The 56,585-nt window shown below is 50.5% G+C and overlaps 1 protein-coding gene and 1 long non-coding RNA gene across 5 annotated transcripts; one reads left to right on the forward strand and one right to left on the reverse strand.

The window, feature by feature from the left end:
* The first annotated feature begins 266 nt into the window (after positions 1–266).
* FERMT2 (FERM domain containing kindlin 2) lies at positions 267–51,821 on the forward strand. 4 transcript variants are annotated; one of them, XM_087746850.1, is made up of 16 exons: positions 267–677; positions 19,116–19,349; positions 31,880–32,014; positions 35,663–35,695; positions 36,132–36,357; positions 36,493–36,595; positions 36,932–37,039; positions 38,860–38,994; positions 41,038–41,087; positions 43,762–43,886; positions 45,126–45,232; positions 45,600–45,821; positions 48,103–48,123; positions 48,649–48,773; positions 48,997–49,138; positions 50,462–51,821. In XM_087746850.1, the coding sequence occupies exons 1-16, from the start codon at positions 521–523 to the stop codon at positions 50,633–50,635; spliced, it is 2,097 nt and encodes a 698-aa protein (XP_087602976.1). In that variant the 5' UTR covers positions 267–520; the 3' UTR covers positions 50,636–51,821. The 4 variants fall into 4 exon arrangements, with proteins under 4 accessions (XP_087602976.1, XP_087602977.1, XP_087602978.1 ...); XM_087746851.1 differs by lacking the exon at positions 48,103–48,123 and having other exon boundaries at positions 268–677; XM_087746852.1 differs by lacking the exon at positions 35,663–35,695 and having other exon boundaries at positions 269–677.
* On the reverse strand, positions 15,510–16,852 carry LOC148056933 (uncharacterized). Its single transcript, XR_015702210.1, has 2 exons — positions 16,739–16,852; positions 15,510–16,010 (listed from the first exon to the last, which is right to left on the reverse strand). It is a non-coding gene; the product is annotated as an uncharacterized LOC148056933 (long non-coding RNA).
* Positions 51,822–56,585: the final 4,764 nt, after the last annotated feature.

Genomic DNA, 56,585 nt, shown 5'->3' on the forward strand with positions numbered 1-56,585 from the left:
CCCGGGACCCCCGGGCCGGGCCGGGCCGCGCCGCCAGCGGCCGCAGCCCCGCGGCGAGCCCCGGGCCGCGGAGCCGGGGCCGGGCCGGGCCGAGCCGCCCCCCGGCGAGTCCCGGATGTTGGAGCTGCCCCGCTTGCTCCGTCCTTCGCTTCCATAAAAGGCCAAGGGGCCCGGCAGCGCGGGGCGCGTTTTTCCTTTAATTATTATCCCCCTCCTCCTCCCTCTCCTCCTCCTCCTCCTCCTCCCTCTCCCCGCCCGCCCCTTCTCCTCCCGCGGCGGCCCCGCAGGCAGCGGCTGGGGGGCGGCGGGGCAGCGCTGCACCCCCCGATCCCGCCCCACCGCGCCCCCATCCCACCCTCCCCGGGGCGCGGAGGCGGGCTGCGCCGTGCCGTGCCGTGACGAGCCGAGCCGAGCCCAGCCGTGCCGAGCCGAGCCTTGCTGAGCCGAGCCCAGCCGAGCCGCGCCGGCGGGAGGGCGGGCGGGCGGTGAGGCGCGGCTGGCGGCGCAGGAGGCCGGGGCCATGGCGCTGGACGGGATCCGCATGCCGGACGGCTGCTACGCCGATGGGACGTGGGAGCTGAGCGTCCATGTCACCGACCTGGGCCGCGACGTCACCCTGAGGGTCACCGGCGAGATCCACATCGGCGGCGTCATGCTGCGCCTCGTCGAGAAGCTCGGTGAGTCCCCCGGTACCCCCCGCCCAGCCCAGCCCCCGGCCCCGGCATCCTCCCGGCACCCTGCCCCGGCACCCAGCACCCTGCCCCGGTGCTGTGCTTCAGCTCCCAGCACCCTGCCCCGGCACCCAGCACCCTGCCCCAGTGCTGTCCTCCAGCACCCAGCACCCTGCCCCAGTGCTGTGCTCCAGCTCCCAGCACCCTGCCCCAGTGCTGTGCTTCAGCACCCAGCACCCTGCCCCAGCACCCAGCACCCTGCCCGAGTGCTGTCCTCCAGCACCCAGCACCCTGCCCCAGCACCCTGCCCCAGTGCTGTGCTCCAGCACCCAGCACCCTGCCCCAGCTCCCAGCACCCTGCCCCAGCACTGAGCACCCTGCCCCAGTGCTGTGCTTCAGCTCCCAGCACCGTGCCCCAGCACCCTGCCCCAGTGCTGTGCTCCAGCACCCAGCACCCTGCCCCAGCTCCCAGCACCCTGCCCCAGCACTGAGCACCCTGCCCCAGTGCTGTGCTTCAGCTCCCAGCACCGTGCCCCAGCACCCTGCCCCAGTGCTGTGCTTCAGCTCCCAGCACCCTGCCCCAGTGCTGTATTTCAGCTCCCAGCACCCAGGACCCTGCCCCAGTGCTGTGCTTCAGCTCCCAGCACCCTGCCCCAGTGCTGTATTTCAGCTCCCAGCACCCAGGACCCTGCCCCAGTGCTGTGCTTCAGCTCCCAGCACCCTGTCCCAGTGCTGTGCTTCAGCTCCCAGCACCCAGCACCCTGCCCCAGTGCTGTCCTTTTAGCTCCCAGCTCCCTGTCCCGGCACGCTGCCTAGCACCCTGCCTGCCCTAGCACCCAGCCCTGGCACTCAGCACCCTGCCTGCCCTAGGACCCTACCCCATTACCCCATCCCAGCACCCTGCCTGCCCTAGCACCCTGCCTTAGCACCCCATCCCGGCCCCGGGCTGCCCCTCTCCCCCATGCACCCTTCCCTGCTCCACCCAGAAGCCCCCAGTTGCCCTGCCAGCGCCCTGTGCTGCCGCTTTGGGCCAAAACTAGCCAAAATTTTACACCCCGGGGCCGGTTTGCCTGTGGCGGGGCCTCAGCCCCTATCCGCCGGCTGCTTTGCACACCGGATTTTACACCGAGCTGGGAAACGTCTTCATTTACGGGGTGGTGGGGGATGTTTATGGGTGCTTTCCAGTTGACAGAAAGATTTAATTCTGAAGTTGTAGCCGGCTCCGCGCTGCTTTGGATGAGGAAAGCGCCTCCGAGGGCCCTTTGCGAGTGTGGGGCGCTTAATGGGGCGGCGTGGGCAAGGAGGGGATTGGGTTTGGAACCGGGGACACCGCGGTGTCCGGTGGCTTCGGGCGCGCACCTGGACAAAGAGCCCGTTTGTCTGGGACGCGTGGGAACGCGCGGCCGAAGCCGCCGGGATGGCTTTGTGGCGGAGGAGCCAGCTTGGGCGCGATCCTCGCCGAAAGCGAGCGCCCCGACCCGCCGGCCGCGGGGAGCTCTGCCCCGCCAAACCTCCCCCTTGCTTTTTTATCAGCTCTTTATGGCTTGGGTGTGTTTACTCAACGGTATAGCCTGGGCTGATGACTGTAATTACACAAATAAAATATTAATTGCGAGGTCCCCGCGCGTGCCTGGAGCTGTGGGAGTAGCGGAGCTGTCAGCTGCGCCTGCAGGTCCCGGTTGAATGCAAAGCCCTTGTGCAGCTTTAAAAAATACCATGCTTAGGTTTTGATTTATTAATTATCTGAAGTTAAAGGAAGGAAGAGAGGGATATAAATATGCTTGTTTCGAAAGGAAGCAAGCGCTCGCATCAAAGGGTCTTGTGCTGGAGATAGCCTTGACTCTCTGAAAACTTGATTATTTTTTTTTTGCTATTTTTATGCTGGAGCTGCAGAAAGATTTGCTGAAGTTGAGCACTCAGTGGTTAGGGAGGAAAAAAAAATAACAGCTTTCTAGAAATGATAAAAAAATCATCCCGTTGATCAGGAATGAATAAGCGATGCTCCCCTCGGTTTTGAGCTGCGCTGGGTGTCGGGGCCGGGAGATGCCGAAGCAGAGCCGGGGCCGACTCGTGTGCCGAAAGCTGGGCGCCCGCACGGGGACGAAGCCCAGCAAGGACCTAAATTAGCGCCTGACGTAATGCATCCCCCCCCAAATGTGTTTGCCCGGATCCTCTCCACTTGTTAAATTAGGGATTGTATTAGAGGGAAGGAATGCAGCGGCCGCAGCGCCGGCCCCGGCGGGGGGGAGCAGGGATGGTGCTCCCCTGGGGGGCTCAGCCCCGGTGCCCCCTTCCCCGGGACGGTCAAGACCCGTGGATATCTCCGGCTGTTGCCTTCCCTTTCCCCTTGGCTTTTGTCGCTGAGCCAAGCTATACGTATTTAGTTCCTTTTAATCTTCCTGCGTGTCAGCTCTTCCAGCCCTCTCATTATTTTTATGGCTCTTCTTTGAGCTCCTGCCAGTTTATCAGGGTCGGGTTTAGCAGAGCGGGGTGGGACGGGACTCGCTCCTCGCCCTCGTGTGCCTCCTCAATGCCCTCCTTCATCCAGCCTCCGGCACTGCTTCGTCTCCAGATATATTAATTTTGCAATTTTTCCGTGTTGAAACCCTTTCCCTGCATTTTTAACCTGTCCCTCCTCGTCGTTTCTCTATCCCTGCCGGTGTTCGTTTCCCTTTTTTAACAACTCCCAGCATTAAAAAAATTATTCTTTTGCAAAGCAGATTTTTGCTGTGAGTTTTAAGGATATGTCTTAAAAAAGAAAGTTTTCTTGCAGCTCGGGGATCCCCTATGGCCTGCTCCGCTTGCGCGTCGTGGGGGGGGCTGTGCCTTGGGCAGGGCTTTGCCGGCTCCATCCTTTGGGACAAACCTCCCGTGGGCTTCATGCTGCCGGAGGGCAGGGAAAGCAGATTTTTGTGGCCTGCCCTGAGTTTCACTGAAGTTTAGGGCATCGCTGTGAATTTGCAGCAGACCGGCCCCGCTCTGGTTGTAGGATGCTGGTAGAAGCTCTTCAACCACCAGTGAGCCAGGGGGAAAATTGCCTTCCCTCCTCCCAGCAGTGAGGGGAGCTTGGAAAAGGGAAAATCTAGATTTACATGAGTATTTTCTGATGTTTGTAGGAGAAAACGATCGCAGTAAATAGCCCTTTGCCTTGGAGAGGGCTGGGGTGCACGGGGGACACGTCTTGGGGTGCCATGCTCGGAGCGGGAGCGCAGGAAAGTCTCCCCTCCCTAACTGCAAGGCTGCAGGTATCAGTAAATCTTGTCGACTCCGTCCTTGCCTGCGCAGAGCGGCTGCGGTCGGACTATTTGGGAATAGGCAATTAAAATCCGTCACTAATGCAGGCAGGGATTGGAAGAAACCCAAGTGGCAGATAGGGATTCTGGTTACTCAAGTGAATTGCAATGACCTGGTCGCTCCCCTGTTATTTATCACCCCACTGGATTAAGCCACTTCGTTAATTGAGCCGTGCCACGGGCTTGGCACAGCCGTCTCTGAAAAACAGGCAAAAAACTGCTGAGATTTTAAGAGCAGCCGTATTTAGTTGGTCTGTGTGGGTTGGGGTCTGTATTGGAAACTCCTGGTGCTCACCCAGGGGTTTTTAGGAATTTTGCCACTATTGACTTACAAACAAAAAAACGAGGCTTAAAATCACTGGGAGCAGAGGAAGGAAGGAACTGAATGCAGGTTATTGTTGTTGTCAACTTAAGGATGTTTTAAACACATGCAAGAAAAAAACCCTGCTTTTTGGCAATGCGCTTGGGCGAGCTTTGTGGGATATACGTTACACGCAGGATTGCGCTGGGGGGATGCTCTATACGGTACTGGGAATAAAAGAATAGCTGACAGAAACAGGGAAGGGGGGACAAATGGTGGCTGGCAGAGGAATGGCTCAAGACAGGTGACCTAAATGTGCACTGAGGAGATTCAGAAAGTCCGTGGATAGAAGTTTTGCAGTGGAAATGCAGATTTCTGTCTAGGTTTCTTTTACAGGCAGCGTATGCGTGGCAGTCGGCTCCAGCTGCGGGGCTCACTGGGAGCGCTGGGGGAGGACTGGGTGCCTTTAGGGGTTTGTACCTGAAGAAAATAGTTAAGTGAGTGAAAAAAACCCAGCTAGGTTTGGAGTTACAGCAGTCCTTCTGGGCCGAAAGGCGTTAACGCTTGCCACATCGCCCGGCCAAGGCGGGAGGACAGCTCGAGGCGCTGCCCCGTGGCGTGGTGGCATCCCCATTTTATCGAGCCGGGATGGGCGCTGCGGGGTTAAATGTCAAAGCAAACCCCCTGCCCTTGATAGAGCGTAGCTGATAACGGCAGGCGGTGATGACATCTTCTAGGGCCTTGCGGTTTGTTGTCAATCACATCTTCAATAAGGGTTTAGGCAACTGGTTTAAACACCATTGTTCCCGTTGGCAGCTCCTCCGCTATCTCCTTTGCATCCCTTGGGAGAGGGTGGGCTGTCACCTGAGGACTGGCACGGGAGTTGTCACATGCAAAGTGTTTTGTTTTAGGTGACACATCGAGCTCTTTCTTGTGCTGGTTTTAGCTTGCAAACGTGTCTGAGATTCACCCAAGGGGCTCTGTTCACCATCGAATGGACCCTGCCCATGTTATCCTGCCAATAAATTCAGCTACACTCTTTACAAGATCGATTGAAAATATTAGTGTTCTCCCTGTAAAATCTTTTTCTTAATGGACCCCTTAAAGGGTTATGAATAAAACACCAAGAAAAGCGCAGCGTCATTGATTTCCCTAGGTTTGTGTTTGAGGTTTTGCAGTGCTTATAAATGCTTCGAGCCATCCTGAGACTTGCTGGAGAAATTCTTTGCCTTGAAACTGGAACGAACTCTTTGAAACAGCTTAAGGCTGCGTAAGAAAGAGAAATGCAGAGTCCTTGCCCCAGCCCATTTCTGTTGCAAACACAAGGCAGGATGAGCCTGCAGTGCTGTCCTGCAGGTGACTTGCTCCTTTTGCTTTGGACTTCTCCAAGGAGACTTGGGTCGGGGCTCACGGGGTGACCACCTGGTAGAGGAGGCGATAGAAATGGTTGGAGGCTAAAGAAAATAAAGGAAGGGGCTTTATTGTAGCCACGCTTTCCAAAAATACTTATCTGAGCATCAGTGCTTAGTGCTTGGAGTATGGTCAGGGCATTTCTCCGGTCCGTGCCGCCAGGATGACGGCTGAGCATCTTCATTTGCAAGATCTGCAGGTACTCGTCTGGTCTTCAGTTGTCGGGCGAGACGAGAAGGATGTTTTGCTTCAAAATCAGCGCTCGGTCGCTCCTCAATATTGCTTTGCAAGTACATGGCATTCACGAGAGTGCCATTTAATACGCCGGGAGCCTTGCGAGAAGCTGTTTGTATTCCCTTTGAGGCAAGGTGGTGAGCGGTTGTCTCAAATAATGTGATAAATGGTGGCGGTGTTTGCTGCTGAGGGCAGCTCGGGCTGCTGCGGTTTGGGCAGGCGGGACTCCTCCGATGCTCCATGCTGACCCCGCTCCAGATTTCCCCGGGAAACCTCATCCCAGGCTTTTAAACAGCAAAACTTGCACAGCCGGCGGGAGGTGCGATGGTGAGCACAGAGGCTGGGGGGGGATCTGGGGGGATCTGGCACGCTGCGGAGCATGAAAATCCTCCTGCTCCAGAACCTGGCAGAGTTTGGGGCCATTTTGAGGTGCAAGTGGTACCCTGGAAGGTGCCAGCCGCTGCCCAGCAGGGATGCGCCCAGCAGGGATGCTCCCGCTTCAGCAGCATCTTCAAGGAGACCAACGGAGCTGCTAATGCACCCTGCATTTACATGTTGCCACTTGATTTATATCTTCGCTAGCGACCTGTGCTGAATCCTTGTCCCCCGAATAACACATTTTTAATGACATTTAAGTGAAAATGTGCAAGTGCCTATTAACACAGATGCTCTCTGGCCATGCACATTGATCTGTGTGGGGCTGGCTCTTTCCTTTACATCTAGCTTTTGACTCCAGGAAGCTTCCACGTAGGCCCATGCCAAATTGCAGGATCATGGCTCAAATAATGTCCTCTTTGTTAGCCTAAGTGGAATATTCATCTGGACTGCCAATGACCAGAGGAATTTGGGGCGGGGGTAGGTAAAAGCCGTACGCAGGCAGCTCCAAGCTGCGGTCACGGCGATTAATATTTCTACCCAGAGTGGCGATGACTCTTTGGAAGCAAAAGAATAAATTGAAATTTCCAAATTTTATTTGTATTTAATTTTTTATTTTATCTTATTGTTAATTCTTTCACTACGAACCATCCGCTTTGGTTCGAAAGAGCCGGGGCCAATGACACAGATCCCGGTCGGAGGGGGAAGAGAGCGGGGTGAGAGGTGGTGGCGTTCCCGCGAATACCAGAGCCGGGGTTTGTCTACCACAGACAGGAAATTGTTGGGTTTGCTGCTCCCACCCAGCCCAAATCAGTAGTTTCCTCTTCCAGCTCCCTCAGGTTTCGATTTGACATAAGGCGCGTGGGGAAGCCGGCGCGGGGAGCTGCGCTCGCCATGCTCGTGTCACTCCGAGGGAGCTAAAATGATAGAAATAATCACATTCACGTGCTTCCCTTTTTTTTTTTTTTAACTTTCTTTCCCCCCCCTCCCCGTAGCCATCCTTTCCTTTTCCCCACCCTTCTCCATCAGGGCTTGCATTTCGCCCAGGCATCTGGCTGAGTTTCTTTCAACCATATAAAAACCCAAACAAATTGTACTCAAAATAGTTTAATATTTCTGTACTGAAGCCAAAATGTCTCCGGGTGTTCCCTAGCAGGGATTTCTGAACCCTCTTTCTGTGCTGTTACATGTGTGATGGTTGCATTCACAGCAGGCACCCTGGGTACCTGGATAAAATCCTGCCCCATCTCTGATTTTTGGTTTAGAAAAATGGCATTTGGTAGTCGCCAGTCTGCAGCTTGCAGACCGCTGCGGGTTTATGAGCAACTTCTTGCAAACCCGCTATGGGACATTATAAAAAGCGAACCGGGAACCTGGATTTTAACCCTTGGTCTCTGATTATGGGGGGGGGGGGGAAGATTGTGGATCACTGCATGAAGCTGGGGATATGGGGAGTGTTTACCGAGCTGGGAAAGAGCAGAGGGAGTATTTGCACTGCAAACTTCAGTCGTTTCAACATCACCGGTGACACCGCCACTGCGAGCTCCTATTTTGGGTGTTTAGGGGATTATTATTTTTTTTTTTTGGTGGTGGTTTTTCTTACAGGCAAGGGGAAGGAAGGAGATTTACGGCACTCGTGGAGCTCATGGCACACCGCCTTCAGCCCAGCGTCCAGCCCTGGGCGTGCTTGGGGGAAAAGGTCTCGTACTGTTGAAACATCCTAAAGAAGATGCATTTCTTTGTTCTCGTTCTGAAATGTGAATTAACATCACGATAGTTTAGAAAGGGGTAGAGAAACAAACTCAAGCAAAACTACTCAGCTGGTGGGATTCGCTTCTCAATGTTCTTGGTGGCTTTCAGGGTTTTTCAAGTGTTATAATTCGGAAAAATACTGAGAACCGCAAATTCCCGCTGGATGGAGAAGTAGCGAGTTTGAGCAGAGTTGCAGTAGCTGAGTTTTCTTGGCCAGGTTTGCTTTTTGCACATTGCTCCGGTGTCAGTGGTCCAGGCTGGAGCTCCTACCGGGTAGAGCTGATGGGGCAGGGGTAGAAAAGTGCCCAGCAAACCAGAGGAAAGCTTTTTTCTTTTCTTTTTTTATTTTTGGAGAACTGTGCTCCCTGGCTTTTCTTGCGGTCGCCCGTTTTCCAGCGAGTTTGCAGCAGCTCTGGGTGGCCGTTCAGACACGAACCTCGGGCAGGAGCTGTATGCACGGCAGGTCCACGAGCCAGCGTTGGTCCCGCTCCTGCAGACCAGGTGGGATCTTGGAGACCTCCAATTTTCAGTAAAACGTGGCTGGATTTGGACAACAGGTTCAGAACAGTGTTGGGGCAGGGGGTGTAGGCAAACAGGCACACCAGCAGTTGCATAAACCTTCCCCTTTATAACCTCGGGTGGTTTTTAGCTTCCAAAACAACTAGACAGCAACCAAAAATTCATCTTGCCAATTATTACATTTTAAATCTCTTACCAGCCGATTATACATGTTTGGTTGGTGGTTGTTTTCTTTTTTTTTCCCCCTCCTCCCTGCAGGCATATGTACATTTGGAAGGGGTAATTGTCGAAACTCCAAATTCAATTAGAAAGTCTGCGTTTTATGAAATTGCCTGGGAAGAGCTATATCCCTGTCTTGCTGAGCTTCCCTTCCTCGCTGATAATACACAGAGCTTTGCTCGACACGACGCCCAGCTCGAGAGCCGTCTGCAGCAGAAATTGTCTTCTCCGCCACCCCACGTGTCCTGCCGTGTGGCTTCTGTCCCCGAGCTTGCTTGTGTGATGGGTGAGGTGGGCCCAAGCTCAAGGTTAGAGGTCTTAAAGCCCTTTAAAAGTGTGTTGTGTGCATCAGTGAGCTTGGGCTGACTTATACAGAAATAAATAAGAAAAATGGCAGGGTTTCATCCCTTCCGTGTGGCATCTCCCCATAGCTCTGCAAAGGTCCTAGGGCAGAGACCAGCTTCACCCCAAATCTTGCTTTGACCTGGGAGCATGTCCATAAGACGTGCAAGGGAAGGCTGGTGCATGCGAAGCACTTTTGGCTGCTGTCGCTGCCGGGGGGCATGAGGCTCCTTCCCCATGGCTTACGCTCTGCCCAGGGGAATGCACTTTGGGTGAAACCTGGAAGGTTTGGTGTCCCTCTTGCAGACCCGGATCCCACCTGGTCTGCCCGAGAGGGACCAACGCTGGCTCACAGGTTTGGTGTGGGGTGAGGCTGCCCGAGGCATCGCGAGGGTTGCAAACCTCGCTTTCCAGAGGGCTAAGCTTTTATCAGAGAATAACCAGCGTTAAGGTGCACTTGGGGAATTGCCTGGCGACACTGAAGCTTCAGATGAGAACCTGGGAATTCAGATTGCCCGTTGGATCCTCCTTTATCTGCCGTATGCATCCGTCCCACCAAACGTCCTCTGGCTCCGTTGTTGGGTATGATGTCTTTTTGGCAGGGACCGGGTCCGTTATGCCTTGCACATTCATGGGGGATGAGTCAGGATTGCAGACTGCTGGCACCGTCACCCTGGGGCACTTTTCCTTTTTGGTGAGGGAAGGGAGGTGTGGTACACTGCCGGAGGGTGAGGCAGCACCCGGGCTGGTAGTCAAGGCAGTTGAGTGCTCCCTGGAGAAGTGGTTTTCCTTCCTTCCTTCCTCTGCTGCTGTGTTTCTGTCTGATGCTTCCTATTTTGTGCTGGATGAATCATGGAAACCGCGCTGCTTAATTGAGTTTTCTGCCATTTCTCGTGATTCCATGGGAGGTGGGGAGCAGCCAGTGAAAGCCTCCACTGGAGGGGTGCTTGATGAGTGGGGGGAAACAGTCGGCAAAATCAGGTTGCAAAGATCCTGTTTTGAAAAAAAATATTAAAAAAAAAAAAAAAATCCACCCTTGCTTTCCTTTATTCCCTCCCGTAGAAAAATGAGCAAGCCGAATTGCTCTGGAGTGCTGGTGCAAGGATTTAACGCAAGTCTGCACAGTGCTTGCAAAGACCTTCCTGCGCCGATGGGTGCGTGTTGGCGTGGGGTGTTGGGGGGCCGATGTGGCCCCGGGTTTCAGCTCCCCCAGAGGGTTTCCTGACGTTTCGGCAGGGTTCAGCATTGCTGCAAAACTGCTCTGCCCGCTCAGGGGTTTAAACGGGGTCGGGTATGGCTGCACTGAGCTGGTGAGCAGCTTGGAGAAACCCATAGACCTCCTGCTGCAGTAGATGCTGAGAAATAAAATAGATTTTATTTTATAGATATATGTATAATAAATTTATGCATAAAACCATAATAAAAGTATGTAGGTACCTCTAGGGCAAACACCATGTGCTTGGCTCACAGCTTGTGGTACGGATTGTCTGTGCCTTTTGCGTTTGTGGGGTAGCATCAGAGGTGTAAAGCAAATTTGAAGGGGGTTTTGCTGTTCTTTCCGCAGGTCGGTGGCATCCATTCAGGGCAAAGGTGCTTCTCGGTGTAGCCGGCACGAGAGAAATCATTTCAGCCCTGGGAGGAGGGGGTATTTGTGTTTCAGTACTAGCGGTGCAAGTAGTAGATACTGCCGGGGCATCTGAATGAACTAAATTTCCAAGTGCTGGTTGAGTAATCCTATTAACACTGCAAAGAGCTTCCTTCCTACAGTTTACATGGAAAAAAAAAAGAAGTAACTTTCAGGCTTGTCGGGATTTGCTCTTCTTCCCGAAGCCTGTGTGCAGACCTGGCTCATGCAGAGATGCTCGAAGGCTCCGCATCCCGCGGGTCGAGCATCTCGAGCACGGAGGAGCGAAGCCCTGCGCTGCCAGGAGCATCATTTCGGGGGCAGCTGGGTTCGATGTATCAGCCTCGTGCTTTTGCAAAGATGCTTGTCGCTGGTGTGGGCTTGTACAGCGTCCCTGCTCCACACCTCGATTATAAAACACCACCGATGACTTAGAAAGCACGCAGTGAAATTTCAGGGGGGGGGTTTGCCGTGCCTCATGGCTGTGTACGTGGTGGGCTCTTCAGGAGGAGGGTTTGGAGCAACAAACAGATTAATTACTGCATTTTTTTGTCACCTCTTCGGTGCTTCAGTTACCCTTCCTGCCCCATCGAGACGTGGGCTTGCCCTTGTAAACCTCACTTACAAACCCAAAAAAGGGACACTTGTTTTCCGCAGTGCAGCAGAACGTTCCCTCATTAGCAGAAGACGCTCCATAATTTTTCTGAGCGAGGACATGTTGAACGTCTGCATTCAGCATTGTGTCCTGATGGGCTCAGTGTCCTCCACAGGGTTTGTTTTCTTTTTTTTTTCCCCTCCTCCTTTTTTTCATTGCTTTTGAATAGCTCTCTGCAACTACACGGCGTGCTTTGACGTCAGGGTTTCACAGCGGTGAACCATCCGCGTCCCCTGCCACGCTGGGACGAGAGGGAGGTCTCCTGCGCTCGGTCGCGCTCACGGGAATCACAGCGTTGGGAACAAGGCTGGTTTTTTCCCATATTTTTTTTTTTTTAATAAGTCGAACTATTTTTCATGCAAGAAATGTTCTTCTTGGATTTAAATTCAGCAGAGATCATGTGTGTTGGACACCTCTGTGGGTGTGTATAGATGTCTCCTGAAGACAAAGTGGCATAAAATAGTGGTGATCGTTGCCCATGGTGGTAGGTACAGGAAAATTCAGGGTACCACTTTGCATTCACCAGTGAGTAAAAGCCCCTCCGCAGGTGGTTGCTACTGATGTCCATCGTGTTTTTCAGAGCCTGTGTCAAATACGTAGAGGGCACGTGATTAAAACCCTCTATTAAATCTCGTTAGTACCAAGAGCATCGGATTGTCGTGGCTACAGCTTTATTACAGCAGTCTGATAATAATTAAGTAAGATATTTATCTCTGTGTTTCAAAGTATAATTTTTCAAGTGTTGTGACCGGAGGCTGGAAGGATTTTTGTTCTGTTTTGAACTTCGCTCTGCAATTAAATCCCCGTCGGGGGGTGGAGGGGAGCCTCCTCCAGTGCGCACCATACCCCAAAAGACTCAAATCTGCACTAAAAAATAGATTCTGCCCCAAGACAGCGACCGTGAGGCCCAGCAAAACGCATCAACATTTCTGTTGGACTCAAGATAAATGAAAACAGCTCTGTTTTTAATTTTTTTTTTTTCCATAATTGTCCTGGAAGGAGTGGCTTTGGCATGTTTGAAGGAATCTGGGTTTAAAGAGGTCAGCGCAAGCAGCGAGGCGGTGATGTCCCGTCCCTCCCCGTAGGGAGCAATGGGTTCAGATATATAGAGATAGGTGTGTGTGTATACATACCCATAAAATATGGGTACAGCTTTGTGTGTGTATGTGTAGACACACGTATCTGTACCCATATTTATATATATAAAAATATATTTATAAATTACATATATATTTATATATTTTATATATATTATATATATATAAATAAATATAAATATATGGAATTTTTTTTTTTTCAATTCTGGCTTGGGTTTTTTTGCCTTATTGTTGACTGCAACGATGTTAGCCTAAAATGAGCCGGTCAGCTCTCTGGCATTGTAGGGTCGCAGAGGGTCCACGGGCCAGCATTGCAGCCTGGGCACATCTCTGTCCCATGAAATTCCAATCCCTGCACAGGTTGGGAGGGCTTTTCAAAAGCAAGCGATGATCTTGCAGCCATCCCCAGCAAACTACGTGGGTCTGGATCCCATCCACTGAGATGCAGAAGCCGATCCCCGCACCAGCGTCCGCAGGTGGGGGAAGGAAACGCAGCGGTATTTAATGGCTGTATCAGTCGTTTCTGAAAAGTAAATAATATTAATGACCACGAGAGCAGGCACTGGCTGGAGTGGGACCTTCAGCAGCGCTCTTGGCTGTAAAACATTTCTTTATTCTTGTCCCAGCCCTTATCCCAGCACCCCTGTCGTGCTCCATGCACCGGATTAGCCGTATTTTTGGTACTTCGGAATGTTTCGGGAACATTTGCAGTATTCTCGGGTTTTTTTAGTGATGTGAAGATATGCCTTCAAACCTCATTGACACACACCGCTTGATGGTACGTGGAAAAGAAAAACCTACCAAAGCAACCACATGAAGTTACGTGCAATGATTTTTGGTGTCGTTTGCGTTTTTTTTCCTCTCCTCTTTTTTACTTCTAGTCATAAACTACTCTCCTTTTCAAGTTTTTAAATACTTCTGCCTTGCTTTCTATGCACGGTGGCCGTGCGGTGCATCCCGAGGGGACGGGAGGGCGGAGGGGAGGCTGCATCCCCTCCCAGGGAGCTCGCCCAGGACCCACGAAGCACTCCCCACCTATTTATTGCTGGAGGTCTCTTTTCCTTTGAAGGAGATTTTTCTTCCCCGCCGGCTTCTCAAGAGGGGTGTGTAACCAGCCAACACCCAGCCTCTGCCTTGGAGAGCCCCTGGCCGCTCCTTGGGGCTTGCGAGCGCTGGATTAATGCGTTATCAGCAGGTATTTGAGCTTAAAGGTACTTTAATCTCCCAACTGCCTCTCGAGCTGCTTGCAGTCAGGGTTTTAAATGTGCTGTCCACATCTATTTTTTTTCAATAAAATGTGTATTGCGTATTAATTTAAAAAAAAAGAAATGCAACCCCTCTTTTTTTTTTTTCTTCCTTCCTTATAAAAGCCCTCGACCAATTTCAGCCCATCTGCACCAAACTCATTGAAAAGCTGGAAAGTCTTTTTTTTACCTCAGTAGATTACCAAGTACAAAATCACTTTTTGCAAGAGGAAATGCTTGGCTTGTGAGTTGGTTTCGGTCCTTGCACCGTATCATATATATAAGATATACATATATAATTTATATATATATGTGTGTGTGTTTCTGTATAAACATATGTCTGTGTATATATGACACGTGTATATATATTTTATATATGCATAATTTTTGTGTGTATATATAATACATGCATGTATTTTATATAAATGTGATCTAAGTGTGTGTGTATGTATGTTTATATGCATAATATATTTTTATATATATGTGGAGCAATTTGAGGTATTGTGTGGGTAATGGAAAGGTGTTTTGCTCCCTCGACCTCCCGAGCGTGACTAGAGCAGAGCAGGAATAATCATCATTAAAGGCACCCCTGGTGCACGCTCACCGCTGGGGAAAAGCCTCCTGTGCTAATTCTGCTCCTATAGAAACACAACCAGCTGGATGGAGGGGCTTTGGTTCTGCCGTGTTCTGTACTGGAGGAGGATGGTCCTTCCGCACTGCTCCCCCGGGAGGCCTGAAGACTTGAATCTGTTGCTCTAAAAGCCATCACTTATAATTAAGAAATGAGCTGAAACCTCTGCTTTGGCTGCATCCACCGCCCCTCTTCAGAGGAAGAGTATTGCAGGGAAACCAGCTTCAGCTGCAAATCTTTGTTTCCAAAAATCAAACAAAAAAACGGGATGCAAACCAGCCAGGCTTGCAGATGTTCCCTACGTACCTACGCAAGCTTCTCCAGGAGCTTTCTAATAATCTCTCGCCGATGTTAGGGTGATGGAGGCATTCGTAGGCTCTTTGCTGCCCGATGGATTTAATCAGGGACGTGTGTGTGAAAGGGGATGTGGTGCTACCCCGCGGGAGCCTTGCCCAGAGGTGGAACCCACCACTGCTGGAGATTCCTGCTGTCCAAACATCCATCTAGTGGGGTTTAACTGTGTGCCAGGGAAGTGGGGGGGGAAAAGGGGTTTATTTGGTCGTATGGGGGCTCTTTTGTTCTGAGCGGTGCACGGAAGGAGGGCCCATCTGCAATAGGGGATATCCTGAAATAACAAGGCAAATACAGTGTTTATGTAACGCCGGAGACTTGTATACTATTGCTAGTAAGTCATAAGCTCGCACGGAGAGCCTGCCAAGTGACGATAATGCTGCTGAAGAAGGGAGGTTCAGTAGCTGCTGCAGAAGTGGAGCAGAAAAGGGCCTTTTAAAATCCACAGATCGGCGGAGGGAAAGCGTTCGGAGCAGCCGGCTCCTGGGGTAAATGGGATAAAGGGGCCGTCAGGCAGAGCGGATGGGGCCGCCTCGGTCTTCGCACTTCACCAAAATTTGGTGGTGTTGCCTAAATGGGAATTGTGTACGTGTGGGTCTGTGCAGTAGCAAGCCCAGAATTAAAATACACTTCATATGCATCTCAATTAAGACTTATTTTCTGCTACTTGAATTCCAGATGCGAATTGAGTGGTAACTGTGGGAATAAAAATCTGCAGTTGTAATTATGCCGGACAAGCTGGTGCGATGTGACTGTGGCGAGGCGCCGGCATGAATTGAAAGCTAAGGATGTTTAAGGTTTAAAACACTTTATTGAACAGCTCTTCGTCTCTTCTCATAATGTTCTGTCCTCACAGAGGTCTCTGCAGCAGTCTGGGTGATTTAAGATGCCTCGTGCATTTGCAGGACTGTCTGAACAGCTTTTCAAGGTGGACAGCAAGTTTGCTCCACGTACAAAATGTCCTCAGCATCACCCGTGCCGCGTCTCTGCCTCTTGGCGCGGTTTTGGGAGGCAAATGCAAAACCAGGTTCTTCCTCAAAAAAAAAATGACAGCCGGGTCCCCCAGCCCTCCCGGGCTCCCAGCAGCCGAGGTTTCGGATCAGGCTGCGCGGGGAGGTGGAGGAAGCGGGGAGCTGGGATTATTTTTGATGCCGGGACGGAAGCGCCGTGCTTCCCTTTCCCGCGGGCGCTGCTGCTGGGGTTGGGCTCCCGGAGCTCCCTGTCCCCAACCCATGCTCCAGCTGATCCTGACGGCTCCAGCCTCTGCAGCCTTCACCTGGCAGGTTCCTTGCCTGGAAGGGGAGCATCGGTGGCCGTGATTTGCTGTGACCCTAGGAAATGTGTGCAGCTTATTTCCAAGGATCCCTCTGTGCTCTCCTTTGCCCCAGATGACGGTGGTGGGCGGATGCTATTTTATTGCACTGAGGACACCTAAATCCTGGTGGCTCTGGTGTTCCTCTCCCCCCGCTATGCCATAAGCAGGAATCAGCCTGATTTAGACTAATATGGGTGGATTTTCCCATTCCACTGAACAAGCCTGTTTCTTTTTCACAATGAGGGTGGTGAAGCACTGGCCCAGGTTGCCCAGAGAGGTGGGAGATGCCCCATCCCTGGAACCATTCAAGGCCAGGCTGGACGGGGCTCTGAGCAACCTGGCCTGGCTGAAGATGTCCCTGCCCATGGCAGGGGGTGGGACTGGATGGCCTTTAGAGGTCCCTTCCCACCCAAACCATTCCATGATTATATGATTTTCCTATTGCTTTGATTGGGACGCTGATGAACGCATGCCGGCTCTGACCATTTCTGCTCCTTTGGGTGACAGCGTTACCATAAGGCTGGTGCACTTCGTGGCTGGAAATAGCAGCTCAGGGATGTGCAAGTAGCATTTAGCAGCTCAGAGGAGCTTCTGGATCTGCAAACACCTCCGCTGAGATTTGCAGCGTGGTTTTGGACCTGTAGTAACCCTCTGAATTCGAGGTTTGGGATCTCTAAAATGAGTTTGCAGCGCTCGGAGACTTACCTAGGCTCTCAGCTTGCTTTCCATAAATCCAAAAGGCCCAGTCCTGCGACTGATAGTAGTAAATGGGAAAAGACTGAGCTGAAATAATAAGCCTTGTCATAAAGCTGTAAGCCGAATGAATCAGTAACTCGAGAACTGGGACCCTGGTGAAGATTTATAGACCTTTGATCAGATTTAACCAGGCAGTTGGCATTCCCCGGTGTGCAAGGATTGCTCCAAGCCCTGGGTCACACCAGCTGCCTTGCAAAGCACCAAAGGTTTCTTGTCAACGTGTTAAACTCAACCCCACAAGTCAGCTGCTAAACATTTGCCAAGCTCTTTTATATATAACTACCCCGTGGGGCAGCCACAGACCTTTACCTTTCTGGCAATAGCCAACATCTCACTGTTAATTCAAGGCATTAATTGCTCTCAGGCCGAAAGACGATGCTGTGCGTATTTGTGCCATGGCCTGAAAGGTTAATCTGCAGCGTAAACCCAAATCCCCTTCTGTTAGGCATCAATGTTAGTGATTCAAAATGCCTTTTTTTTCCCTCCCCCCAGACTTCCCGTGCCAATTTGTTCAGCTTTCAGTAGGGCAGAAGTTGGACTTCATTACCAAAGTCCATTGTAATGATTTCTTAGATTTTTTTGAGAGTAGCCAAGGCTTGTGCAAGTTTGCATGCTTTTCTATATTTGGTTTTGTTTAATTTGATTGTACAAAGCTGTTGAAAAGTCTAGCTGAACATTTCCACTTTCCGGCTGCATGATTATGCCATTATACCAGGAGTTCAAAGAAAAAAAAAAGCTTCTGCTGGCTTTTCTCAGTAACCCTGAGATCAAGATCCCATTTTCAGATAGGGACAGCAAAAAGTTCGTTTGTCACACTGTTCTCATCTTGATGAGGTTCAGACGGGGCTGGTGGGGATAATCTTCAATATAATAATAATATAATAATAATTCTTCTGTCCTGGAGCGTGTTCCTCGGTACCTTCAGCCTGTTTGGTGGTGTGTCTGCTGGGGCTTCGCCCCTGGACTCTGCTGGGTTTGCCCCTGGCTTTCTGGCTGGTGCTCCGCCGTGCACGAGCAGCGATGACGGAAGAAGGAGCTGTTGCAGTCAACGTCAGCTGGCAGTTTTAATTTGGGTTAAACTGATGTTTCATGTTGGGAATCTGGGATCTGAGGAAGATCTGGAGCTGAAAACTGAATTATTTTATTACTGGTGCCTTAACCTGGAAAGTGCCTTGCTTTCAAGCTTCTTTTTTTATTATGAAAATTAAAATAATCCTCATTCAAAGTCCGTAAGCTCAAAACTTAATGGTAACTATCACTTGCAATATCAAGTGCAAAAGTTGTGCTGTAACTTGTCCTGCAGCTTCTTGAGGTTTTCATGTGCCTGCCCAGATGACATCCTGTGGAAACGTTTGGTTTTTCCTTTGAAATGAGAGCTTTGGCTGCCGCCGTCGATGCTGACACAACCCCTGGTCAGTATTTTTGGAGATGGAGGGTTTAGGCTAAGCAGAGCTTTGCAAAATGCATGGATGCAAGGACGATTCCCTCCCCCTCTCCTTCCCTTTCTCCTGCGTGGTGGGGGGACGTTGCACCATTAATGCCAGTCGGTGGTTGTTGGACTGGAAGATGCTCTGCAGGAATGGCAAGGGGCTGCAGGGAGAGCAAGGCAGGTGTTAGCAAAAAATATTCCAGGTGTTAGGGAAAATATTGCACCGTGACTGTCTTTTGGAGTTATCACCATGCTTTGGTTCCCCAAATGCTTTCCGACTTGGACATGACCTTCAAAGACCCCACGGTTACATCCCTGCTGGAAGGAGACGTGGGTGTTGGGTTTTGCACTGTTGTTCCTTTGGGAAGTGACTTTTAGTTTCGTTTGGGAATTTTCCAGTTTTGTTTGTAGAAACTGAAAGACCCGGAGAAGACACGGTGTTGAATTCTTGCAGACCTCCTCTTAGTTCTGCCTTCCGTGTGTGCCCCGGTGGCTGGGCTCACCTCCGATTAGCGCAGGTGTCCTACGTGGTGGGGATGGGGAAACGCAAGAATTGATAGTTAACCTAAAAAGCTGTGTAAAATCCCTCCCAGGGAAGGTGTCGGGTCGTTCACGAGCCCCTTGGTTTCATGCTCCCGCTTCATCGCTGCCAGGCTGAGTGATCCACGGACACGTTGTGTCTCATCCTTATTCCTCTTGGGTTCTTTCCTACTTTTATCTCCAAGGTGGCTTCTAGGTGCTATTGAGTACAAGCAATTATTTGTATGTGAAAAGGGCTGCCGGCGTTTTTGGATCGATAGTCGCTTTTTGGTTAAATGCATTTGAACTTCTGCTTTTGTCTTTTGAAGGCTAATTCTCGTCCCTGTTTTAAATAGTAAAATGGTTTCTTTGTTCTAGATGTCAAGAAAGACTGGTCGGATCATGCGCTGTGGTGGGAAAAGAAGAAAACTTGGCTCCTTAAAACGCACTGGACGTTGGACAAATATGGGATACAGGCTGATGCCAAGCTCCAGTTCACACCTCAACACAAGCTGCTTCGCCTTCAGCTGCCCAACATGAAGTACGTCAAGGTGAAAGTCAACTTCTCGGACAGGGTCTTCAAGGCGGTTTCTGACATCTGCAAAACATTCAGTAAGTAGCGAGTGCCGAAAGCCGCCAGTTCCCAGCCGCCCGTGGGGAGGTCATCATTTGGTTTGGCTCCTGCTTGTCCTTCGGCATGTGTGCTCATCTCATAAACTTACTAAATTAATGTTATTTTCCAGCTTCAAACACCCGGCGGTCACCTGGGCATCAAGCAGCCTGGGTATCCACTATTTTTCCCTTGCGAATCTAACCTTTTATGTGTAAATACTTAAATAACGGGACCGATCGTACCGCAACCGTAAGAAGAAATATGGTTTTGGTGCTGAATTCTGTTTCGTGGCAAGGCTGTTTGCAGTTTTGTCTTAGGCGAGGCGAAGCTGCTGGTGTTGGGTCGTAATTTTATTTCTGCAAATTTATGTGCTAGATGAAAAACAAACCCTGAAATAGGAAACCTGCCAGCTCCGTGGGTTCTCTTCCAGTGGAAAATCATATTAGAGATTAAGTGACGATGCTTCACTGTAAAACTGTCTGGTGGAGGGAAGGAACCGAGTCTCCCACTCTCTTCCCCAGCTCCTCTTTGTGCTCCTTTCCCTTGTGGAGAAGAAGCCCCAGAAGAAAGGGTGGATCGTTTCCTACCAGGTACACAGGGCTTGTCCCAGGCTGCTGCTTTTGTCCATCACTTTTTACCCATCTTCACAAATTTCTTATCCCAGAAGCCGGTGCCTCTTTCTCCCCTGCAAAAAAACCCTAGGAGACGGTAACTCTGCTCCGAGGAACTCAAGTGCTCGGCGTGGGCTCCGTACCGGTGTCCTTCCCGGTTGCTCCCCTCCAAAAGGAGCCTGCAACCCGACCTCGGCCGTAGTAAATCTATTTTTGCTCTCAAAAAGCAGCTAGGGTTACTCTTGGCTGACCCAGTTATTTCGTGAGGCAGGAAGAGCGCAGCCGTACGTGCAGTGTTACGGCACAGCCTCCGGCGCATCTGTGGTTAGGTCGGTATATATAGCTGATTATGAATCTTTGCTATTTCTTTCCTGTTTTGTTTTTTTTTTTTAAATATAAATATTGGGCAATTTCTCCTTAAAATAGAAAAGGCTTAGCCAGCATTATTTCCCCGTTGGTTTTGCTTCCCCCTGTCTCCCATTGCCATTTTTAATGCTGTGCCAGACAGAGAGGTCAGAGGCGTCCTCTTGGTTGCTGATGAATCTTTTGGACAGGGAGTCACGTCAGGAAATTCTGATACAGTTAATCACGTAACGAGATCTTTCACTGATGCCGCAGAGCAGTCAGAACCTTACATGGGCCTGAAGCAGCTATTTATTTAACTCTAGGGCTCTCAGTGTATTTATGAACAAACCGGCGGAATAATGCTAATATTTAAAGATGTGGAAGGGGGAAAAGCCACTCTTGATAGCTGCGGCCCAGCTGTGGCAGGAGCTCTCTGCAGCAGGCGGGGGGACACATCTGTCAAGGGAGCTTCTGACTCCCCCTCCCTGGCATCCGACGTGCTGAAATAAATGTTCCCGATTTTGGGGAAAGCAGGATTTTTGCTGAGAGCTTCACTCTCCTTTTAGTGACTCTTAACCTGCCTGAGCTGTTTGAGGACGGATGGAGACTACGTGGCTGAATACAGCGATTAAATCTTGTTTAGCCCTTGTCTTTGTGTTTACTGGGAGCCAGATGTTGAGCAGAGCTATGGGGAGGACGGACACATACAACAACATCGGCTCGAGGGCAGCGGGGACTGGGATGCAGGGAGGTGGCGATGCTGGAGCTGGAGGGGCCGGGAAGCTCCTCCCTGAACCACAGAGGTGTTTGGACACCTATATGATGTAGATATAATAGGGATATTTGGACTCCTGTTATACATAGTATACATAGGTGTCTATATAATAGCTGTATTTGGACTCCTGTTATACATAGGTATATATGTAATAGCTGTATTTGGACACCAATTATATATAAATGTATATAATTTATATATATTTAATTTATATATTTAAACTTATATATAATACGTGTCCAAATACAGCTATTATAGCTGTATATAATAGGTGTCCAAATACCTTTGTGGTCCAGGGAAGAGCTTCGCAGTGGCATGACATATATTTTTATTTTTATTTATTTATTTATATATATATGATATATAGGAACCAAGAGCTGCTTGAGGCAAACACCAAACCACTCCATGCAAATCCCAGTCACTGCCTGTCCTTTCTTCCTCTGTGCGTGACCTTGATGCCATGCCGTGGGTCAGACACGTCCTCCAGCGCGGGGTGCCGGAGCCGAGCACCGATGGAGGCAGGAGCTAATCTCAGCCGGGAGGTCACGCGCTTGCCGGGCGAGAGGGACCGCTGCTTTCTGGCGTGCAAAATCGTCCCAGGGGTGTCATGCTGAATTCGCACAGGGTGTTTCATTCCTGGAAGGCCTGGGGGATATCTGCCCGCACCTCGGTGCCCACCGCAGCTTGCCAAAAATTGGAGCGGCTGTAGGGTGGTGGGATCATCCCAGCTCCCTGTGGCAGCCCGGGGAGCTTGCATTTTCCTTTTCCTCCAACACAGCCCTCTCTTGGGGTCTTGCAGACCCTGCTGTAGCACTTTCCCAACCTGCCTCTTTGCCTCTTTTTTCCCCCCCAGGTTAGTGTGTATGCTGCCCCATTTTTCTCCATTACCTTTTCCTGCCCTCCGCAGCATCTCTGCGCAGGTTGGCTGCAGAGAGCACTCAGCCCCCGTATTAATCATGCTCGTTGTCTCCCCAAGGAAAACTGAGTAGATATTTCAAGGTAGGAGGGGAAAGAAGAAGTCCCTGCTCTAACAGCATAGCTCTTGTCTCTGCGGATCCCTTGATTTCTAAGGTTAGGCTCCAACATGGCCTGGACCAACGTCCAGCCGACAGAACTGCGCTTGTGAGTTGCTCATATTTTGGCTATAACTGTTTGCTGTCTTTTCACCCAGAGCATTTAATTACACACTTCAGTAATTTTAGCATATGGCATGATTAATGAGTAATTTAAGTAATTCCCCATGTTGCCGGCTCTCTAGCTGGTTGTATTTATAAAATCCTCTATACGCAAGCAGGAACACACTTGGGTGAATTATTTAGGGTTGTGCCTTTTCTTATATTCCCTTTAAATTGTAGCCAGAGGTGTCACCGTTGCAGTACGTGGTTGCTTTTTAAAGAAAACTCTCTGTTCTTGTGCAGAGTGAAGTTATTGCAAAGGGCTGCGGCTCCCGGGGGCAGCCCGGAGGTGGCTGTGGGAAGATGCTGGAGCCGCTCGCACATCCCTCGCTTTCTTGGAGGTCGTGCGAAGCTGGGAAAAAACCCAATCTCATTCCCAGTCGCTGGACTGCAGCTCCTCGATTCCCACAGCAACCGGTCAGGAGGGTTAACGGCACGGATTGACCTTGCCTGCGGTAGGAGCAGGCAGGAGCAGGCAGGAGGAGAGGAGCGAGGCAGTGGATGGGATAGGCAGCCCTCACCCGAAGGCTGGCCTGGAAGCTTGCCCGGGAGCAGCTGCTGGCAGGCGGCGCCGGCCTGAAGGGCCAGCTTTGATCTGCAATTAAAGACCAGAGAAAGAGAAAGTAAAACTTCACTTCTTTTTTTTTTTATTTTATTTTTTTGGAATAGCAGGGGTTTGTGCTGCCTGCCTGGCCGGCAGCGGAGCACGGAGGTTGGGATGGGGTGCTGCCTGCGGGGCTCCCGCGGGCCCCCCTCCTCTCGTCATCCCGCTGGGGAGATATTTCTGCCCAGCAGGCAGCCCATCAAATACACAAATGCAATTTGATGTGCCTGCAGTCAACGCTTTATTGGTGTGGGTGGGAATATCCTCATTGGAAAGTGGGATTTGGGGAGATAGGAGATGTGGCTGCATTGCAAAGCCCACTAACCCGTCATCCTACATAACAGCGAGCAGAAAGATCCTCTTTTCTTCCACAACGGTTGCATTGCAGAGCTCCCGCTAACCCATCATCCTACGAGCGGAAAAATCCTCTTTTCCTCCACAACAGCTTCATTTGATACCAGGACAGCGGATGCCTTGCATCTGCTCATGCCCTTAAGCTGCTTCTTTACAGCATCCCCTTTCTCCTGCTGCTGCCTGTATTTTTTTTCCATGTGTCCTGGGAGGAGTAAGGGACTCCAGGCAGGATCCGCTGCTGCTGTGTGGGCACGTGGGAGAGGAAAAGCAAACAGCGAGATGCAAGTGTGAAGGTTTTTTTCCCATGCCTCGGCGTTTCCTGCCCCGGCGATGCTGCTTCTCGGGGGGAAAGAGCGTACGTTGCAGAACCGCAGGGCGAGGGGAGATGTTGGGAAGCTTGCATCCTTCTCTTCTTCTGGCTGCGAAGATTTGGAGCCTACGCTGCCCTCCAGCCTGAGAAGAGGAGCAGAGATCATTGCATTTGGTGCTGGTGGAAACTGGGAGTACTGGGAGGAGGACGTGGTGGTGGAGCTGGGAGGAGGCAGCTCTGGGAGGAAGCACTCCAAAATTCATGACTGCTCCCTCCCTTACCCGCCCTGAGGCTGTGCAAGATGAAGAAATTCCCTTCAGGTCTTTTTTTTTTTTCCCCGGAGGCTGGTAGGGCATCACACCCAGCCCCTGCCTCGTAATCCTCAAAGAACTTTGTGTGAATTAATCACCTGTTTTGGAAAACGAAGTCTGCGGAGCATCCTGTGTCGAGCAGCCGCAGTTTCCGTGCCCGCACCCTGTCCCGCTCCGGTCCCCAGCTCCCCGGGGGCGAGGGATGCCGGGAAATTGGGACCCCTCTTGCATAGGGTAAGGGTGGGCCCATCCCCGGGAGCTTATGGGGCTGGCGGAGGAGGGATGGGATGCGGAGAGTCCCGTGAGGGTGATGGGCTGCTTCCCTGCCCCAAAATAACACGGTGCCCGAGGCTGTGTGACTGGTGGGACGGGGATAGCCAGTCCATCTTCCTTGCTTCAGCCTCCAGCCACCCAACGCAACCTGAGACGAGGTGACGGTGGCATTTGGGAGCGGCGTGAAGCAAGCCCAGCTCGAGCAAGGCAACGCCGTCCAGCAGTCTAGACGCCAAATATGACCCTACCTTTTTTTTTTTCATTATAAATGGTCTCCACTCCAGTACAGAACGTCCTCTGACTTCTGAAGTATTTGTAATATTTCCACGCCCTCAGTTGCCAAAAAAACTTCTATAAAAAGCTGCTTTTCTTTTCTTTTTTTTTTTTTTTTCAAAACTGAAACCCTTTGGTACTCGGAGATGCACAGCGTTCCCAGGGCTCTGCCCGTGCCGGTTAGCACGCGGAGCTGCAGCCTCGGCACGGTTGCTTTCCAGGAGGCAAAGCTGTCTGGAGTTACTCCTCGCCGTTGCAAACCCCCATTGCAAAGCTCTTTAAACCTTTTTGTCTTCCTTCAAGCCCCGCTGGAAAATAAAGTAGCATTTTTCCTAAAATAGTGGGGCTGACACAGAGTCCTGGTAGATGCCTGTGAGCATCTCGGGGGATATTTGGGGGGTGACACCAGCATCTTGTGATGTGATCTCCGGATGCTCAGTAGCACCGTGAAGATGCTTGGAGACGGCGTTCGCATACCGGCACGGAGACAGACCCGGAGAAATGCCGAGGAAGGGTTTGCTGCCTTTTGCTGCCACGAGCAGAGAGGTTTGGCAGTAGCGCAGCTATTTCTAAATATGTCTAGGGGATGGGTGTGGAAGGAAATCTTACCATTTAGAGAGTCGGCCAAATTGCAATGTACTCAGCTTTTTAAATTGCGAGGCCCAAGTGTACCGCTGCCAACTTCTTCATTTCACTATTTTCCTCTTTTATTGCTTGCCTGTATTCAGCCGCAGCTGCTGTGTAGGATCCAGACAAACACCAGAAACTGGGACTGTAAGGGAAATAAGAAGATGTAATTGCAAAGTGGCTGAAATGGAAAAAAATATTCCTCTTTCTCCCCCCTCCCCACCCCGGTCCCTGTTCTGCCTGTCGAGTAGCATCAGGTTGTATGTCACCGCGTGAGTCAGTGAATTTTTTCATCCTTACTCTGCTGTTGACAGAGACCCTTTAAATAGACTTGCATCCTGAAGACATTAGGAAATGCTGGCAAACCCAATGCCACCGCCTTCCTTAAGATTATTCTGATTGCTCTTTATGGTCTGATGCAGAAGGTGTAAGTGGATTTTTTCTCTTGTTTGTGGTGCTTAATTTAATTGAGTTTAATTTGACTTTAGCTGCAGCTCAGACACTTCGGGGGCAAGGCTCCAAGTGCTGTCTGTGCTCTGAGAGGCATCCGGATAACTGGAGTCTGGGGATTTCATCCCACTTGTGTAAAAAACATCCAAACACTCAGTGTTTGGTGACTCTGTCTCTCCGACAGCCCTTTTTATTAGCCTTGCAATAACGCTTGGTTCCGTCGCCGCTGGCTGCTGCCTCCTCCTCCTCCTCCTGGGTCCCTCCTGGCCGATGGTGCCTGATTTCGGCTCTGGGTACCACTCGCGCAGACAGCATTTGCAAGCAGCGGTCGTACGGCTGCAAACCTCATTTTTCGAGTGGTTTTGCAGATCACCGCTCCAGCAGTAAGTCAGCAGGCACTTGGGTTTTCCACGCTGAAGGTGGGAAGGCTCTGGCAAAGCCCCTGCCAGGGCCAGCCCCAGTTTGGTCTGCGCCCATGGCACTCCTTGGGCATCTCAGGAGGCTTTGCGGGATGTCCTGACATAGCTGCATGGCCCGGGGCAGCAAGTGGAGAACTTGGCTTTTACCCAAATAAATATTTAAGCAACCAGGCAGCTGAAGAACCCGTAATAAAATGTTCTGAATGTAGGTGCGTGTACAAACCCAGTAAACTGTGCTAAGGGGGTGAGGACCTGCTCCGCCGTCAGATACTGCCCTGTGTCCCATACAACCACGGCCTTATCTCCAGGCTCTTCAGAAGTTACCGAAGTCTTTTTTTTTTTTTTTCTGCCTCTGGTCTGTTTTGCAAAACTTTATCTGGAGTGAATTTATGTTGAAGGTAAGTCGGATACTTAATTCTGTAAACTTAGGAATTCTGTAAATTCAAGGAACACCATTCATAGAATTCACTCATTCCAAAAAAAAAATATGTTGGGTTGTTTTTTTTTTTAAAGTCTGAAGCGGGAGAGAAGCAGGGTTTGAGGTCTCATTTTCCTAAGAATCGTCATGTCGATGCGCAAAGGCTGTAATTTTTATGAGTCATTGCTTCGAGACAGCGGTGATCCAGTGCAGAAATATCCCACTTCAAAACACATTTCCTAACGGAGGGTAACTGGATCAGCATTAAAGAGAGGATTTCTCCTAAATGCTGTCTGTGCTACAAGTAAAATTACGGAGTTTCTATGCTTCAAGAGCTAACTAGGTGAACCAGCTCTCTGGCCTTTTAAGGGAGCCAGAAATAGGGTGGAAAAAAGGATGCTAAGAGCTTCTTTGGAAAATTAATTTTTCTCATATATCAAAACTGAATATTGAAACTAGCGTGATTTCCCATCATTTTACATTTTGGGGAAGTTGGTACATATTCAGACAGCGCTTCCAGTCGATGATGCTGTGTTGGGTATGTAAGTGATGCAAGAAAACCGCAAATCTGATTTCTTGTGGGAGTGAAAGCTCGTCCCTCGCAGCACCGAAATCGTCACTGTGTCCCCCCCGACCCCTTGGAGTGCTGCTTGGTGCGGTCTGGGGGCCCTGCATCTTGGATGGGGACAAAGCAGCAAATCACCCCTTCTTCCATGCTGAAAAACATGGATTTCAGTCCCGCCTCTGACCACAGTCGCTTTCCCGTTGTGATGCACCTCGGTGGTCAAAGATGCAGCAGCTGCCAGATTTACTTGGTGGATTCAATGCAAAAGAGGATAAATTGTGAATTTTACACCCTGCAAGGTGGATATTTTTCTTTAAAGCCAGTTTTCTGGGTGCAGTGTCCTGTGAAGAAGGAGGGTTTCATCCCGGCTCTGCTGTTCGTCTCTGGGTGGGAGATGGATGGGCGCAGCTGGGCTGGGTGAGCTGTGCAGGGGCTGGACGAGAAATAAGGGATTACACAGGGAAAACAAGGCCATGGGTTTGTCTCCAGTGGGACGAAGCACAGGGACAAGCGGGCTTTTGCAGGCAGATGGAAAAGAAGATGCTGTAGGGAGTAAACTGGCTTCATCCCACAGTTGGAAAAATTTTTCTTGGTGGTTGAAAGCTGCCTTCCCGGTCGCATTTTTGAAATGCCGCCTATGAAATGCATATATGCGTGCTCCTCTCACCAAAGGGCATTTCCCTCACTTGATAAAACCATAGAATCATAGAAGGGTTTGGGTGGGAAGGGACCTCTGAAGGCCATCCAGTCCCACCCCCTGCCATGGGCAGGGACATCTTCAGCCAGGCCAGGTTGCTCAGAGCCCCGTCCAGCCTGGCCTTGAATGGTTCCAGGGATGGGGCATCTCCCACCTCTCTGGGCAACAGATCCCTTAAGTTTGACGAAGCCCTTCTGCTGGGAGGTGGACGTGGAGCTGCAGCAATGTTAGGGCTCAGCCGCGGCTGCAGCTGGTCCAGCGTGGGCTGGAGGAGATGTCAAAATATGAACTGTTCCCAGTCGGATCCAGCTGAAAAATGGTTTGGGACCAGATTTTGTTTGGCGCTCTCCCCTCCGTACGGAGCGTGCCACGTATTGTCGCAGATGGTTTCTGCTGGTGGCTGCCACCAGCAACGCCGGGAAGGCTTGGTAAGAGACTGGATAGCTGGGTTTTCACACGCTTACACAATAAGTAGAAATAAAATGCTAAAAGGATCATTTACAGTCAATTCTAGTAGACATTGCCAGTGCCATCTGTCTCGTGTATGCAGACAAGGAGTCTCTTTAAAGCAAACACAGCCCTCACCAAGGCATCAATTGAAGAGTCAACACATTAGCCTTGTTCAGAAGGTCACTTCTCCTGGTCCACCCACATTTCACCGACCCTTTTTCCTTCAAAGTGACCTTTGGCAGGAGCAGTTTGGCGTTAGCTGGAAAATGTGGATGAAATAATTAGCGGAGGGTTTCGGGTGGGAATTTGGGGCTGAAGTCAAACCCTGGGGAGATGTTCTACCCCAGGTGAACAACTCCAGCAACCCCATGGGCTTCTCCAGATGCAGTGGGACACAGTAGAAAGCCCAGACCTATATAAAGGACTTGAATTTTTTTTGCACCGCTTGGATGCTTTAAGGATCTTTCTCTTATGGCCAGAAAACAGGGGCTGGGACTCTGGAGCGGTTCCTTGTCCCAGTTTCCAATTAACTGGAGTCCTACCATCTGCAAGGCCTTACACCCTGGGATACTGGGATAGGCTCTGCTTTAGCTACAGTAACTAAACACCGTGTCTGCCAAGCCCGGCTCTGTTCAAAACACACTTTCAGACCCTTTGTACACTTACTAATCATAAGCAGCGGCAAACATTTTTTCACCAGCAGTTTACTGAAAGATTGAAACGTGCAGCCAGAAACCGTGCAAAGTTACTTCTCGCTTCTTCTGAAATTCTGGGGTGGGAAATAAAAACAACGTCACGCTCCTGCTGCTTTTCTGCTCTCTGCTTTTTAGCATGGTGGGCTTTATTTTTAATTTCCCCTGCAACCCTCGGTTGGCTTCGGTGGGTTTGTAAAGTCTGGGAGATGATGGTATAGCCAGCGGACCGCTGTTGGGGAGAAATTTGCAGCTTATCCATGGGAAGCGTGCTCGGCTGCAGGGAAGCAGGGATGCTTTGGCATCGCAAGGATGCTGGTGCCTTTGCCATGCCCCGCGGCCCTGCGCTATTTCGAAGCAGCTGCCGAAAACTTGCCCGTACCCTTTGTAATCCGACGATAGCGTCACGAACAACTGAGGGACTATAAAAAGTCGCTTTGAAATCAGATGGTCAAGCTTTGGTCCATCTCCAACAGATTGCTTTCAGGAGCTGAGCTTGGCCCGAAGCCCTTCTCTTGGCCTCTCTGAATGATTTCAGCTGAGAGGCTGTATCAGTTGCTAATGCACCATAAATAAACATCAGAGCATAAACCTTGCTAGCAAAATACCAGGGGAACTCCTCATTTTCGGCTCTGCTGCGTGTTGTCCCTTGCGCATGACCCTGGTTGTCCCAGCAGATTTTTGCTTCGTGAGGTAAGCTGGCTGTGATAAATGGGAATGCGAATAGCTGTCTGGGTTCATACGCTAGGTATTTATTGCTAGAAATGGTCAAAAAGTTGTGCGGTGAAACTAACTGTCGATTCGTGCGTACAGGGATGGAGTTTGGCATGGTAATGTGTACGTAGTAATAATAAATCGGTGTTAAATTAAAGCTTACATTAAATAAAGCTTATATATAAAAATAAATAAAGCATATAGATATTATATAAATAAACAAAATATGTAGATATTATATAAATAAATAGAAATAAATATAAGAATAAAATTAAAGCTTAAATTAAAGCTGTGCTGGATGATGGTTTGGGATGGGAAACCCGCGATATGAGAGACAGCTAAATCCAGAGGTGCCCAACCTCTGGATTCGGGAATGCCGGGGCTAGTGGGATCCATCCCTGGAGGTCACCTAAAATCAAATCCCCCAGATGTGACAGGCACAGCGGGGTTGGTGGTAGTGCAGAGGCTGTTATTTAAAATAGCAGGGGAAAAAAAGGGCAAAGCAGAGGTTATTCTTTAAAATAGCATGGCAGGGAGGCTGTCGCGGTGTCCTCCCCGGGAGGGGACAGCCCGTGCGCCGGCCGCGGGATGCTACCGTGTCTGCAAAGAGGGAAGCGAAGCCCGGGGATGGGACCTGTCAGGGAAGCCGTGCTTTAATAAATTAAAAAAAAGAAAAAAAAATGTAATTTTTGGAATGTAGTGTTTATAATGGCAGCCATCCCCTGACAAATGTGGAAAAGCACTTCTGGTTAATGGGCTCCCGGTGTGTCCCTGGATGGGGCGAGGGGGGAGCAGAGCTCCTGACATTTTCCCTGCTTATTTGCAGTAAGGAAAGATGCTGGCGCCCGCGAGCGTGAGTCGGGGCAGAGGCATCTGCCGTGGGGATGAGTCCCGCTCGGGTCACGTGCTAGCGACCAAATTCCAGGTTTTAATTATATTCATTATATTCTCACAGCTGGGAGGGTACAGCAAGCTCCCACTGCTGCCGGCGCGGCGGCGGCAGCTGCACGGGGGGCCAGGGTGAGATACAAACCCCGTAACCTCTCCTCGTTAGGATAATGACTTATTGTCTCGTTCAGCATTCCTCTTGGTGGGAAAATACAGCCTGGCTGCAAGGCAGCCAGCTCCCTCTCCTCTGTCTCCGGGCCTGCCTTGCAGCTACAGCTGCAGGCTTCGACGTGCGGCAGAGATGGGACCGGGGGCTGCCTTCCTTAGGGCATCCCGAAGGCAAAGCTTTGCACGTCTCCATGCAGCTGAGCATTTTCAGGCGATACATGCAAAAAACAGAGCTAGAAACAACACAGGGGCTTGGACATGGACAGCCAGCTGCAGAGGAGAGCTCCAAAGCTCTTCCTTCCAGGCTCAAGCGTGACCCATAATCTCCTTTTTTTCCAATCCAAGCTGTATTTCAAAGCTCTCCGACCTTTTTGCAGCCTTTCATCATTGCAACAGGATGGCTCCGTGCCCAGGTGAATGCTTTTCCAGGTCAGTTCCCAGATATCGACTGAGGACAGTTTAGAGGAGATGGAGTTTTTTTTCTCCCCTCTTGGTTTTTGCAGCGCTGGCGAGGGGCTCTGGGCTCCCCTCCGGTCCCTCCGTGGTTTCGGGTACGACAGACGGTGGGCTCCACTTTCCCAGAAAGCTCCTTCCCGCTTGGAAGTGACTGCAGCAGGCAGAAGCAAACCCAAAATACCACTTTAGTGGGAAACGGCCCTAAAATTCTCTTTTTCATCACCCCCCCATACTCCCATGGCTTAAAACACAAACACACTGTGATGCTCTTTGTCTTAAATAACATGGTTTTAAAATTATTCAGGCTGGTTCTGGGCAGGGAAGTGGGAGAGATTTGCTGCGAACAGGAAACACTTTGGCCAAGATCTCTTTAAAAAGTGGGTGCCTTAAATATGGGCTCTAAAATTTTCCAGTCTGGTATGTAAATAAATGGCTCGACTCTCGGATTGCTCCTGTGGAAGTGAGAGTACCTGGCCTGTTACCTAGGTGCCTAAATAGGGGTTTACATGCTGATTAATATATATAAATTATTTTTTATATTTCTATTTCTATTTCTATTTCTATTTCTATTTCTATTTATATTTATATTTATATTTATATTTATATTTATATTTATATTTATATTTATATTTAAATTTAAGATAATGGGTGGGAATGGTACCAGGCTCTGTCACAGGGTCTAGCAGTGCTTGTATTTGCATTTGAGTGGCTGTGCCTGGGAAATTCTGCATTTTCCCCAAATGCTATGTTACCTCTCCAGCCAAGGACGGTGCTCGTTTCCAACAGGCTTGCAGGGAAAATGTTCTCTAACTTGATTTTTAACCATTGCAAAGCAGGAAAATCAGCCGAGGGAGATACTGCATGTTGCTGGATGTTGTTCCTAAAGGAATGATATCCTTTTTTTCCCCTTTTTTTCCATCCTGCCTTTGTAAAAGTGGTCCGTTTTCTCCCCAGACATCAGGCATCCAGAAGAGCTCTCCCTTTTAAGGAAACCCAGAGATCCGTCAAAGAAAAAAAAGAAGAAGTTGGATGATCAATGTGAAGACGACGCCTTTGAGCTGGAGGGTCCACTGATCACGCCAGGGTCTGGTGAGCCAGGGCTTGCTTTGCGAGGATGGGCTTGCAGGGAGGGGGTCGGCAGGAGGCAAACAGATAATAAAATGGGGGCAAAAAACAGCACAGCAGTATTGGTCTGACCTAATTCTTTAAGGTCTGTGCAAGAAGCAGACCCCAGATAAATTCCACAAATCGTCCGGGGCTGCAGCACTCGGTCGCGGTTGCACAGATGCATGCCTGGAGCTGTCACGCATCGAGGGGAGCAGAACAACGCCAGACTTCATAAAATGAAACAGAAACCAAGTGTGACCACTTTAACACTCGGGTTGTGTTACTGAAAGGTTTTCTTACCCTATTAAGAAAGGAGTTAAATGGAAAATCGTTCCTAATGTCAAATTCCAGGTGTGTTTTAGGCAGTACCACTGTTCTACTCTTTATTTACAGCCCAGCAAAACCAGTATTTTATTAATTGCATTAGCGTTGTTGCCTTATGTTAAGGGCGTAGCTGTAGATCGTAATGCTAAAAAAAACCCTTTTATTGCTGAGAGGGGTAGTTGCCAGCCTGGCTTACAGAACCTGAGCAGAGCTACTAAGAGAATTGCTAACGGAGTAACATCGCTGACGGTGTAACATCTCTTGCCACAGGCAGCAAATTGATGCGGGGAGGTGTTTGCAAGCGGAGCGGGTTTTCGGCTCTGCTCCGCGGCTGCCGGAGGTCTGGTGTTTGAAGGCAAATGGCAGGAGCTTAAACCATAAAGTCGGTCAGGTGGGAGCACTTTAGCCCAAATGGACTTGCGGAGAAAGCCGCAGCGATGCACGGTGCCGGGCGGGTGAGACGTGTCTGGCTGCCAAAGCTCTTGGTTTTAAATCCGGCGATGAGAGGGAAGCAGAGCAGCTTTAATTAAAAAAAAAAAAAAATCTTGGAATTCCGTAAACTTGTATTAATTGGTCTTAAATTAACTGAAGGACAAGTGAAGGTCGTGCAGTGCGGTTAATGCCACTGGTGGCTCTGGGCTTGCAAGCAGAAAGGTTTTGGCTGCGCAGAGCACGGGCAAGGAGCTGCCGTGCCAAAGTGATGTGTGCCATGGGCTCTGCAGCAAACCGTCGGCACGGGTCTGTAGCAAGGGAAAAATAATCCTTCTTTTGCTCCGGTCTCGCTCTTTCTCCTCTCGGTTACTTAAAAATACTTCTGGGCTAGTCCTCTCCCACTCCTGGCGCAGGGAGTTTTCCCTGCGCTGGGCAAGCCTCCAGTCAATTTTCATTTTCATTTGGCATTTTCATCTTGAAAAGCGGTCATTAGCCTTTCCAAAAGTCAGTGTTCACAGAGATCATCTCCATTAGATTAATAGGAAATACTTGGCCCGCTTTGGGGGAAATGTATACAAAAAATCTTTTAAAATTTTATTTATTTATTGGTCTTTCAGTGAGTCACTTTGAAATGGCATGTTGGTTTTTCTTTCCACGTGAATGAAGCTGCTTTTGCTGCAGGTTTACTTACTGCAGCTACCTGTGAAGTTTAGGTCCCATTAGTTAGGAGTCATGTTTTTAATCTGAATAAACCGTTTCTAGCGGTGTTCCAACATTAGTTGGTGTGCTGAATGCTTCTGTAAACCCAGTTAATATTTTGGGATCTGCTTATTTCGGTGCGTGTGGATTTAGTGGGCATGTTTTGTCACCGGGCATCCCGTACCTGGCAGTGAAACCCATTTAAGTCACTGTAGGCAGAGCTGTCGATACACCCACAGTACACATTGCCCAACACTTTCCATTAGAAGACCTGTATTCACTTGTTTATAAGTTAGCCAAACTTATAGCTATTTCAACTGGAACTTTCCATAGCATTGCCTGCCTCAGGCAAATTTTTTAAGAGAAACTTCTTCTGAGACGTTTCAGACGTTTGGAGAAGGTGATGAGAAGAACATCCGAGGGGAAGCTTTGCTCCCCTGGAGCAGGCGCTCGAACGGAGGGATGTGGGGGGATGTCCCTGGGAAAACCTGCCCCATTTGGGGCAAAAAGTGGGTTTTGCTTTGGTTGGTCCAGTCCATGCTCAGCCCTGTCTGCTTGAGCCACGTGAAGGTCGAGGCTGGCCCACTGCAAGGGCAGATGAGGAGGAGGCAAGAGCATCTTTCGGGATGCGGTTTATGGATGGTGATGGTGGTTTATTGCCGGTTCTTGTTGGACTGCTCTGCTCCAACGTAACAACGGTCTGTGGGGAGAGCATGCTTCTGCTGCTTTTATAATCGTAGAATCATAGAATATCTCAAGTTGGAAGGGACCATGAGGATCATCGAGTCCAACTCCTAAAGTATAAGTACCTGGTATAAGTGCCTGCCAAGTCACCCCTGGCCTTCTCTCAAGTGTGAAGCTGGAAGGTGAATATCTCATCCCTTCATCATTTCTGCAGCTTTTTTGCTCCCACCCAGTTTTCTGGGTCTGTCTTGGTGGCAGGTTCCCACGGTGCTTACCGGTCCCCGGGCTTTTTGTCAAAACATTAATCCAGACCGGGATGCTGGCAAAACTAGCAGGAGCATTAAAAGCATCCAGTTTTCAGTTATATTTTCCATCCTATCAGGCAGTTTGGAATCACGTTTCTGTATTATTTAAATTTCCTAACCAAGATGTTGGCTGTCATTGTTACGATGCTGCTGATTCAAACCATTTGTATTGCTCCTTGAGATACCCACTGCAAAAAAGGAGAGTTTGGAAAGGTTTTTCTCTTGGTTTGGTCTTCGATTTTTCCAGATGTCTAGCTCAGCTTTCTGTCATTTCTTGGGCATGCGGGGAGGAGGGATGGTTTGGAGTGAGGAGCTGGAGGGTGGCCCAAGGGGGCAGTCCAGGGCAGCAGCAGGAGGTGGCACAGAAGACCTTGCTTCTGGCATCTCAGCCCTGCCACGCGCCCCTTCAACACCCTTCCCTAGGGCTCTTGGAGGTAGAGTTTGGGTGCATCGACTTGCACGTCTGGACAGGCTCGTGATTTAAAAAGGACACAACTCTTTCCCAAAAAGCCAGTTATCAGTCCTTCTCGGTACTGGTGCGCAGATTTATGCCCTGCAAATGATGCTGAGCTCATTGCCCGGTGTACATACGCAGTGGAATTACTGACATTAGGATACGGTCGTTCAACCTCCCTTATTTTGAAAAATCTGTATTTTATATTCTTAGCATAAAAATCAGTGCTCCCGTGAAATGAATGCTGAATGCTATTCAGCTCGCAGCTATTTTGGGGTATGAGATACCAAGCTGGGTCCACTTTCTTCTCTTCAAATTTGTAATTTTAAAAGGGGGTTTTTGTCTGCTTTGAGTCTGTACAAGCTGTAAAGCTTTAAAAGGCCTGGGAGTAATGTGTGCTTCGGGATCAGTTTTGCACCAAATCGCACCACTTGCTCAGCATATTAATACCAAATTTGTTTGGCCGTCTCAGCAAGCTTTTCCGTCCGTGAAATGCTGTGTTTCCGTGCCCGGCTGTTGTTGTAACATGAATAAAATAACCGTGAAGTCACTTTGGTTGCTTTGCCTGCCGAGTCCACCGGCGCTGCTGCAAACACTCCGTTTGGGTGGTTAAACCTCACCTGTGCTATTCTGCCCTCTTCCGAAAATGCCCATTTTCGGCTTCCATCCTTTCCTACTCTCCCAGTGACTTTCTCTCGCCTTCTCACTTCCCTCTTCTTTCCCTCTCTATAGGCACCGATATTCTTTACATCGGCCCCGTCAAAGGTGAGCTCCATCTCAGTAGGACTTTTGTGCTCTGCCTCTGGTCTCTTTGGCCGCGCCCTTAGTTTATTTTCCTGCTCCTCTAAAACTTTTGACTTCCAAAATCTTTAAGCAACAGGTAATACCGGTAAGTCGGGGGCCGTTCGTGTCCCAGGTGCCACAGAAACGCAGGGGGCAGGAGTTTCCCAGCGCCTTTTCCCATGGATTTGGGCTGGAATGAGTTTTCCATCAGTTTTGCTGTAGAAGAGCTGAGAGAGAGGGGCAGCTCTTCATGGGAAAAAAAGCAGCGCAGTGTTTTCCCATTGCGGAAAAAAAAATGGTAAAAAAAGGGAAGGTTTTTCATCCTCTGGCTTCGGGTTTGTGTCTGAGTTGGCTTGGTTGGGAGCAGGCAGGGCTTGGCCGTGAGCTAACACCCGGCTTTTATTCCTCTTACCGGTAGGAAATATATATTCGAGCCCAGGACTGTATAGCAAAACGATGACACCGACCTACGACGCTCACGACGGCAGTCCCCTGTCACCCACTTCAGCCTGGTTCGGTGACAGCGCCTTGTCGGAGGGCAACCCGGGCATCCTGGCCGTGAGCCAGCCCGTCACCTCCCCAGAGTCCTTAGCAAAAATGTACAAGCCACAGGCGCTGCTCGATAAAGCCAAAATCAACCAAGGGTGAGTTGTTTTTCTGCTTTTTTCTTCTTTTTTTTTTTTTTTTCCAATACGCGGTTTTAAATTGCATTCTTGAAAGCGTCATCGTGACTTCACCAGAGGTTTTTGTGTGTGTTATCCCGTGTTGACAACTTACAGATGGCTGGATTCGTCCCGATCTCTTATGGAGCAGGAGGTGAAAGAAAACGAAGCTTTGTTGCTCCGGTTCAAGTACTACAGCTTTTTTGACCTGAATCCAAAGGTACAGAGCTATTTATTTTACTTGCATCTTGCAGGCAAAGGCTTTGAGCAAAGGATGCCTCTGTCTCGAATGTGCTTTTGTGTTGGTAAATCCTCCATCGCTTTGAAAATTGGGCTTGCAGGCATCAAACCTGGCTTTGCGTGCTCCCACGTACTGGTTTGCTAACGCTTAGGTATTGCTAGAGATGCTCTAAGGGTTGCTGAGAGCCACTCCGCTTCGGTGGCAGAGGCTTTTCAGTCTGGGATTGAAGTGTTGCGTTGAAGTGAAAGATGAAGTTTGTCTTGAACTGCGCTCAGACGGTTTACAACCGGTCCGTGTTTTTGCGCTGTGCCGTAGTACGACGCGATCAGGATCAACCAGCTGTACGAGCAGTCCAAATGGGCTATTCTGCTGGAGGAGATCGAGTGCACGGAGGAAGAAATGATGATGTTTGCGGCGCTGCAGGTAGGAGACAGCCCAATACGCTTACGTTTGTCAATAAACTTGGTTCTGTAGCTTTGCAGACTTCTCTATTGATGAATATTGATTAACACGGTAAGTGAAGTCTGCTGTAACTGGTGGTTTTGGTGGGAGCTTGGACTTCTCGTGCTGGTAGAAGTCAGATCGTTTCCCGTCTCCTAATCCTCACTTGAGCTTATTAGGTAAATTAAATATTTGCTGCTGATTACTTCTCATGAAAAGGAACTTGGCCTTCTTTTACCAAACATGTTTATGTCTATCTTAACTTTTAGTTTTGCCCTTTTTAAAAAACCCCAGTAAGTACACTAGGTTACTGAACTGTGTGTTTCTGGCACGCTGCCCCCCAAACAGCTGGTGATAATCTGTGGGTTTCCCAGAACTATTTATTTATCTGTTTTATGAAATACTCAGCGTGATTTGGCGTAAATACTACACCTGCTATTGACTTCTGTAAGACGGATGGCAGGCCATTTACTACGTGTGGTCTGGCGCGCCTTGTCGCTGTAGGATGCAGAAGGAGCATCCCCGGCAAGAGCAGAGCTGTCTGCTCCTAGGGCCCCTCCTAGGAAAAAAAGAGTAAAACCAGAAATATAAAGACTCAGTTTACCTCTCTGAGCAGCCCAGAGTCGGTTGGGCATGGTCCATCGTGTGAGACTTTATGGATGTTTTGGTTTTCTGGGGTAAAAATAGATGCAATGCATCCTCCCAAACTGGGAGGAGCGGCTGATAGGCCAGCGGGTTGTGCTGCTGTCCAGAGGGGCCTCAGCCCGCTGGAGAATCGGGCCAACATACGCTTCATGAAGTTCAACAAGGAGAAGTGCAAAGTCCTGCCCCTGGGGAGGAACAGCCCCAGGCACCAGTATGTGCTGGGGGCCACGCAGCTGGGAAGCAGCTTGGCAGAAAAGGGCCTGGTGGACACCAGATTGACCATGAGCCAGCAACGTGCCCTTGGGATAAAGGAGGTGAATGGTGTCCTGGGCTGCATTGGGCAAAGCATTGCCAGCAGGTCGAGGGAGGTGATTCTTCCCCTCTGCTCGGCACTGGTGAGGCCACACGTGGAGTACTGGGTCCAGTTCTGGGCTCCTCAGTGCAAGAGAGACATGGACATACTGGAGAGAGTCCAACAGAGGGCCACAAGGATGATGAAGGTCCTGGAGCATCTCTCCTTTGAGGAAAGGCTGAGGGAGCTGGGACTTCAGCCTGGAGAAGAGAAGGCTGAGGGGGATCCTGTCAATGTGTGTAAATACCTGATGGGAGGCCGTAAAGGAGATGGAGGCTCTTCTCAGCGGTGCCCAGGGACAGGACCAAAGGCCACGGGCACAGACTGAAACACAGGAGGGTCCCTCTGAACATCAGGAAACACTTTTTTACTGTGAGGGTGACCAAGCACTAGTACCGGTTGCCCAGGGAGGTTGTGGAGTCTCCGTCCTTGGAGATACTCAAAAACCCCCTGGTCGTGGTGCTGGGCAATGGCTGTAGGTGGCCCAACTTGAGCAGGGGGTGGGACCAGATGACCTTCAGAGGTCCCCTCCAACCTGAACCAGTCTGTGATGCTGTGAAAAAGAGCCCTGCAGGGTCCAGAGCAGTCCTTCAGGATTCGTACCACCAACTCCTTGGCCTAAAAACAGCCAAGGTGGTCATTCCTGACTCGACTGCGCTCAGGTCTCGGCGCTCGCCAGACTCTGCTCCTGCAGAGGGTATGAGTCTGGTTTTCCACTCCGCTTCCCAAGCTATGTCGTGACGAGCCCGCGTCATCCAGCAGATCGCAGGAGCATCATGGTGAAATGCTATGGCTTGCCTTTCAGTACCACATCAATAAGCTGTCCATCATGTCCTCGGAAAACCACCTCAACAACAGCGACAAGGAGGTGGATGAGGTGGATGCTGCGCTCTCGGATCTGGAAATTACTTTGGAGGGTGGCAAAACGTCGACGATCCTGGTAAGGATTGCAGGCACGCGGTGGCAGGGTGGCTTGCGCGTCCCCTCCTCACCTCGCACGGGGCAGGAATAATCATCCTCAGCTGGGAATTCTTCCAGGCATCCAACATTTTTTGTTACCTTCCTCTCCCTTTTTTTCTATTCCTGTTCTTACAGCACGAGAAAGTTGCCCACAGCCCAGTGGAGCAATGCAGAACACAGACCCCGATCATATTTTATTTAAAATAATATTTTTTAAATACCAAGGGGTGGTTCTGGTGGGAGGGGACCCTGGGCAGTGCCTGCTCCGAGCCCAACACAGCACAAAAACCTCTTTCAGCACGTTCACGTATTGAACCAAAGGCTTCATTTAAGCTGTAAGACCGCCTTGTATTTTTGGGGTGTTTGTAGTTAATTTAGCAGGGAGAGCTGAGCCCGTCCTGCGTGCCCGGCTCTGTATTGCTGCAGAAGTCAGGTGCAATATTGCGTTTTTCCTACTGGGACCATAAGACCAAATGGTGTTGGAGAAGTCCCGGAGGAGCCGGGATCTTACTGAACCTCCCCCCTGCACCAAGCCACCTTCCTAGTGAAATAATGGAAAACTAAATTAAAATTAATTTGGTTTCTGTTCTCACTACTGACTTTCCAAAATACTGAATTCTTCACGCTGAGGTTTCTCTTCCACTATTTCTAATTTATGGCAAAGTTTAACAGTACCTAAAACAGCTGCCGTGATTTTCAGAAATAACTTATGCTTATGAAACCCTATTTTTATTAGACTGGATTTTAGCCTGGAGGGTGCTATGACTGTATTTCAGAGGATTTCTTTTTTTTTTCTCATCTGCTGTTTTAACACTGGTTTTCCACCTTAAAAAATGTAAAGCCCAAAAACTAAACTGCAGGAAAAGGAGGAGGTCTGGTCAGACTTGGCACAGCACAGCTTTTCCAGGCACTTTGCACATTTATACCATCTCTGAGTTTCACTTTAAGTTCTTTCAAACCCTAAAACCCCTGAAATTTTCCAGTCTTACACTTCATATAATTTTTTTAAGTGTTTACAAAGGGTCTTTTTGAAGTTAACATCCATACTTGGCCTGCTTTCCTAGCATTAATACCGGCAGAGGTTTACAATATTAACCCGTCGCCGCGGGGGGAGCAGCGCTACTTCCGTGCGACAGAAATAATGGCAAGTTTTTATCGCCCAGAGATCTTTTATAATTTCTTTGCAAAACCCGATTTGAAGCACAGTACTGAGGCACAGTCCCTGCCAGACGGGAGTGAAGACGACAATGATTCATCAAAAAAACTCCATCCCTTTCCGTAGGGGTTGCTAGCAGTAGCCATTTCCAGATGCATTCGAGTAATTGAATACAGATAATGGGCAATTACTGGATTGTTTGTTTAGATTCTTCATTTTTTTCCCCGTGGTATCTATAAACAGCATTGCTCATTGCAGGCAGAAAGTAAACTGTCTCGCTACTGCAAGCTATCGGAGCAGTCTTTGCTTTTTCTGTCCTTCGAAAACCCTTTCGTTTGAGCTCGTGGGAGTTGAAAGTGCCGCCCTGTATATTTTGCTCATGCAAAATGTGAAGATAAACTCGATATTAAAAAAGCTGGGGGGAAAAAAAACCTTTCTAGACTGTCAGAAAGCCCTTCCCCAGTCCTCCGTGGAGGTGCAGAGCAGCATCTTTTCCTTTTGTTGGGAGCGTAAGGAAATAACTAAGGGAGGAGAAAAATCCCTGTGTGAACAGGAGCCGGTGTGACCGCCGGTGACCTCGCGGGTGGGAACTGGCTCCAGCGGCAGCAGGAATTCCTCAAAGAAAAATAAAACCTTGTCCTCTGGTTTCCAAACAGCACTTCTGGGCGATAGATTTTTCTCCGCTTGCTTCCCCCGTGAAGCGGGTGAGGCTTTCTCAGGAGCGTTTTCGTGACCCCCGAGCCCCGATGTTGGCGGGTGAAGCTGCCGCCGCTGCCTCCCCTGCGCAGCATCCCTCCCTCCCCTCCCGGCCCCGCCACCCCGGCTCCGCTCGGCCGGCGGGTGAACGGGATAATCTTCTCTTTTCAGGGTGACATCACTTCCATCCCGGAGCTCGCTGACTACATTAAAGTCTTCAAGTAAGTGCTGATGGGAAGAGGTGCTTGTGAAACTGGTAATGTCTATGAATAATTAATGGTCCCACCGCCTAATATCCATTATTTTTTATCTCCTGGCCTTAAGCTCTTGCTGCACACCGCTACGTTACCTCGTGTGAAAAGCCACCCAGCAATCGCTGCGTAATACCACAGCTCAGAGCTTGGTATCTCTTGCTATTAAAACATTTTACTTCTTTATCCCGTAGCACGGTCACAAAGTATTTCACACTATTCAAAATATTCAATACTGGAGTTGATCGGTTCATAAATATAAAACCCAGGGTGTTTTCCCACTATCACCAGTCCGGCAGGTACACATTCCTCTGGGAGAGCTTGCTGCATCCCTCCGGGAGAGCCTGCTGCATCCCGTAGCCAGCAGCACGTGTCGGGATATTTCCATAACACAATTAATGCCCATGAAGTAATCAAGCCATCCCAAAATTAGGAGTGAAACCTAGAAAACTTGCTCAGATACTTCTCCTGGTTTGCAAGAGGCTGGATGAATTCCAAAGAGCCAGGATCCCGGTCCGTCTGCCCTCTGCGTGCCAAAAGGAGCAGGTTAAGCTGCCTGTGCTCCTCTTCCAGCTCACTCAGGATTTAGGGTTTGGTTTTTTAGTTTGCTTTGACTTGGATGGTGGTATGTGGAAACCGGGAACGGCAGCGTCTGGACTTGGAGTAACATTTTGGCAGCCGCGACCGTCTTTTTGCAATTTACTGCCTGCTGCAGCGAGGGTTACGGTGAAAGTTCTGGAAACTGGAAATAATGATGAGATTTCATAGCATAGCTATAGGATCTAGAAGAAAAGCAGTAGGCAGCGAAATAGCTCTGGAACAAGCCTTTATTTTATTAATTGTTTAGTTCTGGAGCCAGAGCCTACCACTTTTGTTCTGAAAAACTCTTTCTCCCTCTCCGACGGCAAAGTAATAAGGTCTCTGCGTCCGTCTGGGCTTGCAGTCTGGCTTAACTGGGGCAAAGTTTCAGGGCCCCAGCCTGTGCCCTGCATCTGAGTGGGTTTTCTTTTCCCCCCTTGAACAAACAAACAAACAAAAAACTTGCTCTTTCCTTTGATGTGCTTATTTGCCAATAAAATTAGGCACGACTCGGGGAGCTAATTGCTTGCAAATTGGAGTGCCAGCTGGTGGGGCAGGAGATGGAGCAGCAAGAAGCTGCCGGTTCCTTGCCCGGTGCAAGCCCGAACGCTGAGGTTGGGATTTGAGGCTGTCCTGCCGCGGCAGGGAAGCACAGAATTGCCGTTTGCTCCTAAAAATGAGAGCCAGGCAGTATTTTACTGCCAGAAGCACAACATAAATGATGTGATGTTAGGAGCTGGCCCAGTTTTGGATGTGCCTCATGTCACACTTCACTGGGGAGGAGCTGCAGTATATGTCCCTGGTATGCCTTGTATATAAAATGCTATTATAGGTCCCTATACATGCCTGGTGTTGCTGCAGAGACTCGGGATGTTTCTGTCTCCCCTGCCAGCCGGGTTCCTGCCCGTGCCAGCCAAAATGCCCTGCCTGCAATTTAAAGGAGCCCCCCAAAAAGCTCCAGACAATAACGATGCATTAAAGCATCTTTAGCGAAGGATGCAAAGCAAGGGCTGGAAAAACCTGCATGTGTCAGATGGCTTGGCTGGAGGTTGGTGACTTCTTCTGTACTGGGAGGCAGCTTTCAAAGGAAATTGTGGTTGCAGAGTTTGCCCGGGGCAGGGCTGTGTGCCAGGGCTTTAGGAGGAGGCAAACCAGCAACGGCAGGGGGAGGCAGCAGACGCCCCGAGCTCAGGTGTCCGTCAGAGGTGTGGGAGCAGCGGGGTTCAGGCAGACACCGTGTTTCTCCCCCACCTCCCTAATTTCCCCAAGCAGCCCCCAGCACGCTTTTGCTTGGAAACGTAAAGTGCAGAGCCCCAGGGACAAACAGGTGGGGTCATTGCATATTTGATCCCTTCAGATGAGGGTTGAGCAGCTGTTTCTGGGATGGAGATGCGAGGAATGCGTTGCAGGGAGAAACTGCAGATACAGCCTTTGAATAAGGTTTAGAAATTAAGAGGGTTTAAGAAAATCAGAAACTTGCAGCTCTGTGAAGGTCCTGGGCTCGTGGTGGGATGAGCAGGCTCAGGGTACCACCGTGCAGGCGGGGCTTGCAGGGCCATCGCTGCTTCTGCAGTCGGGCAAAATCCATGTTTTCCATAGGAAAGAACCGAGCCTTTTCTGATGTGGAGTATTTAAAAAGAAAACAAGCAGCATATTGATGCATGTGCTTGACTGACAAGGCTTTTAGAAGTACCGCTTCCTTTCAGAGCTCGAGAAAAGACCTTCCAGTTTAATGCGGCAGGTGAAGAGGAATATTTTGCAGCAGTTCGTGGACACGTCCATTTTTATAATACAGTTCTCCAGCTCCCCTCACCTTGCCCCAAATTAGCGGGACCTCCATGGGATTGAAGAGTCCAAATTTGCAATTGCAGCTCAATTTCTTGCCCCAACATTGTGGTAAAGGGATGGCGAGTGGTGGCTGAGCTCCCAGGCAGGGACTGTCCCGGCGGTGGGCATACCCCAGGGCTGCTGACACCAGGTTTTCAAGGGTGAAATGAGTTTCCCAGTGCAGCAGCTTGGTTTAGGAGCTTAAACCAAATCTAATGTCCCTCAACCTGTCTGGCAGGCCCAAGAAGCTGACGTTGAAAGGCTACAAGCCGTATTGGTGCACCTTCAAAGATACCTCAATCTCCTGCTATAAAAGCAAAGAGGAATCCAACGGGACTCCTGCCCACCAGATGAACCTGAGAGGTAAGAGAGGCGTAAGCACCGTTGCATTTTGTTCCAGTAACAGGCTGCTCCTCTTGCATCTTGGTTTCCCACTGATTTATCTTCTTGGCATGCCATCCTGGGGTTGGGGAGATATGTTTGAAGGACTGAGGGTGGCTGGGTTTGATAGCATGGCATATACTTAGACTTCTAGAAAGTGAGTACATGGAACCTGTGACCCCAAGGGGAAGCGCCGCCAGCTCCCCAGTACCACGGGGAGCCAACTTGCCGTTCTCCTTTTTGTTGTGGCTGTCCAGAAGAACTGAACAAACTCCCACGGCAGAGAATAAGTTTGAGCACAGGCTGCGCTGGAGAGGACAAACCATTCTCTTCCTCCGCTGCCTTTAAATTTTTTTCCTCCTCTCCCTGGTTCTGGCGAAGCACTCCCTGCGAGCCTTGCACATGAGTTTTTAAATTCCTACAGCTGCTGGCGTTTCTTATGTCAAGTTAAACATTCCTGCTCCGGCAGCCACCAAACTGCAGAAAGCTCTTTTTGTTTTTTTCCCCATGGAGGCAGGAGCAGATGTGATGCCAAGCGACCTCGGGCTGCAGTCAGAGCGAAGCCCGGCCCGCAGGACATTTTTGGGAGCTTTTGACATATCTGCTGTGACAGCACTTTTAAAAAATCTCGGAGGCAGCGTTGCAGCGGTGCCTGGGCTAACTTGGCTGGTTCGGTTCATCACCCCCCGGTGTTTATACAACCGCTTGTAGTTCTCTCCAGACACTGAAAGCGGGATGCTGACACCTCACCACCGACTACAGCGGCAACGCGCCTGGCCGAAATAACGTATAGGGGTTTCAGGGTGAGAGTTAGCACCCAGCCAGCCACCTTTTCCTACCCTTTCATGAACATTTCAGGGCCATGGGGTATTTGCCAGCCATCAGGTCCATTCGCGAGGCCAGGCAGAACCACGAGATGAATCCTGCGGGCACGCATTAGCTGTCGCTGCAGTGCTTTCCGATCAAGTCTTGCTTTTTTCCCCCTTTTTCCTGTCACTTGGAAAAAGAGACATCTGACACAGTTTTTGTCCGTGCTATGTAGTGTTTATCCCATCGGAGATGTGGTGTAAGACCTTTGCAGCACTGAGATGCTGTTGGACACCCTTTAGTTGGAGTGTTTTGCTTTTTCTTTTCCTTTTTTTTGTTGTTTTTTTTTTCTTTTCCCCCTTTTTAAAGCATAGTTCTTCACACCCCTGTTAAACAGCAGCTCCCTCATTGCAGGATGTGAAGTTACCCCTGACGTGAACATCTCTGGTCAGAAGTTTAACATCAAACTTCTGATTCCGGTGGCAGAGGGAATGAATGAAATCTGGCTTCGCTGCGATAATGTAAGTTTATCATCACTTGGACCGGCCTTCTCTTTGCCCTTTCCCCACCATCAGCTCACGCTCAGATGTGCCGTGTAGCTGGTGTTAATTAAAAAAAAAATACAAAATGCACCCACGTGTGTCTGGTCTCAACGTTCAGCGTTGCATGCGAGCACGCGTGTGAATTGGGAGCAGAAAATCAGCCCCTGCTCTTCCTTGGCTTTGTCCAAGTTGTAGTCTGCACGTTGGCTGGGCTTCTGCCCATCTCTGCGTGCGCTCGAGTCTCCTGGGGCTGGAAGGAAAATAAAGGCTCCCTGGAGTTTTATTTTGGGGAGGCAGGTGGCATCCCCACCGCTCTGACGGGCGCGGGTCTCTGTTTGGGGGGCAGGAGACGCAGTACGCCAGCTGGATGGCCGCTTGCCGCCTGGCCTCCAAGGGCAAGACGATGGCCGACAGCTCCTACGGCATGGAAGTACAGAACATCCTCTCCTTCCTGAAAATGCAACATTTGAACCCAGACCCGCAGCTGATCCCGGAACAAATCACCACCGACATTAACCCCGAGTGTCTGGTTTCTCCTCGCTACCTGAAAAAGTACAAGAACAAGCAGGTAGGTGCTCGCCCGCTCTCCCGGCACGGTGTCGGTGCTGGTGTGGAGCGGACTGACCGGGCACCCGTTTCGGCGGTAGCTGGTGTTTAACACTCCATGTTTTGGATGTTCTCACTTAATCGGATGCACGCGGTTACTAAAATGAAATGCCAACTGAAGTGTGTGGTTTCGATCCAGCACCTGGCGATGGCACCCACGACCTTAATTACGCTGTATATTATGCGACGGTGCACGTACACAGCCTCAGCAGTGGGGAACCGTTTATTTTAAATACGTTTTAAATTTATTTACGTTTATTTTGAATACATTTTGGGAATGGTGTTTGCCTCTGCTGATACCGAGCGACGGTGCAGCAAAGCGTGGGTCAGCTGCCCCCCGTCGCTCCCCACGCAGACGTAGCAGCGATGAGACGAAATCAGTCCCCGGTGCTGGGATTAAAACCCCTTCCCTTGCACAGAGTCCCTGCAGAAATCCTCAGGATCAGTGGAGTTGCAGTTGCTTGCTGTGCTTTATCCAGACTTGGCTGTAATGCGGTTTGCATATTTCTCTCTTTGCTTTTCCACTACTTCCAAATGCCAGTCCTTGAAACATTGCTTCATTTTGAGTTGCTGTGACTTGTGCTTGAACTCCACGCTGCATTCGGGCCGTGCATGACAGGGCTGAACTGTTCTGCGCTGGAAATAAATGCATGACTTTCTGAAAGACATTATATGTCAGGACGGGGCAAAAATAAGTAAGGCATTGCTTCGTGGCCTTTCGGTGACTTAATCGTTCAGCTGTAGCTTCGCAGCCTGTGTGCTTCAGGCTGGCTGAGGCTAGATACAATTTCTCTAAACCCAGAAGAAGGCTGCAAGTCAGAGAAGCAGGAAAAATATAACTTTTTATTGGCACAGCACGATGATTTCCTGGCAGTGGAGTTATATTTTATATAGCCCTTATTATTCTTCTGAATAAGCCTTTATATCCACTTGGATGGAGGAGAGGCTGCATAAATATACCATTTTAACATATCTAATACCTTCTAGGCTTGAACTCGGTAAAATAGAGGCACCTGGAAAAATATTAGCTCGCAGAACTTGCTTACCATGCAGGTATCCTCGTTATAAAAACAACCTCCATCGAACCATGGGGACGGGCACGAGCCCTCGCCCTGCTCCCAGCCGGGCCGGCGGCCACGATGCAAACACCGGGTCCCCTACGGACATCGGCTAAAGAGCGGATTTAGACTTTGCCGTTACGACCAGAGGCAGAGCTTGCGGCAGCTGAGGATGTTTGCTGCCGGCAGGGCCGGGAGGGAGGGACGGAGGGATGGAGGCTGCAGGAATGCCAGGAATTCAGCCGCGAGGGTCCCTCCGCGCCCTGGCACAGGGTAAAGAGGAGGAGGAGGTCGTGCAGCCCACAGACAGTGCCAAAATGGGAACTGGCCGTGGGCCTTGCTGGGGGATTTATGGAGGTGCTTGGTCCCACACCAGACCCGCTCGGTGGTGGTTTTGTCTCCAGGTGCCCTTGCGGCAGCGTAGGGTTGGCAGGTTGGGTTTGGGGTGCACCAAATCGTAAATGCAGAAAAAACAAAAAAAAAAATAAAAAAAATAAAAAAATAAAGGTATTCACAGCTCTCGGGTGCCTTGCTGGGGTTTGGTGTCGGAGCGGCATTCAGCCGGCTTGCAAGGGCAGATGCATCCCGAGGAAACCCCCGGGGTTGTCCACCCTCGGGGCAAGGCCACCTCCCGGCAGCCCCCCGTGCTCCGGCCGATGTTATCCTCCAGCCGCTTGTCACCCTGAGCCGATGTTATCCTCCAGCCGCTTGTTACCCCGAGCAGCATCCCCGGCGTCTCTCTGCCTGTCTCAAATAAAAGGAGCTCTTGAGCTATCGGCCCACAGTGAGCAACTGAGCATCCCCTGCGGGGAAGTGGGTTTGAGTTTGTGTAGAGGCATGGAGAGGAGCGTGAGGACGCAAATTCTCCTCTGAGCGGGCAGCTTCACCCTCCCCTTCATCCACCAGCGGGACCAAAACCATCCCTACACGATACCGGCCAGCCGGGACCACGGCGGAGCTCAGGCAGGGCCGGCACAAGGGGCGAATCTCTGCTTGCTTGTCCCCTCTCCGTCCTTACGTTCACTTTGGCTGCTTTTCTGCCTAAGAAATTGTGCATGTGGTTTTTTTGCTTGAACTTTGGTTTGCAGTTTATTTACACTTTTTCTTTGCTTTGTTGCCATATTTCTGATTGCTTTTTTTTCTTTCTGCCTCCTTTTCTTTTTTTTTTCGCCTTGCCATCTACAGCCAGGCTATGTAAGAGACTTGGTAAGTGACAGCAACAATAAAATTAAGATAAATTTAAGATAAAACTTAAAATAGCCTAGAACCCCTTTGGTTTGGAGAGCAGCAATGAAAAAACTAACAAAACCCACCCCACCCTCCCCCTGGAGAAACTTGGGCCCTGTTTGGTTTTTGTAATGGTCCCCAGTGATTTATGCTGCGAAACTAGAAACCCTACACCAGAAATTTGCCCCACCATTTGCTCACATCCTGCATCTTAAACTAAACGAGCCCGAGCGGCTCTTTGCCTCCAGACAGCTCAGATCTATATTTGCTTTTATATGTCTGGAGATAGGAAGCGAAAGCAGCTCCACGTTTATCAGCCGTGGTCGCAGGCTTTGAGCGGTCGTAACTGAAATAAGATCTCAGGGTAGAAATTATTGATTATCTGCATCGTTCGTAACCGCGCTGGCTCCCAAATGCCTCCCGAGTCGTTACCCGTTCGCGTGACGGTCGCCGTGCCACTAACGAGCCCCCTCGCCTAAAGCCGGTGTGTCTCGCCGCCCGCAGATCACGGCGCGCATCCTGGAAGCCCACCAGAACGTTGCTCAGATGAGTCTCATCGAGGCGAAGATGCGCTTTATTCAAGCCTGGCAGTCGCTGCCGGAGTTCGGCATCACGCATTTCATTGCAAGGTCGGTGGGTCTGCTGGGCAGAACAGGGGGAATTTCAGGAATAAATACATGGAATATGTTAAATACGCAGCACATCCTTAGCTGTGGGAGTTGCAGCAGAACCGAAATTAAAAGCATTAATTGCGTCGACTTATAAAACTGATTTTATAAGTTAACTGCTGAATTTAACACGCGTAGCCGTGTATCACGGGCGCGCATTTATTAATCCCTCGCCGTGTTGCAGGTTCCAGGGGGGCAAGAAGGAGGAGCTGATCGGCATCGCCTACAACCGCCTGATACGGATGGACGCGAGCACGGGCGACGCCGTCAAAACCTGGCGGTTCAGCAACATGAAGCAGTGGAACGTGAACTGGGAGATTAAAATGGTGAGCCGGTGTTTTACGCCTCGGCCGCTTCCCCTGCTCCTGTGATGGGAGATGGACGGGGCTCTCGGCGGGGTTTTTTAAGTTGACTTTGCAAGTCGGCTTTTAAAAAGTCAGGTTTTCACATCACTGGTTTCTAAAGCGTGGCCCATCCAGCTGCGTTAATGTAATATAGTTGCTCCTCGTCCCTTTTCCACCCTCCTTGGAGATCTAGCAGAGCTTGCCCTCACTGCTGGTAGAGTTGAGTATGACCCTTAAAAAGAAGAAGGAAAAAAAAAAAAGAATCTTTCTTTAACGCCGCCAGTTACACGCTTAATGCGTAACGATTTTCTCCGGTCTCTGAACACCCACTCAAAGGCAGCTAAATAAAATCAAACTTCAGAACTGGTGCTCAGGCTTGATCCTAACCAGTAACAGAAATGTACTGGGCCTTATCCGTACTAAAATTCATTTTATTTGCAGTGCAGCTCAGACTTTCATGCAAGCAACGAAAAGCGAGCGCAGACCCTTCCCTAGGCTCCGGGATGGGCTTTTACCCAGCCGTTACGTTTGGATGCAGACTTTTTGTGGTCCTTTTCAGCACGGCAGCCGATGAAAATTGCCGGGGATACGTGAGGGCTGTTCTCCTGCGGTTTGCGGCTCGCTAAGAGTGGCTGGAGAAATTATTCAGCTTCCCCTCTGCCGCAGAGTCTTTGTTTTGACCCAGTTGCAAGCCCCGATATCCCAATTATTCGGCTCGGATACTCTGCTGGGAATCCCCATCCCTCCCGCAGAGCTGTCAGTGATGGGGGGACAAAAAAATAGCGGGCATCAGTAAGCGGACAGCCTGTTCAGTCACTCCAAAACGGGCTCCCCCAGCCCCCGTAAAGCATTTCTACTGCCAGACTTCCACCTTATGCAGCCAGAATACACTTGCAGGGAAAACGGGAAAGAAATCCCTGCCCTCGGCAGGTCTGTGCCCGGGCTCTGTTTCACCTGAAGCAAAGGGGACGTCGCTGGGTGCTCACCGCCCAGAGGTGCACACACGCTGGGTAATTATCGCTGAGTCACGGGAGAAGAAAATAACTGTAAAAAGCAATAAAAGGTATTTCTTTATCTAAACGTTTCAACAATAATCATTGCATCATAGAATATCCCAAGCTGGAAAGGATCCATGAGGATCATTGAGCCCAAACCATCACTTACATCGCTGGTTTTTGCTTCGGCAACGGAAAAGGCATCTGGTTTAGCAGAAAATTAAAATAAGGCAAAACAGAAGAGCGTGCGTCAGCGTAACTCCCTCGGGAAGGCGCCGGTGAGGCTGAGCCCTGTGTTTTTGCCCCCTAGGTGACGGTGGAGTTTGCAGATGACGTGCGGGTGTCCTTCATTTGCACGGAGGTGGATTGCAAAGTGGTTCACGAGTTCATCGGCGGCTACATCTTCTTGTCAACGCGAGCGAAAGATCAGAACGAGAGTTTAGATGAAGAGATGTTCTACAAACTGACTAGTGGTTGGGTGTGAGTCCCATGTACTGTACACCGAGAGGAAACCCCATGGCCATATTAATATTTAACTTTAAAAAGCTGTTCTTTGAAATATGCTGCTTAATAAAGTAAGCTTGAAATGTATCTTTTTTTTTTTTTTTTTTTAATCATGAAAATTTTTGCATTACCAGACCAGTTAATCTTTGTGCACTAATGAGCACTTCTGTTAATTCGCTATAACAAGACCGTATCCGGGCCAGGCCGCTGGCCTTTAGATACCGAATCTGATGGGCAGATCAGGATAAGATTTGACTGACTTAAAATAGCCAATTTTCTAAGAGAACTCTAAGCCATCTTCTTGTAAAGCCATCCAGGGCTTAACCTATATGAAGTCTATTTATCATGTTTAATGCATGAGTGTTTTCTTTCTTTTTTTTTGTGTGTTTTTTTATTCTGTACATTTGACCTGTTTCGAAGTCGTCCTTCCCAGAAGTAGAACTGCCATCGCTCCTTTTACACTACGTGCACCGGGACTGCTACAGGTGCCTGACGTGACTTTGAAGATAGTTGTGTGTGGCCTCGAAGATGATCTTCTGTTAGTCTGTTATAGCTTGGTTTTATTTGTTAACTTGCCTTTTGATAATCATTTCTATATTTTTTTTTAATTTTATTTTATTTTTACACCATATTGTATTATGACACTTTTAGTATTCACCAGCATAGTCACTGTTCTGCCTATGATATGCAAACTTTTTCATTACAATATGAAGTAAAGGTCTATGAAGTATAGGTTTTGTGTAACTAATGTAAAAAAACACAAATTTTATAAAATTGTACAGTTTTTTTAACCAGTCTCACAAGCCAGCTAGAATATTGCATAGCTCTGGTGTATCAGCATGAACTCTAGTATGCCTGTAAGGGATAAGGGGAGTCACCAAGAAACAAAAAAACCACCCCAAAAAAACAATTTCAGTCCAGTAAATTTTTATCTAAGTTAAATAGGATTTCAGAGCTGCAGCACAGCACCCTCCGTAACCGATACCTGGGGCCAGGACCTCGCCGGTCGTTAAGCCCGCGCGGCGTTAACGCTAACGGGGAGCCGTCGCCTGCCCCACCTAATGCCGAGGAATAACCAGCGTTGCGTTCCTGTAGTCTGTTGGTTCAAGACTATGTACAAATGCATTTTATTTTAAATAAAAGTCAAATCTTTTATTTAATATTCAGCTCCTGGTTTTTGTGGTCCAACCATGCTATGGCAGGGCCGTAAGTAGCTCCCATATGATACAGTCACCCCCTGCCAGCGATGCCAGCCCGCCGCTCCATCCCGCTGCCGTATCCCGAGCTCGCCGAAACAAAATACCACCGAAAACCAAAGCGAAATACAGGGATGGGGCAGGAGAGTCCAAGGCAGCAGCCTTGGCCCCCATCCCTGCACAGGCAGGTAGCGGGGAAGCAGCGCTGGGGATGTGGGGAAGGGTGCTGTGCCATCCGTACCCTGCCGTCACCTAATTTGAAGGCTGCTGATGGAGCTGGGGTGTAAAACAGCCTCGGCACCCTGGGCTCGGTTTTGGTAGCGAGAAGGAAAATCGATCTATTTGCAAGCTGGGCTTAAAACGTCGTGTTTCAGTCTTTCAATTGGCAGTGAAATGAAATGGGGTTTGTCTCCAGGGAGGCCCCTTGATGCGCTGCCCGTGGAGCAGGGAGCGGGCAAGCGGCAGAGCCGCCACAGCTGCGGGGGAATAAGGATGCTGCCTGGGCAGAGGCGCCTGCGAGGGATTCGCCCACCCACTCGGCACCATCCCGCTGCCCACCGGGAGAGCTCCGTGCCCAAAAACACCCCCGGAGAGGGGCTGGGGATGCTGCTTGGCCACGGCTGGTCCAGCTCCCAGCTTCAGGTTATCCCGCACAGCCGCAGCGGGGCCGGAGGGAGGTGAGGAGGGACGGGAATGGGGTGCCAGCGGCGGGCGAGGACGGCCGCTCGCCTCCGGGTCCGGGGGGACAGAGAGGGGCAGGCAACAGCAACGCCTGCAGCATCTTTCCCGGGTGTGAGCTGAATGTGCTCCCTCACAGGCGGGTGCTCGGGGGACATGACGCATTTCCCCATCGCTGCTGAGTTTCTGCAGCGATCCTCTATTTTTTTGCACCAGCTGCTCTTGGACAGGTTGCATCCTTGCTCCATAAAAGCAGGGGAAGGGGTGGCCTGATAGTGCCGGGCGATTCCTCCCACTGCAAATGGGACCGCGGCCGGGGCAGAGGTGTGCTCGGGACGTGCCAGGGATGCTCCCAGCCCTGCCCCACGCCCGTGGGCTTGTTCTTTTGGGTGCTGGCAGCTCCCGGCTGCCTGGCAAGTCCAGGCAGTCCCGGGAGGCACGCGAACGGAGGAGCGGCGTGCACGCTCCTGGCAGGCGGCGCCGGGATTTTGGCTGGATGCGGGAACGGGTGAGGCCCGGCAATAAAAACGTGCCTGGCCTGGAATAGCACCAAAGCTGGGTGTGTGATGGGGATGGCTCGCTGAAAAACATTTACCTCCTATTTCACAGCCTGAGGTTATGCGGGATGGGGAGGTGTAATGTGGAGAGGAAAGGTGGAGAGAGAAGATGCGTCCTCCTGTCTGTCCATCCCCAACTGATTCCACAGGGCTCTGCCTGCTGCGCTGAATCAGGGGCTTGATTTTGCAGCTGGGAGAGGCGATAAGGAAACACTGAGCAGAAAAGCAGAGGAGGTCGGGGAAGGGGCATGGGAAGGCAGAGGCTGCTTTCAACCGCAGCCCTTCCCCGCGTGGCCCCCGTGGACGGGAGCCGGGAGAAGCTGGGTGGGAAGCAGGGAGCGGTGCGGGCGCTCGCAGGAGGCTGGGAAGCAGTGAGGGGGTCGCGGGGGGCTTCGAGTTAATCCGAAGGAGGCTGCTGGGTTTTCTAGGCTGTCTTTCCTTTCTCCTGGGATGAAAGGATGTAACTGAAAATGAGTTGTTGGAGCGGAGGGGGCAGGGGGGTAAAAAAAAAAATCTGTGGTTTACCTAAAGTCTGGAGAAACACCAGATAAAATAGAGCCCAAATCTAATCGCAAGCGCCGGGCTGGCCGGTGTGGCCGGGAAGGGCCGCACGCCGAGGACGGGCACGGGGGCAAGGAGGGAGCAGGAGGAGCACGTTGGTGAGAGCCCGCGGAGGGGAGGGAGCGTCGCAGCGGCGACGGCAAGGCAGTGTGGGGGCATGGACCGTAGCTCTTGGCTCTGCTGCTCCTCCCGTACTCATCAGAGATCGCCGGCGGGGTGATGCTGAGTCAAAGGGAAACCAGGGTGCGGTGGGTGCAGAGGGTTTCCAGTGGTGTGCTGGGGAGAGGCGTCGAAGGCTGGGGGGGTTCGGGGGCGTTTGGGGATCAAAGCCAACAACGGAGGATGAGGAGGGTCTTGGCAAGCCAAGGCAATGCAAAGCCCGGTTCCCAGAGCGCCAGCGCTGAAGGGAGATGCGGAGGTTTATTCTGCTGATGTGGCGAAATCTGGCTGCGGCTGAGCCTTTTGGGTAAACAAAAGAGTAAACCAAATTAAAAACAAAACCCAAAGAGAAACCAGCCCGTGGGTGTCTGCAGCCCCCTGGGGTGATTCAGCCTTGGGGAGGAAGAGCAGTAACCATCTGGCATCCACGAACTGGGGGTGGGGGGGAAATTATCTCCACTTATTTTGATAAGCACATGGTGAGGAGGGAGGTTCAGAGCCAACAGGGCTGCTTAAACCCCCGTTTAACCAAAACAAGCGGCAGAGGTGCCCGAAGCTGGGATGACTCCAGCGGGCAGCGGGCAGGGCCAGGGGATGGCTGCCTCTCCCTTGCTGACCCTGCTCTAGGACCCCGCGGGGGGGAAGGAAAAAATAAATCACTGCACCGAAAGGCACTGATGCAAACCGGCTGCCAGGGTGAAAAACCGCTTCACTTAATGCACACAGGGGATCTGCATGCCTGTCTGAGCAAGGTAGCGGCTGGGGTGTCGGCTAGGATTCATCCAGCTTTTTAAGCCCCAAGTAATTTAATACCGTGCAGATGGGCAAGTTACATAGCGGTTTTAAAGCAGGAAGGGCAGAGTTTTGTACAGGAGAGAGATTTGCAGACCTATGGAGGTTTTAAAACCAAAGCAAAAAAGAAATATCTCCAAAACAAGGGCTGCCGCCTGCAGCGAGGAGGGGCGAGAGCTGCACGGCCTGGACGCGGAGGCATGTCCCGCTGCCGTGAATCGATGGAAAGAGGACGTTTGGGAAAGCTGTTGGTTTTTGGGGGAGCAATAAGACAAAACGACCCCAAACAGGGGCGTTGCCTGTGATCGGGACACGCGGGAGCACAGCGCCGGTCTCCAAGGGTGCAAGGGGAAAGCTGTCTCCCATGGGACGGCCACCCCGGCAGTGGGGCTTTCCTGCAGCAGGCAGGGGCTGAAGAAAGCTCATCAAATGAATCCATAATGAAACCAAGGCGGATGAGTCACTTCAGCGTCTCAGCCCTGCAGGAAGCACGCTGGGGACTTCCCAGCCTTCGGGCCGGGAAGGGGCTCCCGGGTGGCCAGCACCAGCTCCCCAGGGCCAGCTGGGTGCAAAGGCAGCTCCCAAGCTCCCGGTGCCCACAACCAGGAGGGATGTGAGTGCCTTTCCCCGCCTCCTCTGGCCCCTCCAAGTCCCGTGAGCATCGGGGGCCGGGAGCCCAGCGGGGCTGGGATCCGCAGCATCTTTCACCCCGACCTGCCCCACGTGCTGCCTGAGCCGGAGGAGAGGGGCCCTGGGCAACCCCGAGGGCACTCGGGGCCACCAGGGATTTACCTGGCGTTGACCAGGGACGCAAGAAACCCAGACCAGGCGTCGCCACCGCCAGTCAGGATCCGGCCCAGAGACGAAACCACATGCGGATGTGAGTTGCCTGCTTCGGCCCGGCTGCCAAGAAACCCTCGCTCCCCGGGTGTATCACCAGGGGCGCATTAACCCTCCTCTCCCATGCAGGAAGGGATGGTGAAGAGCCAAAGCCCTCGGCGGAGGCACCAACTCGGACGGCAGGAGCGGTTTCATTAGTCTAATTAAATTCAGACTGATCGGTGACCATGCTCACACGGCTCAAAACCTTTCTGGAAACCAGTGGGGTTTTTATTTGTTCGCTTTAAGTATCATAAAAGCACTGTATGCTTTTATTTGTGGCACCGAGGCACTAAAGAGATAAGAGATCTATAAATATCTGCTGGATGTTATAGATTAAAAAAAAAAAAACAAGAGTGCCTCCCCGCTTGCATCTTTTCCCGTAAGCACCAGTGCAATGTGGTCCGGGTGGCCCAGCCTCACGCCTGCTCCCGTTTCGATTGGCATCCCAGCCTTCCCTTTGAAATCCCTTGCATCCCTCCAGCTGTTCGACATATTTCAGGCTTGAGTCTCTCCCCCCAGAAACTGCTCCTTTGGTTTCTCTTAAGCTTCCCCGTCTGGTTTTCATAACTGCAGAACGCAAACGGGAACTTTTCCCAGGGTGTTATCGAGGCCGCGGGTCTGCGATGCCCTGGGGATGCAAACCCGGACCTTCCCCACGTGGGGAGCCGAAAACTCGCCCGGGGGAACCATGCCGATGGGCTGGGGAGGGAGAGGATGGGAAACACCGGGTTAAGAAGAACGAAAAAACCCAACGTGCCAAATCCAGCCCCAAAAAGCTGGCGGGAAGCTGACATCGGTTTGATCAGCATTTTATCTGATCCGTGTAAGAGGCTGCAGCGTTTGCACTTCGGGGGGGTTTCTTTTTTTAGCTTGACACAGGAGCATCAAAATATTTTCCTAGAGCCCAAGTGACTCGGAAAGGCCAACCCCATATTTTAAAGTGACTCAAATATGCAAGAACCTGTCAGATACTGAAATCATTCGGGAAGTTTTCTCTTTGATCCATAGTTAAGACAAAGACCTGGAAACGGAGCTCCCCTGCGCTGTCGGCTCCCGGCGAAGCTGCGGATCCCCGGCTGGTGGGAAGGCTCCGGCTGGAGGACTC

Source organism: Nipponia nippon, unplaced genomic scaffold, assembly GCF_047370975.1.
Source record: "Nipponia nippon isolate SJK-2023a ecotype South Korea unplaced genomic scaffold, ASM4737097v1 scaffold_11, whole genome shotgun sequence".
NCBI lineage: Eukaryota > Metazoa > Chordata > Aves > Pelecaniformes > Threskiornithidae > Nipponia > Nipponia nippon.

Excerpts from the sequence above, each read along its gene's own strand:
- FERMT2 (XM_087746850.1), top strand. The coding sequence starts at position 521 with ATGGCGCTGGACGGGATCCGCATGCCGGACGGCTGCTACGCCGATGGG. Across the intron at positions 45,233-45,599 it reads TCTGGCTTCGCTGCGATAAT|GAGACGCAGTACGCCAGCTG; the intron begins GTAAGTTTATCA and ends TTTGGGGGGCAG. Across the intron at positions 48,774-48,996 it reads ATCACGCATTTCATTGCAAG|GTTCCAGGGGGGCAAGAAGG; the intron begins GTCGGTGGGTCT and ends GCCGTGTTGCAG.